Source organism: Calonectris borealis, chromosome 1 (assembly GCF_964195595.1).
Source record: "Calonectris borealis chromosome 1, bCalBor7.hap1.2, whole genome shotgun sequence".
NCBI lineage: Eukaryota > Metazoa > Chordata > Aves > Procellariiformes > Procellariidae > Calonectris > Calonectris borealis.
In genome coordinates this window covers 40,250,200-40,305,763 of record NC_134312.1, presented here as the reverse complement: position 1 = coordinate 40,305,763, position 55,564 = coordinate 40,250,200, and the positions used below count along the sequence as shown (strand labels likewise).

Genomic DNA, 55,564 nt, shown 5'->3' with positions numbered 1-55,564 from the left:
AATGGGTTTGTTCACGGAAGATTGAGGTGGCACCCGGTGGCCTTCGTGCCCCACAGAAGCCACCTTGCTTCTGGCCCTTGGCTTCAGAGCCACCCTCTGGCTCTCCATCTCGCAGCTGCAACCAGAGCCAGGGCTCAGATACAGGCGAGGCAGGTGAGAAGAAAAACCTCCAGTGAACCACTCAGTGATGTGGGAGATGATGTTTAATCTGGATCACCCAGCAAATTATACAATGGGAATCCATTCAATACTTCAGCTGACATAAACTCTCCTGCCCAGATTCCTGAAAGTCATAGTCAGGACAAATATCTGCCGTTATGGAAACTGTGATAAGAACCAACCATTACCCCGTGGCAGATGTCAGAAGACATCTCCCGAGGAGTCAAGAGGGCTGTTCCTCTTTCCCAGATACTTGACACAAATGTCAGGAGAACTTCGCAAGTTGTGAGGGCTTTCTAGTCATGCCTCTGCAGGGCTCATCAGCAATACTTGTGGAGACCTCCCTTACATTTTGGGCTGGCCTTCTAGCTGGCTTGCCCACTTCTCCCTGAAAAGCACCACGTAGATGAACCCTCACTCATACGGCACTGGCTTACACTGCAGCACCCAGCAGTGGAGGAAGCCAAGTTAATAAGTCAAATTCTCCTTCTCCAGGTCATTAATGGACACAGATGAATGACAGCACCTTGGTCTCATTGTGCCCACTGCAGAGGTCCAGGAACCACATCATCCGCTCACAATGGCTACTGCATATTTCTCACACATGGAACAGCCACAGGCTTTCTGTTTGAGTGGCTTAGTTAGGTCCACGGAAACAATTAAAGAAAGAAAAAAAGCAAGGCCTCCAGGATGAAGCACAGCATGGTTTTTTTGCAACACATTGCACCATCTCTGTTACACAAATGGCCATTTCCCTGCTCAGACATGCGGCACGCTGCCTGCAAATGCAAGGATGGAAAGAGGGGAACATTTGCTCCAGAGACATAAAAAGGTGGATGTCTGACCCCCATCTGGAGCCCCATCTGGACCAGAGCAGCTTGGCATGATGCAGCATTCAGTAGAAGCAAATTCACCCAGTTCTTGCTCATACTGGCTATTTTCCTGCATTTGTTGCCAAAAACACGGGCTTATCTATTGAAGAGAAAGGATTAATATTCCAGGATATGTTGAATGAGACATTTTAAAAACAAAGTCTGACATGGCTACACTGCAGCAGAGCAATGCACTGACCCTGTACCCCTGGAGTCTCAGAGCCTGGGGAGGGAGCACTGTTAAAGTAGATGTGGGAAAGGTGCTTTTCAGCACGTTTTGAAACATAAAATCTTCCCAGAGGGGAGGCAGTAATTGAAGAGAGAACTGCACAGGAGCCTCTGGAGGGATTATCAAAATCCAGCTGGGCATATACCTGGAGAAGAAAATTGACACAAGTGTGAATAAAACCTGTAGGAAGAGGAAGCAAAGATAAGACAGGCAGATGCCAGGATTTTATAACTCCACAATCCACAGAAACGCTGTGAGTCCAAGATGAACCGTAAGGGAAGCGACCTTGGCTCTCTCTTCCCATCCTGTGTAGAGCTGGTGCTCCCAGATACCCCACGCAACAGTGGCCACTTTTCCTCCCTCCCCAGAAGATGAGCCAACGACTCCACGCAGCCAAGGGATAATTTCACTTCTTCTCAGATAAGCACATTTTTGTACTAGCCTTTTTGGAGAAACATAAATTTAATCCCACAGTCAGTGAGATTTCACCCAACGTGAAACTGTCTGTCACACCGTCAGCGTGATGCCTGCTGTTTTGAGAAATATTATCGGACCTCAAAACTCCTTGTGAGCCTACTGTGAGCCTTGTGAGCAGGCTCTTTGTCGCCTACTGAAAGGCAGGCACACAGCAGAGCTTATGAAGAGGTTTAGGAGACGGCCATGAGAGAGCAAAGGCGAGCCGTTGGCTAGGAGGCTGTTTTGCAATTTGGAAGATGCCATTTCTGCTCCTTGCTCTGCTGGGGCCCTCTTGGGTAACCTCAGCTATAGTAGCCTCAGCCTCTGCTGTCCCTAGCTCAGCTTGACAATCTATCACCTTGTCCCCACTTCATGGACATCTGAGCTGCCTGTCAGTCTAACTGCCATCAATGTATTGATATTTTAAGGTACACCACCAGCACTACTGGTGTGCCCTAGACATTATTCTGTTCAGGGCTGAACCACCTTCATACTCTTTACAGCCACTGTGAGTGAAAGCTTGCAATTGCCTCAAAAGCGTAAATAATGACAATCTTTGTTGGCAAGTATAATGTCTTTTTTTAAGCAAAGATTATGTTGCTTTCCTCTTCACTGTGATGCAGAGGTGACGGTGCGCAACCCATTTGTTTCAGTTTTGATGCTGTTCAGTTCATCTGAGGCAAGAGCTCAAACACAAAAACTCAATTCTTGATCTAACACTTAAGTTTAAAAGCTTCATTTTAAGGCTCCACAAATGTCCTTGGCCTTCACAAGGCAATCAAGTCCAGCAAATGACTTCTGGAAATTGCCCATTTTGGGAAAATGTGCAACCCAGACTAGAGACAGTTGAAATGAGTGGACTCATAAGCAGCAGTGACTGAGCAAAGCTCCACTGTTTTCTAAGGATTTTGCTAAAACCCTAAACATTATATAATTTATCGAAGGCGACAGTGCCTCTCACAAGTTGCTTGAACTACATTTGTAACCCAGGTCATCACCAAAATGCATCAGGTAGCACCGAGGTGGTGACGCCACCACTTCACCAGAGCTTTAGGACACCAGAGACAGGACATCAGAGCTGTAGGTTTTCTTCGCCTCCTCTGCTAGTGCAGTGGGAACAGCTCTCTTCCGTACGCGAGGCAGAGGAGGAGGCTTGCAGACCAACTGTGTGTTGGGGTAGGCCACATTGAACTAGCGCTCGTGTTATCTCCCTCCCGAAGGAGAGCAGACAGGCCCTAAGGCCACGGTGTCTGCAGCGCTGGCTCTGGCAGCCCTGGGGGACAGCCTGCGCTTTGCCAGGACTTTGGCAAAAAGGAGCTGGGGCAGGCATTGATTTGGGGATTGTTCCCGTTTTTGCTGTGCCGAAGCTTTAGGAAGGAACTCGACTGGTTTGTTTTCCTGTCAGCAGCTTCACCACTAAATTAGCTGGAGAGTTACAAAGTGGTGATGCCGAAAGCGCAGCAACGTAGGGAGCCTGGTCACAAGCAGGTGTATCTAGACACCAAGCAAAACCTATCCTTCTGTCTAAGCTGCAGTATAGCTTTAGGTGTTTATGGGAAAAGCCCTTAAGGCTGTCAGTCAGGAGCTTTCAACTCAATTTTGCAAACACGGTAAGTCTCCAAGACTTGAGTCTTTTTCATACAAGGCGATGGAAAACACAGGACCCAGGCTGAGCAGGGACAGTGCCCTTCAGGGTGAATTAGAGATCCCTGGCTCAGCCCCATGCCAGGACAAACCATTTTCAAAAACCGCATTTTCCTGCCTGCGGGTTACGATGCGCTCACAGAGGCAGAAAGCTCATAGGCACTGGCCCTAACCTAAAGCCCATCCTTCCCGATTCGGTGTCCGCACAACATGCCCGCACCGGCGTTTTCCCACCCGGGGGGCCGGGTCCCTCGGAGCGCTCCCAGCCCCGGGCAGGGAGCGCACGGGGCGCGCAGCCGGAGCACGTGCCTGGCAGCAGACAGCTCGCCTACTAACGGCGTTTGGCAACGCAGAGTGGTTTCACAGAGGACGCTCCATCTGTCATTGTGTTCTGCAGCAGAGCCTGACCTCGGCTAGCACTAAGGAAGCCCCAGCAGATTAATATTTAATGATGCTTTCTGTTTCAGCCCTTGTAATTTTTCTTTTTTCAGAGGGCAGACATAGAAGAGGAAGAAAGTCATATATTATGTACAGCATATGGGTCTTCTTGCAACCATCTCCTTTAATATGCTTGACTTTGACAGGTTTGGAGTTTTTTCCCTTTTCTGCATTGCAAAAAAATTTCTTTACATATATTTTACTCCAGAAACAGAACATCAGCTGCTTCTTGTATACACAGACCAGTTTGGTTTTGATTTGTGCAACCATGATACCTAATTCAGTTTAAATAAGTAAACACAGGGGTTCTGGTTCTTGGTAGCTGCCTGAGCAGAAACAAGATGACCAAACCCCTTCCTCACCGAGACAGACAGACTGAGTGAGATCCTTCAGGTCAATCTTTTTGTTGTCTTGAAAAATACATTTAACCACGTAACTTAATGCAAAAAGAAATCCTTAAGGGACAGTAAAGTGACCCAGAGACACAGAGTTTGCATTCTTTTTGTTAAGCAGTTCTGTTCTTCTTTGTATTTTCTGCTTGTGAAGCGTCCAGCTTGTGCCCCATGCTGAGGGACCACCAGTGCTACGAGGAGCACCAGTTGAAGTCGGTAAGACCATCCACAAGCACAGAAGCCCATTGTAGAAACAACACTAGAGTATGAAAGCTAGTGAAATATATATTTGGTCGCGTGGCTGAGCCTCTGATGATTTGGGTTGGTATTTGTAGGAAATAGTGAACTGGAAGAGGGATTTACATGAGAAAGCACAGGGACAAAAGTGATGGCCCAAAAGCAGGGAGAAACACAAAAGCCAGCAGAGAGATCCCAAGTTGCTGAACATTTCTGGAAGATAAGGGCACGAATTTTGAATTTGGCATGATATTTACCAAGAGACAAGGCAAAAGACTGAACCTTAAAGCAAGTAGATCACAAAGGAAACTGGTAAGACAAATGCCAAGAGGGTAATTTGAGCTGCTTCAGCCATGATGTTGTAGGGGGGAGCAAGATGGGAACAGAGGAGGCTACAGGGGAAGAGCATCGACTGAATGCTGCTACCAGTCAGTTCTGCGGCCGGAGCCCAGCCGCTATGTGCACGATATTAAAGAAAAGGCCTGAGATGGCAAAAGTCCAGTGAAAGTAAGAACAGTGCAGTCATGAGGAGAAGAACAAGGTGATTAACCTGCCCCACCCAGTAGCCTTGTGGGGTTTGTTTCTTTGAGCAGTGCCCATGAACCTTCAGTAGCCAGCCAAGCTTGGCCAGCCAAGCCAGCAACCAGCACCCCATCAGCAATGAGGTTACCACAGCAAGCTGCTAGTGCAAGTCTCTATGCCTAAAGAAATCAGAGCTTGAAAAACTGTTATCAATGCCTGGAAAACTGACAAAAGTAAATTGGGAAGAGGGGAAGTCAGAACTGACTTTTCTGCAACAAGACCCTCCAATGTAAGAAAAAGAAATTGCTTTCTGAAGATTAAAAATGCAAAATCCTAAGGTTGCAGCAGACTCCCAAACCAGCCGAGAAACTGAGAAATGTAACTTTGAGGAAAGGGCACCCTACAAAGGCTTAAGACACCTGCAAGAAGATGGAGAAAAACCAGCTCCATTCACAAAAGACTAATTCCCAAGTAGTCAGAGCTTGTGTTCAACAGTGCAAGTCATAGCAGAGCTGGCTCATAGGAAACTCCTTCTTCTTGGTGTCATGGGAAGCCGTGGTTTTAACCCTGCAGGTACTTCACATCTTCGTGGCCTATCTCCATTCTACTCTGCTGTAGGCTGGGTACCCCTGCAATGGTGAGAGACACGCTGAGGTAAGGCATATCGTACCTTAGAGTGAGAGAAAAGCTTCTAGAAAACTTTGGGGCCCTGACTCTTCAACCTGCAAATCTTACAGCCCCTTGCTAAAGCTCAAAACAGATAGCAGTGGCGTAGAATTTGAAAGGCAATTTATTTTGAATAGTAAAAATGGGTGTTTGTGGTTAAGTGCAACTATGGAAACAGAGTAAAACCTAAGACCAAACTTCACTCCCTGTAGCAAAATTCTGCAGCATTAGCATACATTATTTATAAGCGTCCATCATCATTTTGTGCTCTCTCTGCCCCAAATGTATGCACTGACACAGTCCCGACAGCAACATACAATCGGGAAGGGAAGAGTGCAGCAAAGACCTGTAGGCAAATGTCTCTACCTAAGTAACATTTATGACTTATGACTAGGATCCTTATGACTAGGATCTTGGCCAAAGTATGGGTAGCATAACTACAGGATATGACCACGTTAACCATCCCTAGATCCAAAGATATCCAAAACCCTCAGCAAGAATATCTGCAGTCTTAATTAACCTTGTGAGAAATCAGAAAAAGATAGATTATGCCTAGTTACTGCCTCATTTTGTTAATGAGAGATAATTGAAAAAACACATGCTAAAGTGATTGCCTAATCATCATATCAAATTAGTTAAAAAAAAATCAATTCGTTGTGATCAAATAGTTATTTACAAAAAAAGCAACACCACACAGAGCACATTACTTGTATGGGGTGAATCTCATCCAGTCTGGACAAACAGCCTTTGTGCAAGGAGCTTTGCAGAGCAAAGAAGGTTGAGGCTGTGCCCAAGCAGCCTTTGGATGAGTTTTGGGAATCAGAGCATCCTTCCCGCTGCTCCATCACCTTCCATTTGAGAACGTTTCCCGTCCCTTTGCTGTGCATCCCGAGGAACCTCTGACTCCTGGATCAGTGCTTCCCCTTGCAGCAATACCCTGACCCCGTCCGTTCTCCCTCTGTCATCAAGGTAAAGGCAGTGAGGGTCCACATGAAGAGCTTGCATGACTCTACGCCTCTGAAAGGCAGGATTAGGCCTATTGACAACAAAAGTCCTCTGTCACCCCTATCCCCTAATGACATTCTTTTAATCTAGCTTTTCAGTGAGGAAACGTGTCAGCCAAATGCATAATGAATTATTTGTAAGTAATTTAATCTGAAGAGCTTTGTTTCAAAGTCATGTAAGGCTCTGTGGATATAACAAAGCATTCAGGACACAACTTAGGTTAGGAATCAGCAATATGCTTTAGGCAGAAGTCTTGAGTTGTAAATACTGCATTCTGGCCCAGCAGATTTCCTTCCTGATAGACCATGACCACTTCATAATTCTAAGGCAGAACCATGAAGATTAATAAAAAGCAGAAAGAGGATTTTAATCAACACAGCCAGCTGGTCTGTGGTTTAGATTATATTGTGGAAGGGAAAGTGTAACATTAAGATTGAATGAAAAATGCAAAGCACTGATTACCCTGCAGAATATTTCTACCAGCTAAATTAACATTAAACTCAAATTTGCAAATCCTGTGCTTATATTACTGCATGCAGGCAATTGCAATACATTTAACATCAACTAGAAATTAAAACATCTGCTTTTAAAATAATGAGTTTTGGTTTAAATCCTGTTCATAAAAGTCACTTTCCTTTCTACCCATTACTAAGAAGATGACCTATTTTAAATCTCATCCTTTAAAAGTATTGTAACGAGTTCCTTTTTTTGGAAGGAGGTGAAGCAGGGGACAGGACAGCTGGAAAGCAGCTAGCGAGGGCAGAGGAGAGGGAGTCTGCTCAAAGCCCGGCAGCAGGAAGATGAAGGCTTTTCCAACAGAGGGGCACGCAGCCAAAGGATGGGAGCTGTGGTCTGCAGGGGAACAGCTCTGGGTACCTGGGAGAAGGTGGCTCCTCCGGGAGACCGACCCGGAGAGTCGGCAGAGGCTGCAGCCTGGCCGCTGCTCCTGGCCGGCAGATGTAGGCTGCTGCCAGCTGCTGCGGGGTGGAGGGAGAAGGGGGGAAACAAGCTGGCTGGACCCAGGCCAAGGAGCGACAAAAGGCTTGTGTGCCGTCGCCACATCGCCCTGCCCCGCCGGCCGCCCGGCCTGCGGAGTGCCATAGCAACCAGGGTTAAAATTGGGTCAGGATTGCCTGTGTGAGACCTGTTATTTTGAATATAGGGCTTGGGCTTGCGCTGAAAATGTTCATTCATGTGCTATTTTGACAGAAAATACGCTATTTGGGGAAGCTGGAGCAGGGAGAGGAGACTATATTTATGAGGATGTCAATACCCGAAGTGCTGCGAGTGCATGAATTTTTCTTTTTTTAACCTAGACTGGATCTGGACAAGACATACTAGGCCTGACTAAAGTGCCTTAACGTGTCTTGAACCTCACCACCGCTCTAGGTGTGCTCAAGTCCCAGGTCCTGAATCTCGCTGGGGAGAGCTGAGGCCGGGCCAGGCAGGAACCTGAGCCGTCCGCTCCCGGCAGCGCGCGCTGCCCCAGGCGGCATCAGCCAGGCTGCTGGTGCCTGCTGCCGGGACACGGCCGCCCCTCAGCGCTCCCCAAATCTCAGACGGTAGCAGGAGGGGCAGCAAGTCAGTGGACAAAATATCTAGGATGGGGACACGCTTATGCCTTGGCCTTTCCTTGGAAAGCACTGTTCTTTCAGCCAAATGATTTTGAGAGTGTGGGACATAGCCAGCAGCTGCCACTCCAGGCATTATTTGGTGGTTTCCAGATGTTAATTAAAATTACTCATTCCACAGTAAGCAAACACACCCATGTCAGATTAGAAAAATTTAACAAATACTATGCATGCATAAGAGCAAAGGGGGGGTGTGGAAATGTAACAGTGAAAACTGTTTCTTCAAACTACTTGATCAACATTGTCCAGAAAAAAAAATGTTCATGCTTTTTCTGGAGAAACATTTCTATAGCCTAACAAGGATTTTGAGTTAACATGCCAAGATCAAAGCATTAAACCGAAAAGCTAAAGTTAGACCTATACACTCCTCACTGCGCCTGACTTTTCAAAAGTGCTGAGCACGTTGTTTTACTAAAACAGGGTCTGTTTAATTAGTCCCAAACATATATAATCCTGACACATATGAGCATCTCAGTGTGTTTAATACATTTACCTTTACAACACTGCCCCACCTCCAGTTCCTCTTCCCCGTCAAGAAGGGAAAATACTCTTAGCAAAGTTTTATTAGTGAGCAATGGAGGCATGAAGGCTTCATCACTGGCCCTCTGGTCTACAGAGGAGCAAGACGGAATCCCAGCCTCCTTAGTGTCAAAGATGTTATCCAAAGCTCTGGGTCTACAAACTAAAACTTCCCAAACATCCTGTTTCAAAAAGCACCATCTCCCCTATGAAACCCGAGAGCCAGTGTACTATAATGTCATATATAAAAGCCATGTCTTCATATAAAGCAACATATCATATACAAGTCTTAAAGCACTGCAACTAGTTTATAAATGATGATTAATTTTCTGTGTATCTTGAAACTAGTTTCTATACCTACAATGAACTGATTTATTTTAAACATACTCTAGCACTCATTAACAGAAAGAGCAAACCCGATGTAAATCAGGTTTTCATTTTGCAGCTGGATTGTCTCAGGTTCTATGCAATGGATTTGTAATTTAAGAAGTGAATGACTCCTGAGTGAGCAACTTCTCGCACTGTGGGCAGAATTTAACCCCCTAAAAGTCTCAACGCAAGTATTTTTCTGATGCTAGAAAGCAAGCTATGGTCCTAGAAAAATGTAGACAAGCAAGACTTGATCAAAAGCTCACCTCCAGGCCTCCCTTCAGACCCGAGCTGCGCAGGACTCCAGACTCAGCTTTGGGATTGCTCACTTCTCACGGTAGGCTCACATCATCTCACCAGATAGCCTCCTCGCTACCTACCAGGCCTCTTCTGAACTAAAGAGTCAACTGAACTGAGCTGCAGCCAGAAAGCAAAATGCACTTTTGCTCACAGCTGTCTACAGCTGCTGCTGGGGTTGTGCCCGAAGGCTATCGGCTGTTCCAGCTGCGGACTCACACCCCAGAACCTCTCATGCTGCTCTTCTGCCTTGTACTTGGTTTCCATGGGGTGACCATACAGGGTTTTCCCTCTATAGCCCCTCCATTTAGTGCGCTGGGCTTTCAAGTGATCTCAGGTCCTCACTTAAAATGCCGCTGCCACTGCTAGATCAAACTTACTGAAAGCAAGGCTAGGTAATTTGTGTTACAGTCAAGTAAAAATGTGAATTGCCATATCATGTTCTTGGCATGAACAGCTGGTTTGAAACCCAGATCAGATTGTACCAGATCGCCCTTTTCTAGCTCTAGCTTTGCCTCCTGCAATTTACAGCTGTGTGTATCCCCTACACTGGAAGTTTGCTTTGCCTCAGCTCCCTTTCAAATTAGGGGAGAAAATTCCAGTGATGGATGTCTGGAGGTCTCTACAATTCATCGACATTGTGTTAAAAAGAGGGAAGGGAAGGGGTTTTCCTGTTCCAAGTACAATGTACATATCACATTAATAATTCATTATCAGGTATCACAAAATTTGTTTCAAATTACATTGTAATGACCACTATTAAAAATTGCTGCAGCTTTATCACTGAGCACACAGAAACAGCAGAAAAACAACAGAGATGCTTGAACTTTTTAGAACCATGTTTTTAATTTGGAAAAATCAATCCATACTTCCTTTAGTCGTTCAGGATGGAAAATGCTGCGGGCCATGTTTTCCCCATGGTGTACTTCTATGGCAGCCCCAGTTCGGTGTTGTGCAAGGGAGAAGGGCTGCACAAGGTAGAGAATGTCACCAGTCCAGTGGTGTTGAGTTCCACCTCCCCAAACACAGGAAAGTGAAGACTCAGCAGATACGGAGTGGGAATCATTCCTAGAGCTTCCATATTTTCACACCAAAACTGGACAGAAATCTGGGCATGTACATCACCCACTGTGCATCTGGTGGGGCTCTGTTGTGGTTTAACCCCGGTAGGCAGCTAAACACCACCCAGCCGCTCACCCACTCTCCCCCGGTGAGGTGGGGGAGAGAATCAAAAGAGACAAAACTCGTGGGTTGGGATAAAGACAGTTTATAGGTAAAGCAAAAGCTGCGTGCGCAAGCAAAGCAAAATCAGGAATCCATTCACTACTTCCCATCGGCAGGCAGGTGTTCAGCCATCTCCAGGAAAGCAGGGCTCCATCACACATAATGGGAAGACACACGCCATCACTCCAAATGTCCCCCCCTTCCTCCTCTTTCCCCCAGATTTAATGCTGAGCACAATGTCTTGTGGTCTGGGACATCTCTTTTGTCAGTTGGGGCCAGCTGTCCCAGCTGTGTCCCCTCACAGCTTCTTGTGCACCCCCAGCCTACTCACTGGCGGGGCAGTCTGTGAAGCAGAAAAGACCTTGATGCTGTGTAAGCACCCCTCAGCAGTGACTAAAACATCAGTGTGTTATCAACACTGTTCTCAGCACAAATCTAAAACATAGCCCCATACTAGCTACGATGAAGAAAATTAACTCTATCCCAGTGTTGTGGTTTAACCCTAGCCAGCAATTAAACATCACACAGCCGCTCGCTCACTCCCCCCACCTCCGGTGGGATGGGGGAGAGAATTGAGAGGGTAAAAGTAAGAAAACTCTTGGGTTGAGATAAGAAGAGTTTAATAATTGAAATAAAATAAAACAGTAATAATAATAATAATAATAATAATAATAAAAGAATATACAAAGCAAGTGATGCACAATGCACTTGCTCACCACTCGCCGACCAATGCCCAGCCAGTCCCCAAGCAGCGATTGCTGCCCCCTGGCCAGTTTATATACCGAGCATGACGACATATGGTATGGAATATCCCTTTGGCCAGTTTGGGTCAGCTGTCCTGGCTGTGCCCCCTCTCAGCTTCTTGTGCACCTGGCAGAGCATGGAAAGCTGAAAAGTCCTTGACTTCGTATAAACACTACTTAGCAACAACTAAAATATCAGTGTGTTATCAACATTATTCTCATACCAAACCCCAAACAGAGCACTATCCCAGTTACTAGGAAGAAAATTAACTCTACCCCAGCTGAAACCAGGACAGTATCCACCCCTTAGTCTATACCATCTACGTCATGCCCAGGTCTCACGTTTTCCAGTACATTCCAATTAATCACCACCACTTTTCCTGTCTTTTGATATATACTCACATATATCATTCCCTTAGTCTATGGGCCGTCCCTCTAAAACGTTAGTTGAGTTCATTTAGTCCATGACTTGGGCTCCATCTGTCACAACAGTCTTTCAGAGCAGGAGAGATGGTGTGAGGTGTTGGGTTGTTGCATGCTGAAGCCAGTTCTGGTTCCATCACAGCTGCACTTTGCTCGGTTTCATCAAAGTTCATTCTTCATTAATCTGGGTGATTCTTACTGTAATACCATTGGTATTGTTACCTCAGACATGTTAGAACACAGCCTGCTTGTCATCTTAAATCTTAATAAAATCTTCAAGAGTACCTTACTAAAAACATATGACAGGAGTAAAGAACTAGTTGAAAATTCGTGAATGGGCAAAGCAATGTGTAATAAAATCACCACAAGCATTTTCACAAAGAAAATAGTTACTATCCCACATGCATCTCAGCCCAGACTCTAATCACAGGAAGTTTTTTGATGACAGGAAACACTGGGAGCTTATATTCTCCTACCGCAGTGCTCTGTGCCACTGGGAAGAGTATTTCAACCCAGAACAGTGTGATGAAAGCCAGTTGGGTCAGAAATGTACAATTTTTGTTCAAAATGCACATGCATTATCATCTGTGACCGGGTGACACTTCTTAGGAATTACCCTCAAGTATGGACCATAAAAAACTAAAGGCACAAACTTCTGATGCTTTTGGATCCAGAGTTCCAAGTCCAGTTAGTCTCTGGGATATTGCAGACGATGTGGTCTACACCATAAATACTTCCCAGGAAAACAAAACAAAACTAAACTAAACTAAACTCTTACATGTTTAAGGTCGAAGTAGTGAGTCATTTAAGGCAAAAAACCCTACAGACATTGCGGTTAACCCCAACTGAAGCACATACATCTAAAAAAATCAGTGAGAAGGTCACCCTTAAAGGAAATCCCAAAACAGTGACAAAAGAAATGCCAGACAAAAGCACAGAAACAAATTAAACTCTCCCATCGCACCATCAGGCAATAAATACACAGTTAAGACACATCGGTGTTTACAAAGACTGTGGTCAGCTCTTTTTTAGAGATTAATTTTTCTTCCTAATGTTTCCCTTTCACTGCTAAAGAATTTAATTCAGAGTAAGGTTGTTCACACATGTAATTTTTACGTTATAAATCTTCAAAAGCCTACAGTCTCTCCGTTATATTTACTTTCTTTTCTCTACACAAAATGAATGATTGTTCTAAACATACCCCACAACACTATTTATACTGTACTTGGTTATTACATCTGTTTTCTTTCTGTCTGAGCAACTAATGTGAAATTTCATTCAAATAACTTTACCTTAAAAATGTATCTCCTAAATATAAACAGAGATTTCTCCCATGCAAGTGTGTATCCCTATCCATCTTAGAAAGCCATGCAGGCAAGACATTATTCTTCTCAAATATTTCTGTTCTTTCTTTCATCACACTAGCACAAATCACAAACACCAAGAAAAAAAACAACCTGAATTTAGGAGTAAATAGTTCGTTCCTGCCATACAGTTTAAAAAAAAAAAAAGGTAGCTGAAACATATCTCATTCAAACAGCAGCAGCGTCGTTAAATCACACAATTGTAATGGTAATGATGGTACTGATTTCTGAAATGGAAATACTTACACACACCGTAGAACTGACCTGTTGTTCCCTAACTTAACAGCACTTATTTTAGAGGGCATTTGCACAGTGCTACGTTTCTCTCTCAAAGTTTTGTTTGGTTTTGATTTTGTTAGGAAAAAAATAGATTTATATATAAATAAAGGGCAGCTGATACTAAGAGAAGGTAAATGACTGTAGGACAGAAGCAGGTCTCCTGACTGCAAGTAACATTTTATTGTCTTACTACCTTCTGAGGACAGCAGAGCTTCTACCATTTTTTCTTGTCTGTTATATGTACAATATCATATAACTTCACTATGATCAATGGGATTATTTATTTACATATCATATACTCCATTGGCTCACGTCCTTTTAGAAACAGTTCCTGGAAATACAGAACTACAGTCATTGTCAAACACTTTATTTTTCTCCTTTGTTTTTAATTTAAAAGTGAAACAAACAAGAAAGTGCCATACAACTCAGCAAGAGGTTTAAAAAAATATCCAGGGCCATTCGCAAGTCTTTTTTTCATATCAAGAGCTTCATTGTCTTTTCCCCAAAGAACAGAATGATCAGCGACATTTTAGTTACACTGCCGATAAAAATAGAAGTAGTAATCAGTAAAAAACATTCCAGCAAAATAAGGATCTGTCGAGCAGCCTGCAAAACCCTGCAGAAGAAAAATAAAGGAGATTCATATAGGATCTTCTCTCAGTTCAAATGCTCTTTGTCTTTTGCTGTGTTGCCATTTGAAAAGGCTTACCGGTGCAGCTACACGGAAATAGTATGCGCTGTCATACAATTTAGCTACAGGAAGAGCCCAAATATGTTGACGACCCTAGATGATAAATGAGAGAGAGAGAGATTAGATAACCTTATTTCACATTAAATTGGAGAAAAGGTTACATTTTCTGGAAACATTTCACTGACAAATGCAGTGCTAAGTAATTATGATAACAAGACTTGATAGCTATAGTCAGAGTATTTAAAGACGAAGTGCTGACTTTAAACCTTGCAAATGTAGGTTTGCTTTGATCAGCTCTGCGCAGGAACTGACAGACGTCAGGCTCCCAGTGACACTCAGCTGGCTTTAAATAACTGAACTCCCTCTCTAGTTTTCCAAGCAAATCCCACAATAAATAGGGACTGTTCCTGATGTGCCAGGTAGCCCAAGAGCTTTAGGGTGTAATAGTAGCAAATGGCAATTCTGTTGATTTTGAAACAGCAACTTTAGTAGTCCTCAGAAGGCAGTGAAAGTTCCTCTATATATTCTAAAGATATGAGAAGCATCTCACTCAGTATTTCAAAAACAGACGCAGGCAAGATTTCATGCTATTTTTGATTGCAGTGTCCTGCCAGGTACAAATGAAATAATATATTTTGTATCTGAAATGTTTATGCTACATGGAATAAAATAAAATTCAATTCTCACCTCTTTTTAACCTAATGATCCATAGTAACTTTTATTTCATCAGTTTCTAGCGTCTCAACTCCTTCATCTTTCCCTCCTCCCTTTACTTTCTGACACATTCTCTCTGTTGGAGATGATATGTTCGCATGATACAACTTATGTGAGACTGCTGAGTCCAAATGATTGCTGTCCTGCCCTTTGGCAGGGAATAAGCCTTACAGTCCCTAGGAAAATCTTGGGAAAAAACCTCTTCAACTAGGCAGCATTTCTATTTTGAGTCATATCAAACCTGAATGCTCACTGCTGCTGGAGGCTAGTTAGCGTTAGTCTTTTGATGTGGATTTCAGGCTGAGACAGGAAATGTCTTTGACCAGTTTTGGCAGTAAGCTTCACAGATTGCGAAACTCTCTGTGTCTGACTTAATTTCAATTCTGTTGGAATTACAGCAGACAGGTCAAAACTTGGACAATTTTGGCTTTCTGATGGCTTTGCAGCAGTTGCAGAGAAGCCTGTAACTTTTTGCAAAGACATTTGAAAAGTTGATCAGAAAGTCAGCTTAAGGGTGGGGGTATCCCAACTGCTCTATTTGACAAACCACCAAAAAAGTAATTTAAAATCAATTAAGAACATATCATGTATGGCACAATTTCTCCTACAATGTGTTCAGAAATGCTACTATCCTTGCTTCTGCCTTTCCTACTGTTTTAGCCTTTATTACTTTAGAATAAACATTTCCAGGCAATATGGACAAATCAAGGCCTTGAAAGAGTCTTCTATTTCCAGCTAATTTGAAGGGAGTTTAAGGCCTTCATCAATTTACTGGAGATGATCAAAGTTTGCAAGATCAGGTCTCTAAATATTTCTTTACTGGGAAAAGCTAATATGGTTTAACAGCTTTTATTCCCATTGAGGCAATCCAGAGAACAACATGTAAATAACTCTTGCTTTTACAATTAAGAACTTTCCCTAGAGAGATTTATTGGTAAACTCCCGTTCACACAGAAATAAAGGGAAATACTACCATTGTTTCCAGTGAATTCAAGACTTAAAAACTGGAACTCACTACCCACAAAAAAATTATAGAAACAGTAGAGTAGATGAGAGGAGTCTCTCCTAAGGCCCTGCGTGAAAAGTACTCCTATTTCTTAAGTATCTCTGGAGATATATAGAGTTACAGTGGTGAGTTAGGCTGAAGTAGACTCAAAACTGCCCTTGTAGAGAGTCACTAGATAGATTTTTATAAAATTCAGCAGAAAACTGACCCCTACAAAAAGGTTGCATCTCATTATGGTCATGCCACAGCCAGCTATGACTGGCAGACTCAAAGTACCATTTGGATTTCTACTACCTTAATCAAGATCAGAATTTTGCAGCCATTAATTTTATAAGTCAGGTTCTAATAGACTATTTCTTTTTTCCATAAACACACTATTAACAAGGCCAAGGTGACTAGATGGCATGAGCTATCCTCCTTTCCACACTCTGGAACTGAAGATCTTCATGGTCTCTTTTCTCTCTTTATTCGTTCATTACTAACAGTGGTGTATAAGGCTGTTCAGCAGAACTAGGTATTATAACAAGTTTTTTCCGCCTTCCGTATCTCCCTCTACTCCAGAATCCATCCACACAACGTTGCTTGAATCAAGGGCGTCATTCGAGGGATCATGACATCTTACTTATGAGACTCGGATGCTTTTATGAAAAGCAGAGCTAATAGAAGGGAACACCATTCTGGAAAGTAAGGGGAGGTTAAAGCTAATCATAAATTATTTCAGCATTGTATGGCTTCAACCACCAAAACTATCAGAAAAATGAACACTTTTTTCCTACATAAAGCTCAATTTTATTTTCAGTTTTGCACAGTATCTTTACGGCGAGAGATGAAAAAAGAGCCATGTGCTGGGCAGTGTATAAAAATGAACCTCACAAGCCAGAGTATTGCTGCAAAAATCTTACCTGTGTAGTTTCTAGGAAATCCTTCCCACTGCTTTGGCTTGAAGAATAATGGGAGCAATAATTTCCAAATGTGACTTTGCAGAGAAATATAATTAATGGTTCTGTGGTGCTTCAAGAAACAGAGAAAAATAAGGATCTATCCGATTGCTCTTAAATAGAAGAATCATATATATAAATACAAAATACATACAAGGCAAAAAAATCCTAAGAATTGAATTGTGGAGAAATAAAGCAGAGGAGTTTACTTCACTGGTTGGTATGAAGGAGATAAACCTAAGCCACCAACCTCTAATCTTGTCCCATTCCCTCCCACGAATGGAGGGCATTTGGAAACCTGGGTGATCTTTACAGTTGTTAAGATAAATCTAGAAATGTACACTAAACTTCCTCAAACCTCAAGCATATTCATACCAGAAGCTATTGTATATGACTTCTTATACAAATTAATGGTCATGACATGCTTGAGTTGCATGGTTTACATCATGCATAGGCATAACATACCTTTGCCAGAGCGTACCTGGGCATCTAAACACAACATCAATTTTATGGAAGCCAAACCCATAATAAGACTTAAAGCAGGGACCTATATAAATAACTCCCATTTGCTACTGTACACATGCAAATATAACACTACAAAGAAGTTAAAATATCCCAGACTTTGTCTGGGAAAGCAGTGGTAAATAGAATTTCATTCAGAATTCTTCAACAGCAGAGACCCCATGGTCATATCTTCTCCAAACTATCTCTAGAGAGAGAGTTTCCAGCAGTTCCTAGCTTACCGGATGGCTTTTCTGAGAAGAGTATAAACAAACAAAAATGCCTTGGAGATCCAAAGGAACTCAGATATGGCAATGGCTAGCAGAAAAAATGAAAGCAGAAGGTGGGGAAAAGGTGACATCAGTATTTATGGTTTATGCTCTGGGGAACAATGAAGCACCCCCAGCAAAATGTCCTTTCACAACCTTAACGAGGTATTTAAGAAACATCCATTTTAAAGCATATAATTCATATATGGCAGATTCCCTGTCCTACACAGGCTGTCAGCAATAATGTGTGTTGTTTCAGTTGATTTTATTCAGCAGGCATAAAAGTTTTCCAAATTTTTGAAGTAGTTATAGTGTCTTACAATATTTGGACACAGCAATAATCCAAATATGCTTGCATTTTCTTAAGCATTTTGGGTTTTGTTAAGTTTGCAGCTTTGTTTAGTGAAAGTTTATAGCAAAGGTATGTATTGAAAATCTCCCTCCCCCAAACCACAAACCAATATCCAAAATAAATTCAGCACCTGCTACAGTGAAACTCTGAGTGTGATGTATTAATCCCTACATGGGAGGGTCACATTATTAGTTTATAATGGCACACACTTAAAAGACCGATTTTCAGTTGCTGTAGAAAACAAGCAGGCATTTCAGGAGTACTGTTATATTTTCTCTTATCGGAAAAAGGCAATGTTTACAAGGATAGTATTCAAGATCAAAAGACTGGACCTAAAGACCACAACTTCACCGAGCCCTTTCTTGGAGAGACTGGAGTCATGAAGTGTCATCAAGCAGAGTGTTTGGCAGCTGTTCTGGCTATCGCTGGCCCTTCTCAGAGAAGAACCCCAAAAGAAAGAACTTGTTACTTCTGGGAGAACACAATGGAGCTAGACTTTTATTTGACAAGAAAATATCTGCTGAGAGGAATAAATTTGCTGCTTATTCCCGCTGTAATTCACAATTTTATGCATTACCAGAGGTTCCGGCACAAAAGTACCCTTTTACAGTGCTTGGTCAAAAAAGGTGTTCTCTGGAGTTATATATATATGTGTTCCTAATAATATTTCTCTACACCAAAAAACCTCAAATGCCTAGTCTACAAGCCACAATCCTGCTAATATATGCATACATGTCTGCTCAAATGATTATTAAACTGAACCTTAAAACTACTGGGTTTTAGTATCTGCATTAATGGGTGAAATTGTCATTGGGCTGAGAGCGGTATTGGGCCTATGCTACAGCAAAGGATCTACCCAAAGGTCTACATTAAGAACTTAGTTGTGCATAGATTTGTCCCACTCCTCTGAATAGGGACAAATTAGTGTCGCGATAGAAATCAGGCAAGAATTACTATAAAAAAAATGAACCACTGTCTTGTTATGTATGTATTACCTTTAATTGTACTTACTTTATTTCCAGTGAGATTTCTACATCCATGGGTGTATATTTGTTAACAGGAATAACATAGCTGTAATTTCCAGACCTGAAAAAGGTGGCATTAATGCACATAAGATTTTGAGATAGATAGTATCTTTGCAAAAACATGGAAATTGCATTTAAATTTAAGAAAGAAAAAATATGAAAAGGTTGAAAAAACTCCTGCACACTAGAGGAAACAACTGTGAGAAGAAGCCAGCCAAGTAGCCATGCCACATTAATGGTATTCTATTCCACCGTAATAAAGTATAATAAAACAATTTACCTACCTGCACTGTAGATTTCTACTACAATAATGATTGTCAATGCTTTGCTGAGTTTCCAAAATCTGTATGGAACTGATTGTTGTATCAATCCCTAAAAATATTAATAATAATGTTTTCTTCTTTATTATTTCAGAAATCTTAGATAAAAGCATAATAAAATTGCAGTTAATACAGTGGCATCTACTCCCTTGCTTGCCACTACAGGAGTTGCTACAGGTCTAAATCAGGGCTCAGTAAAAAGCCTTTTGTTGATTATCTTCATTATACCATTACAGGCAATAGAAGATCCTTGTTCGATTTACAAGGACAAATATCCTGGGCAGGCACCTAATATTGTAACATTTTATTTTGGGCAGACATTGAAGGCTATTTTGATGGTAGTTCAAGTAGGATACAAATGTGCCAATGTTCATTTTGATGTACTAGAAGCCACGCTCATGCAAATAACCATTAATTTGAAAAACATTATCTTTGCTGAGAGAAACAATTTGGAATGCAACAAAACTTGTTTCTAATCCCATGTGCAGGAAAACTACTTAACTCTAACGAATATTACAATTTCTTCATAAAACACGGCTTTGAACTTGCAAGAACTTAGAGTTTTGTAATATTCTACATATACAAACATCACGAAATATGAAATATCAAAATATGCTCAGCTAACCAAAAATATATATGCACTTTGATCCTAAGTAAACTGTGGCAATAGGAACAACTGAAAACAGTGGTAGCAGGATATTACATTGGTATCTTCCGAACACTTACATCCTGAACTTGGAGGAAGTTTACAGTCTGAGGAATGGGAATATGGAATAAAAACTCTACAAAAAATTGTATTTTAGAATTAGCCCAACATCCTATGTATAAACAGATGTATATACATTGTATTTATGCACATGTAAAATATGTTTCAGGGCAGCACGCAATGCAGTAAGATAACTAGACACCAGTAATTGAAAAACCAGTTTCTGGGGAAAAAAACAACTTCAAACCATAGCTTGATTACCAGGAAAGATGAGGAAAGTAACTGGTTACCAGAGTGATTATGTCCCTAGCCAGGCTAGATTAATTTCCCCCATTTGCCACAGGCTTCCTGTGATACCTTGGGCCAGCACCTCTGTGCCATGCAGATGTTCTCTAAGGTGGCCAGTTATGGTGAGATGAAGAATGTAGCCACGATGGCGTGGCTCTTCCCTGAGGCAGATTAACCCTGTGGAGAGTTAGGCAGCAAGAATCATGTGCTAACGCAGCAGCACAGCTGCTGCTTTCACAGCTGGCCTAGCAATCACTGTACTGAGCTGCATCCTGAAAAACTTACTTCTTCTGGATACATCTACAGTATCCAATCAGTGCAGGCCTATAGTTAGGACCTGTAGCATCTCAGATCTGTAAACCAGCCCACTTCAGTCTGAACTGTGGAGGGCCCTCAAACATAAGGGGCCGAACGGGTTTAAACCCCCTGAGTGGACCTAGGCTCACACTGCCAATGGTTTGGGGAAGGCCCAGGTGTGGAGGGAGTGTGTGAGCCATCAGCAGACAGCTAGACTCCAGCTTTTGCCTACGGCGTCAAGCTGCTGATTTTAAGTCTTGCAACATGGTGCAGAAAGCAAAGGAAGACCTGGTTCAGGAGGCCCAAGCCTGCTCTTTACATCGCACTGTGAACACTGGTTTTGTGTTTCTGTTCCTCCTACTTCGCAAAGAAACTTAATGATTATAGGCTGACCTGTGCTCTCATTATAAAATATCTGTGTGGTAGTATATACTTAACTGTCAGCATGCAAATATCCACACGTATGCTTAAGTGACAGAGGGAAATTGAGCGTGTTAGTCTCAAAGAGCTAGCACAGATGAACATTTCCCTATGACACAGCATCTCATTACAACATGTATCATAGTAATGCCACAGAGGCTCTTTTCTGAGGTGTGTAGCCATGTCAAAAATCAGAAGGGGAATGATTTTTCCCAGATCATCCCACAGGGACATACCCGGGCAACAAGCAGAACCTGTGTTCTATTCCTCACATGGCCCGGGGTAGCAACCTGCTTTAAGTGCATGCCAGTGTATAGACGTTTTATCATCCAAATATTGCCTAATCTTTAATCGAACATTTATAAAAACCCAAACCTTATAACAGAGCATCCACATAAACAGAAAAGACAAGGCATAATCCTGCTCATATTGAATGAATGTCAGAGCATGCCATTATAACATACATAATCAGCAGATATTCATCTTCACAGAAGAGAATCAGTATTTTCAGCCCAGACTGGCTCTGACAGCAGTACGCAGTCACTAAAAGGGAAGCGTGAAATCAAATGTCCTGTGTTGAAGAACTTCATTTCGTCTCCACTGCATCTCCACTGATGCAGGCAGCATCAGGATCCTAAGCTAGAGATGGCCCCTTTCAGTAGCTGATGTTTTTAATCCATTAGGTCAACTGGGCCAAACCCCAAACACTTCCTTTACACTGTATCGTGCATTTTCTGCGCACAAATACCACACTCATATGCTTAAGCATTTTGCTGTATAAGGGTTAGCAGTGTTGAGCACCTTACAAGATTTCAGCCCCTGTCAAGGAAAATATCACTTGTCATTTTACTGCACCTGAAGCGAAGTCTAAGAACTCTCTAGAGAGGGCAGCCAGAACATCTATAAAAATCTAATGAAGATGTAAGAATAAATTGCAATGACAAGAAAATTATAGTGAATCACAGGTATTTAATAGATTCCTAAGTACTAATTCTCTATAATGACCAGTTATAAATGAAACTTCTCTAAATTCCAGCAGCAGAATTCCAAGCCTAAAGGTAGCTCTTCAAAGCTATACAACTATACATTTCAACAGTTTTTTTAAAAAAATATGGGACTTACAGTCATTTCCAAGATCAGGTCTTCCATTAGATTTTTTAACTGGATCTCGTTCAGGTAACATGTTACTTTTGTTTCCTGTGAAAGGTTGTATGTACAAATGTCCCCAAGTTAGCCTTGCACAGTTGTAACAGCAAAATATGAATACAACACCAGAAGATGTTTTGTTAATTATCTGTTGGATAAAGGCATGCATAACCAACAAGAGAAACCTTGAAAATACAAAGCACTTCTATTCAGAAGAAGATATATACAGTCAAAAGAAGTTTGTAGATAACAAGAAGCAAGCTTTTGAAATACCACAGGATATCTAAAACATTTCAAAAAATAGCCTAATAGAAAAGATTTCATCCCACACACAGAATATCACCAATTGTTATAATAGAGAGGCAAAGTGAAAGTCAGCATCTAGTCAGGCACTTCAGCACAAATCTGATCATAAAGCCACATCTTTCTATGAATAATGAAAGCCACATCTTTCTATGAATAAATAGGCATCTGCCACAAAAACATAGGCCAGGGGAATAACTTAGCTTTTTGAATGCGAGTTGTAAGACACTGAGGACCGACCCAAGTGAGACACTACTTCAGAGAGAGAAGGATGAGTCACCAAATTAAAGAAACTAATACACAGCTCTAACAACATGATCACCATGATCACTGATGTTATCTCTGTAATTTCAAACACTGAAGTAGGCTGGGAAATATAAGCTGATTTTTTTTTTTTTACTCTATTCATTTTCTCTTTAAAAGATCTTCAAAAGATCTTTTGAATAATCATCATATTGTACAACGTGGGGAAGGCAAAAGGCCCTTCAAGCCCATGCAAAATGGTTTAAAGCTATTCCTGTGCTTTTACACTAATTGCCAGCCAAGAATCTGTCCAGAGACATGTTACCAATAAACTGGCACTGAGAAATGTTGATCTTGCCTAAACTAACATGCTTCATCAAATACCATTTCATCTGGGAAAAGAACGAACCATGTATTTCTAGAATACCAAAATGCTCCATTCCCATATTTTCCAAAGGAAACATTCTGATTTCAAAATGATTGTTTAGAACAGAAGTCACTGCTTCATTGTATAAAAATTTATTTTACAAAAGGAAAGATCATAATGCTTTATTTCACTGAGATTGAAACAAGAAAGTTGGATTGACCTTACTATTTTATTATTCATTCCAAATTTTCGTTTGCATTTCAGTATTGGGAAATACGAAAATTCAGACTTTCCTCATGCTAGTAGGTGACTGAGAGCGTGGAACAACATTAACAACTAGAATCTGAGGACCCAGAAGCAATGTAATACAAGAGCATCTCTGGGATTTCCACCATTTTTGTGTTTTGATATGAACCTGTGATACTGCTGCTAGTTATTCCTCAAATCCATTTTCTATTTACTTGCTCATCATACAGATTTGCCAGGTCTGCCAACTTAAGTGGTAACTGTTGCATTTAGTAGTCATCTGCTGTCCCATTTCTTTACACTCTGATCTGCTGCCACACACCTAGAAAAATGGCTACTGAAAACGTGCAATTAGTTATACATGTACTTGAGGCAGATCTAAAAAAGACCTACTCATTCTCTCATTCTTCCTTTTAATTTACAAACTAGTTGTCACATCTTCCTTTCACTTTCTTCTGTTTTCTCTTAATAGTCTAGATACATTAGCAATGCATTAAACGTTCCCTGCCTTTTTACATTTTCATTAACAGAGAACTATTCTGTAGGAAAACCTGTACCCCCTGGTGAAGGTAAAAGATTGCTCACTGAAAGAAAGATGTTCTCCCTGTAGATACAATACTTCAGCTATGCAAGTGTTGGCAGGAATATTTATTACATACTCTGAATTACTAAACATTGAATACTGTTATTCTTTGACAGATGATGGAAGAAAGCATTAAGTGGGTATCAGAAATTTGTGTAAGAACTAGGATGAACACAGATTTACTTCACTAAGATTTCAACTATTTAAACTGAGTCAGTAACCAGCATAGAAAATTATTTTTACTTGGTTTTTTACTCTTCATAAAATTATTATTTCATTGTCCTTTAAGCTGATGCAATCCAAATGAAATGTAGAAAGCAGAACGCTGTTATTTGGAGCTCAAGTCGCCAATTAAGAACACCAGGAACCACCAAAAAATACTGTAGCAGCCGTCAATAAATTGTGGTAAACTTCCACTCTGTCACATATGGTAACTCCCAGGGCTTTCTCAAAGGCCCATGTGGGGTGTGAAGATCCAATTCAATAACAAATATAAAAGTACAGGCATGACCAGAATGTAATGAGGACAACCATCATCTTCAGATAAGATTCAGATAAACTCATCCAATAAATTCGGTATTCTTTTTTTTTCCTCAAGCACTTTCTGGTTTTAATTCAGATGAGTTGTAATATTCTATAAGCAGTATGGAAAAAACCTGCTGATGATTTCTTGTGGTAGTACTTTGCTATGAATCAGTTAACTACCATCTGAAGACAAGAAATGAACATACATGAAGTTGACCAAAATCCAGCAGGAGCCCTCACCAAGCTTCTATGGTGAGGGGAGAGACACCAGGGAGAAACAACAGTCTAAGAGAAAGTACGGAGAGCCCCTAGTTACCAGTGACACTTAACGCAATGAGAACTAATGGCATGGAAGCAGAGAGCAGAAAAGGCCCAGATGCTGAAGAGTATTCACGCTCCTCCTTTCCACTGAAACCAATAGGAGTTCAAAAGTCTAAATTCTTCAGAGAAACCAGTTCTTAAAACAAATAAAGTATGAGGAAAAAGGCCACATTAAGCTAGACTACATAAAGATGTGCTGAATTCTTGTTTAATAAATTTTCTCTTGCTTATGAATGCTTTTGTTTCTACCTCAACACTCCTAACAGCCTTCTCCTTAACTCATCTGGGAGGAATGAGGATCTACACTGGATGCACTCAGTAGTAGCCTGCATCCACAGAATTCAGGTATCACATGGTGGAACAATAAAAGGTCTGTTAAATATGAACTCCTAAATTAGCATTTAATTCAACTGTAATGTCAAATAGTTTTATCTTTCCATGAATCAGACTAATCAGCTGATTCTAAAATATCCACTGTTTATCTTGATTATTCCCCATATTTAACTCTTAGCTTTTTGTTCTGAAAACATTTTCCTTTTCATTTATCTTGGCTACAGCTACATTAAGCAGCTTGTTGGTTTTCCTTCTGTTTGGATTTCATATTGACATTGTTACCTTCCGTCTGGGGATACATTCAGCTTCATTAAACTTGAGCAGATCTGAAATCTTTCAGTAGCTTGTGTACTGTGCTGCTTTTTCACTCTTGGATCCACACTTAATGCTATTTGGAGCATAAGACCTTGAGAAGGTAATGCTTTGTGTTTATTCTTATCTTCTCTTTCCACCTAATATCAAAAGCAGCCAGCTGGGGATAGAAGGTTTTCATTTTTCATTTTCATCCATCTACAGTTCCCTCATTTGTAAATGAGATTAATGTCTTTTTAATTAATCAACACTCTTTCAGGCTTCAGAGCAATACAAATCACTTAGGTATGACCTCTTGAAAGCACTGTATTGAGCTATATCTGCCACAGGGCTTACTGCAGCACTAATCACAAGAATCACAAGGACCACTTACGTGCAGCTTGTCTGCAGACAACAGCACTTTGCAGTATAAAGAACGGCCAGCGGGTGAATCCCACTGAAACAGTTTGCGTGGTAAGAGTGTCACAGCAATTGGCAATGCCTGCCCCGGTACACATTTGTACTTCAGAGGCTGAACTGCATTCCTCCCCGATTTCACCTCCACTTGTCAATGGTGGTTGGTGCAAGAATTGTTCCCAAGGCCAAGAAAGGAAGAGTATGAATGCTGGGTTTAGTAATACTAACACTTGCTGCTAGGCACTGACAATGCTAAGGTCTGGGAAAGAGGAATACAGAGTCCAACAACTTGTACAAACCTTTATGTATAAAATCTTGCTCATAAACGTTATAAAAGTTGTAAACAATACACCTACTCACATACTACACACATAATATCTGGCAGACAATATCTGAAAGAGAATTTGTTCCAGTAAAAGTAATTTATTTCATAGAGCTCTGCCTTTAAATAACATTTCTCTACTCAAATACCCTGCCTGAATGAGCAGAGTTTTAATTCTCTTTTATGTTTTCTGGCAATTAAACTTCTGTCTCTGCCCACAGAAAAGATGTAGTATCACCACACTGTGACACCATTAAGTGTTTTGAGTTTTTTTACATCTGTTAATTCACCCTCCACTACCCCCAATCAACTCCTGGCCAACTGTAGCCAAAGGTTAATTAAAAGGATTAATGACTTTCTGGTTCACATGAAATCATTTACCACGAAGAAGACCAGGAAGAACAATGAGACCTGACAAAACATCTTACGACCCAGAACTCTTAAAGGTAACCAGGCCAGATTTTTCAAAAACATATTGGCTGCAGTGATGATTAGTTATATCAGGATTTTTTAAATCCTCTGGACTAGGCACTTTTGTTGGAAGCTAACTACGTTTAAAGAGTCTTGCCCCCTCCCCCACACTCTTCATATAGTGTTTATTCAAATGGTAAATAATAGAAATTAATGTTTCAACTTACGTTTTTCCTTTGCATTGCTTTTCTCATAACTTAGATATTTGACTTTTTGTTGATGAATTGGACAACAATAGACCTTGTCACAAGGCAAAATGTCACAGAAATTCACTTCAGGGATCCTGCTGATGGCTTGCGTGCTCTGAGAAATCGTGCTTTCCCCCTGCAAGGCTAAAGAAAAAAAAAAAGACATAATTCTTACTAGTGCTGTGTGTCTATTAGCATTTTATAGTAGCACAGAAATTGAAAGCCTGTTACGTGTATGCAGACCAGCAGAGATACAGTACCTGCTGTAGTGGTAGAGGGAGAGGGTACAACAGAACTTGAGGTACTGCTGATGAAGAAAAAGAAAAACAATTCATTAAGAAATGGACATCAGAGTTGTAGACCAAAACAGATTGGTCCACAATCTATTACTAATTCTAATTCACTAACACTAATTCAACTACTTGCCTGTAAATCTGATGTTTTTCAAAACGTCTGTCATGAACGCTAAGTAAATATAGGGTCGATATTGTCAAAGCACTGTAGAAAGAGAATTATTCTGTAGATTTACATCCATCTCTTATGTAACATAACATGAATAATACCTTGGCATCACCGTGTCCAAATGTAGTAATGTAAGAGTTAACTATCTGATCATTTCCCCTTTAGTGGGAAAAATTTCAACTGAATATAATGGGTTTTAGGTCAGATACTTGTATACAGCTAAATTCAACACAAAATATGGTCAGTTTTCCATTGTAAATAAAATGACAACACCAGTTCAAAGTACTCGGTTCACAGAGAGATTGTAAGCCACAGGTTTTGGGACTGGAAACAGAAAATGGCAATCTCAAAAGTCCAGAGCATACTTTCCTTTCCACAAGTCCAATGTCACAAGTTAAACTTTCAGAGTCACAGGACGGCCCACCGCATTGGGAACAAGTCCAGCTTCATTTCACACAACAGAATCACTCTGTACATCAGAAATTGTACTTAGGCACAGAATGATTGCATAAAACATGCAGAGTCTCACGAGTCCAGCTTCGGACCTGTAGCACGAGCCAGCGAGATACATTCAAGGTGCACCATACATTGTGACATGGACAGAGATTAGCGTGTGCACCACATGAGTATCTCACTTTTCTAAAATGATTTCAACTTTACAATATTACCAGGTATATTCACTGTTAATTGTAATACACTGTGTTCTTTGAGTAGGAAGGGTGAGAAGAAGAAAAAAATTGCAATCTTCTTTCTGATGAGATAAGTAGAAAGGGGAAGGGAAAAACAAGTCAACTTGTTGATAATTAATTGTTACCATAGTGCCATAATAGCAATCAAAGCTATTATAGTCACCCGGAAGATCTTCATGGAGCAAGACTCTTTCCTCTTTGACAAACAAACCTAGAAAAAAAAAATGTTTGATTAATTTAAGTGGCACATAACTAGATTAAAAAATACTACACTAGTCTGACTTTAAGTTAACCTTATTTCTTTCAGAGGAATTGTACAAGTCAACCTTAGATAGGGGTCAATGTCTAGAGAAAAACTTAAGTAATGAAAGGCTCCCTAAAACTGTGAGTGCACTGCACACTGTTGATAGTCTGGGGACACAAACATTACACAGGAAGAAAGGGTGCCATTTTTCATACTCTTGAAGTATTTCAAAATCAAATGAAGAACTCAGTAAGCAGTGGCCAGAACTAAAAGATGAGCAGCTTTTAGTATATGCTCAGACCATGTTAAATCTGGTGTAAATACAGAAGAAAGGCACTTTACAAACAAGTAGGATGATCTCAGATGATGGAGCATTTGATTATCATTATGGAATAAAGAACATTTGACCTATTATTTTCTCTTGCTCTTTGGTACTGGCAAAAGCAAGGTAGGCAAATGAGCATTGGTTCATCTTAGAGAACAGGACTTAGCAGCCTAGGAAGACTGTCTTGAAAAAGGTCAATATATATTCCCTAACTCATTCAATCCCCGTGAAAAGGGGTCTCTTTCTATACCAACATATGGGCAAGAGGAAGTCATTTAGCAATAGCAACGACATCCTATCCAGGTCTTAACCACCTGAAAGACAGCATTATCCAGTACAAAACAGGAGATGCTAACTGCAAATCACAGTGAAAGACTCATCCAAGGAAGAAAGCTGAGGAAGAATTATCACTGTGCAGACTTCCAAACCGAAACGAGCATTTCTGTGTAAGGCTGCACTGCACCATGTGAGCGCACCTACAGGCTCAGCAATTCTCTTCTGATGAGGTCTCCTCCTTCACACCATCACACAGCATGGATCTACTCTCACACACACAATGTGTAGGCAAGAAGTGGAAGCGTCTCACATGTATTTTCTATCTCAGTACAGATAGTTTTTAAGATTCTAGCATGACACTAAATAATTCTGGCTAAGGAATTTGATTCTATATTTAGAAACATGAAAGCTTTCATCAATATTTCAGCACTTACAAAAACTCTCTCATAGGCTTATTTCATATATTTAATTTCACTCACCTTGCTGGATTTTAGCAGGACTGATTTTTTTGATGACAAAAGACTAGTAGCTCGACTATACCTGCTAGAGACAAAAATCTCTTTAACATTCAAATGCTTCAGCAACTAATAAATGAAAAAAGAGACATTTTCAATAGGGTGTTAATGTCATTTGCTTTTGCAATTTTAACATTTAAAAAGAGAAAGGCAAAAGTGTCATCAGATTCATTTTCAAGAACAAAGGCCTCCAGTTAACTCATTCAGGTGAATGCTATTAAATGCTACATTTGATTTCAAAGAAAACTTGGGGAAATGGTTTAGAAATAGAAAATGCTCATCACTTCCACTAAAGCACTAATGAAGATTCTTTCTTGCAGAAGAAGCTCTGCAGATTTCTCTTAGCAGCAATTTCCAAGCTCCAGGGCTGTAACTGGACATAATCTACTCTTGCTTTATGCAAAGGAAGCAATCACAAAAATGACTGCAATTTAACAGCCATTCCAAATATTAATTTTGTCAGTGAGTTAAAAAATATGAGGAATTTGCATTTTTTGCCCAACTTAAATGCTGGAAATGAGCTGAACTCCACTGTCAAGCAAAATTGGTTTTCACTTCTACCACAGAGACCACTTTACCAATTTCTGTGACAACTATCAGAGAACATTCCAGACAGAGGTACCTGACTTTGCTCTCTTCACTGACTGTTGACTTTAAACTGCTCATCCGTTTCAGCCTGGCCAGTTTCCTATTCCACTGTTCCAATTCTTCTATTCTGACTTCAAGATTGTTGGTTAGTTTACAAAGCTGCTTTACAGCACCAACATTCTCCATAAAGATCTGATCCTGAGAAGCAAAACAATGACAAAATTAGATACAGTATATTCAATCAGATGTAACAAGCAGTAATGAGTACAGAATTCACCTATGTAAGGACACATTGAATATTTAAAATGCAAACACAAGTTATCTCTACTGTAAATGGGATGAACTTATGACTATAAAACCCTTTTGCTAGATTGTAAAAATTGCTTATGTTCAGTTTGTAGTAAATTGAAAATGAGGACTTTCCGAAAAATTTGAAGAAGCTGAAGGGCTTTGTAGACCAAGAATTTAAACTGTATTTTACCTTCATACTGTGTTTAATTTTAAACTTTAACACTGTCACAACAGGCATCTCCTATTTGATTTGTAGTGCTGCAGCTGAACATAGATTTCCCTTAGCAAAATGTATATCCAACCATCTACCTACAGGATTGACTAACCTGGCTCAGACAAGCCAGAGTTTCCATCCATGTTGTACACATAATGTGAATCACACAGGAATCAGCGAGACAGGGAAAGATCCAAACCAAAGGTCAAGCTGTGATGGCATAATATTTTGTTCTCCCCTTCAATCTCTCCAGCCTCTTACAGGAGTCCTGTAAGTTCTAATACCATGATCAGCTCCGCAACTTACACAGTTCAGACACCCTCTATTTACTCCTTAATATTTTACCCAGGAAAAGCCTTCTATTCTTCTACCCCCTGCTTATCATCTAGGTATCAATCTGCTGCTGGAGAAGCCCTCAGGACAACCATCCAGGTAATAAGTATTTTACCCATTTCTGAGCCAAAAATGGTTACTGATCCACTGCAGGAGCATGGTAACAGCATACTTTCTTTGCTGTGTTTGAAAGAACGGCTTTCTCATACTAATGTACAACCAGACTGATACCATTAAACCCTGGATGAAGCTATTACTGCAGTTAATGTTGCTAAGTGTTCCAGTCTAGTCAAGTCATGCAGAAGTAAGGCAAAAGCAGAGTTTTGCCTTTCACGTTGTAAATGCCACATACACCTTTCTTTTGAAGGTAACTGCATTCCACAAAAACAGACAGTATTTTGTATAAACAAAACCAGATCACAGGTATCGGTGGTAAGTTGCAAACTTCTCTACTGCCAGAAGACCAACAGCCTGTTTAACTAAAAAGTAACTTCAGAATAACCTTATGTGCCTAGAACTGTGAAATCATTTATATGGTCACTTGTCCTCATATCAATGATATGTAGCAGCTGTCCTTTCCATTCTCTTCAAATCATGCGTGAATCTCTTCTAGATGACTTCAACTAGCTGAGAAAATGGCTCATCTGGCAAAATGAAGGAATACTTTCTTCGGGAAAAAAGGACTGATTAGAGTTTTACTGCCTCACTGATGAAAAAGTACTGAGGACAGTGCGATTGAGAAGAAAGATTCTTGTCCCAAAATAGCAAATTTCCACGTGGTTGAGACATTTCTCTAGAAAGTAGCAGAGCCTGGTTCAAATGTGTAATGCAATCAATTAATTTTACAGAGTTCAACAGCTCCAAACAGGTAACTGACAAAGAAACACAACCAAACCGGCTAACATCCTGTTAATCTGGAACTAAACTTGGAATGTGAGATAACAAAGTTCAAGGCCTCACCAACTGCCTAACTGAAAGCAAAGATATGAAGCAATGTCCATTTACTACTTAAGGTGCTGAGCTATTCTGGAGTTGGGAGCTCCGGACATCTAAAGCAGATGTTCCACCTGGACATCAGATGTTCCAAATCTCTGAATTCAATATACATCTTAAACTATTAGACACAGATCTCTCCTGCCCCTGTCACCCCAAAGGTCACAGAGTTGACATTCATGTGCTCTGCCACAGGTGTTAGGAGAAAGAGGAGAAAGCCCAGATTTACCTAACTGTATTAAAACAATGCCAAAGTGTTTGTGAAGTGATCCCAGACCTAGCCAAGTAGTCAAGAAAATGCTAAGCAGCAAATAAGCCATTGCTGTAACAACTCATTCCTGCTTGGGCCACATCCAAGAATCACGCCCTGCTTTCTCCGTTAGCTAGGTCACATCCCTGGAAGACATCCTGGCAAGTGTTGTCCAGAGACCCAAGCTACAGAGGAGAAAGGGAACATGATGGGTACAGATGGTATTTTGTGTGATATTTCAGCAGAGAGTTATAAATCCAAAGCTCAATTGTCCAATCTAAAGTTTTGTCAGAAAAAAACTGACTACCCCAAAGCAGTTTCGTGGGGGCTCAAAAATGCAAATGATGCTGCAGCTGTCACACAATGTAACAGGAAGGGCTGACAGGCAAAATGAACCTAGTGTCGCTATCTAACACCACTGTTCTTCCGTGAGCATCTAGAAATCAGCTACAGGCTGGAACCCTGATCAAATACAGCAAATTTTCTAAAAGTCTCCTTTTCAACAGTATCTCTAGAAAGTGCTCTTTCCACAACTTTATTTAAAGTGTCTAATTCATGATTCCTTTATATGGAACACTGCCTAGCAGATTTAACCTATGAATTTAACGTATTTGTAGCCTATCAAAAGAAGACAAGTGAAATGCAGTATTTTTTATAGATATTTTCTCCAAGTTTGGTGGTGTAAACTTGTGTTTTCTACAGAATAATGAAAGAACGCATGATTATAATGAATACAGGATCGTGTTCATGACATCATCCAGACAAGTCAAGGTTACCAATCTGTAAAACCTCCCTCTTCCCATTATCAGCTGTAAGCGGGAAAAAGCTGGGAAGCAGTCCTTGACCTGCAGTGAACCAGTGCACAACAGAGGGGCCACGCTAAGCAATGTTGTGGCCAAGCATTGTCTGCAGTCATGTGTGACTGGACTCTGTGACTGACAGTCCTGTGCAGTCCTATTTCTACAGGAAAAGTAAGGGAAGAGAGCACAGGACAATAGACAAAGGCACTGTTTCCAATCTATGAGCATGGTAATTACTTTGTGTGGTATAAACATTTTATAGTACATGATTTTGCAGCAATAGTAATGATTTCAGATGGCCAAAAATACCTTGCCACAGAGCACACTGAGTTAGCATTTGTATTTGATATGAAATGATTACACCAAGGTTAGAGTAAGGATGTTTTTATCTAACAAATAGAATGCCATCATTGCTTAATTCACTTCTGGAACACTTAATTAATTTAAACACTTAAACACAAAAGAATGTTTTGGAGTCCCACTTGTTGGACCAATGCTATGAAATTGCTATCCACCTTTATTCAGCAAAGTTAGTTTCCTCTTCTCTTTTATTGTACGTTTATTTATTATTATAACGAAATTTTAATGTAAATACTTTTTGTCATTAAAAGATTCAGCCATTTACTAACACCTGGTGGTTCAGTTTTTCTCAATGATTTGCCAAACACTATTTTTGTAAATACATGTGGAGGCCTAATGCTTTGTATAAAGCATAGCGTGTGTTTATAGCTCCATATACAAAAGGAACAGTCTAAATACACACCTCCACTTTCTCTCTCAAGCCCATACCTTGTCAACCATGAGGAAGTTTTCTATTTTTTCTCCATCATTACAAGAAACATCTCCAACTTCTCTAACAGCTTGAGGTAAAAGCTCCTTCACTTCCTGGGCTATTATTCCTGTTCACAAGATAAGATAAACTAAAGTCAGGAAACACAGTGGCATACTGTTAACCTGCTTGTGTGCTTTGAGTTGACCATTCTAAAAGCTACAGGTAGGACCAAACATGATCTACAATTTATCTGTGGTAGGAAAATCCAGGATTTCACTTCTTTTTTTCCCATTCCACAGAAAACAAATAGAAACCTTTAGAATTCCCATTTCTCTGCAATAAGAACAAAATTGTTTCTACTTCATTTTCATTAAACCTCTGGAAGAATAACCTCCTATCTTTAAAAATTGAAACAGAAGTGGGAAAAGTACCAGAAATACTTAATTTTGGTTTTTTTATATCACAAGAGAAACACAGAAAAGTGTGCAATTGTAGTATCCTAAGAAATGAGGATGAAATAGCAGGGTGTTAAAAGGAACTATGGCACAATGAAGCAGTGGAAGTTAATGAAAAATGGGAACAGAGCTGACTGAATACCTGTTTCATGGGTATTTTTTATTCCCATAATAGATGAAAATTCAGGCTTGTAGTCATACTCCACCAGCCTCATTTGTGTTATTCTTCTCAACTGCTCATTTGTATCGACCTAGTTGGACAAATACCAAGATTCATATGTTGAAACATTAAGGATAGTCATGGCATCTAGGACTTCAGTGAGAGAGCCACAAGCCTGACATGGGCACTTGGCCAATCTTTGCATCGAAAAATATGGACAATCTTCCCATTCCCCATTAGCAGAGTGCTATTTGTGTTTGTATTGCCAGTTACCCTTCCGTCTGACAACTCCCATTTACACAGATATCCCCAGCTTCTATGGTCAGCCTCTTCCAAAGTCCATAGGCGATGGCTGTACAGAGCACAGCGGTACACCCGATTTCTTTAGGCCAGCATTTCAGCACACCCAGGATAAAGAAGCTGCTTCATATGTCAGAACAATGATCCACACATGTGTTGTGCTGCAAACACAAATGCCCTAAATACTCCACAGCCCTCACCTCCCGGATATTCTGTTTTGCTCGGCTGTCAGATGGGTGCATGACTCTGCCCATAACTTTTGCATTTCCGCAGACAACCAGTGCTTCATCTGGTGCATCTGTGTTAATTCCTACTCGACCATGATAGACTATTGTCTCTGGAACATGTCCTCGCTGCCACAGTACATCGCTGTCATTCTCAAACTGTCCTGGGTTAGATGCCTGGAAGAAAAAAATTGTGTTTAAAGAGATAGTATAGCATAGATGTACTATTGCTTATTCCATCAGGAATTCAGGGAAAATGAAATGCCAGATCTTTAAAATTTAAATTGTATTCAAGAGCTTTTCTAACACACGAACAGGAAAAAACAGAGTGGAGTCACTTCTAAGTAAGTGTTTCTACTCATACAGCATTGGCCTCATTGCTTTTTCCCTTGAATTCTACTTTATTATCATCTTAAGCTAAATTATCAATGTCCAAAACTTTCCAAATTTTAACTTTGACATTATGCCACATAACCATTTATTTACCAGCAAATTTTAGCTGAGGCTGGAAATCAGAAAAGAGCAAACAAGGCAGAGATTAAACACATGTGGTTCATAAAATCCTCTGTAATGTTTAAAATTAACTCGTATTAGTAATTTCCTGTCAAGGAAACAGGGTCTTTCAAAGAACACCATAAAAACAAGGTAGTGTGCATAATTAGAAAAGGCATTTGATTTCAGTAATTTATTTTATTATTTTTTTTTTTTTTAACTTTGAATTCAGGCTTTAAAATTTGAGTTCTGACAAGAGTATGATCACTATAAAAAGTTCACACTCATTTAAAGAAGCCAGGCTTCCACAAGGCTTTGCCATCTACAAGGCACGGTGCTGTGCACTTATCACCGTTTGCCACAATTAGAGCATGATCTGATATGCCTGATAACCACTACTCAGCCGGTAGTTTTCTTACGTTGTGTTTGAGTGTATAAAGGGCCAGAACATGAGCTGCTTTCTCTCGCAGTGCATTTGCACAGCTTTGCCACTTTACGGTAGCCAGTGGATGGTTCACTGTACCCTGCCACTGAAGCCCCGTCAGACATCTGGAAAATTACTTTTTTTTCTTTCCAGCTTTTCTGTTGATATTTTCACCAGTTCAAATCACAGCCTTCTTTTTTCTTTGTCTGGAATAGTGGCCAAGTTTGCAAAATCTCATTCCCTGGATTCCTATTAAAAAACTGTCTCGCACACATCGAAGGAGCTCTCTTCATTGAAATTTCAAAAGAATCTAACATTAAAAATAGTAGAAAAATGTATTTCTAAATCTTACATAAAAATACATATCTTATAAGGTAACAATAATCCCAAGGATGAGTCAAATGTGAAAATTCAACAGCTTTCCCAAATTAGTAAAAAGATGATATTTGTAACACTGCTACATGCAGAAAGAGAAATTCAGACGAAAGCAGTATTGTGGAAATTAATGGACAAAAACCGAAAAGAACTAAATATGCAGGCATGATACAAACACAATGCTTCAGTGTCCTGAAATAAAAGAACCCACAGCAATGGTCAGGATGATAAAAATTCTCAGCAGAGCAGAAAACTACTGAACTCCAAACACTGCTTTCAAAGCCCTTTCACAGCTCCACCCAGAAAGGAGCTCTCGGCCACATGGCCCTCCAAAAACCTAACTGTTACTGCAGGAAGAGGCTTTATGGCACAAGAGGACACAAAGTGATGGCCCAGATGAAAAAGGAGTCAGGACTGAAACTGTCTGAAAGCCCTCATCTTCCTTTGGAAAACCCTGTGCAACACCACACATACTAGGGATTTGCACTTTTACTCTCTCCAAACCCGAATGCTAAACCAGGCTGTAACCATAATCCTAAACAGATTATGTGCCACCAAAAAGGACCCAAACAATGGCCTACAAAAAATGATGCCAGCACTGAAAGCTTTTGATAGCCCTCACCTTTCTTTAGGAGACCCTTCCCAGCCCCACTTAACACACTAGAGCTCTCGGTCTTATTTGACTCTAAAACAAAATGCCGAGCCCATTCCTCACCATAAGCCAAGGACTAGAAAGACTCCAGGCAAACAAGAAGCAGCTCCTCGATTGGCCCACACGAAAAAATTCACTGGACTGCAATCTTCCAGAGGCCCTCACCATCCTTTGCAGCCCCACCACCTATGCAGCACCCCCACAGCACCTATGCACTTCCTGTCTTTCTAAGCCCTAAACATAATCTTCACCCTAGAAATAGCCATAACGCTAGACTATGCCCAGTTCAGATGTTAACCACCAGCTATTGGTCAGACGAAAAAGGGACCGGGACTGAAAGCTTTTGGCAGCCCTCACCTTCTCTTGGTAGTCCCCTTGCAACCCCGCTCATGCTGGGGCTCCGCGCTTTCTCTCTCTCCTAACCCTAACCCTCCACAGCTCCTGTTACAATAGAGCTCTAGGTTTTTTCTCTCTTCCAAGCCTAACTCTAACTGTAGGCTAAAGCTGAGTACTAAAAGAAAAATTTTATGTGGATCAGAGGACTGAAAAGTAATGGTCATGAGGAAGAGAGACCAATTCTTCCTTTTTCTATTTTGAAACCTATATTACAACCACCAAATTAAGACCTGGGACACTCTGGAAACACACTGGAAAGGGGCAGCTATGAGTCTTAATCTTCCTAGAGCTGCTGGACCTTCTTTCCTTACATTTTTTTTCATTCTCATCCTCCTTTGAAAATCAAACATCTAGCCAATGAAAGCATTTACCAAATTCCTGGCAAGTGCAGGAAGTTGTTTCACCTCAAAGAAAAAACTATCTGGAAAAATCAACGTATTTTGTATTGGAATTCACAACAAGATTTCTTTTTAAATTCCTCTATAGCTTTATTTTTAACATTTTAAAATCCCGATAAATAAAAGATAATCACATACTCATACAATATGCAACTGTAATTTTTTTTCCTCAATCTTTTTGATTCAACGGTAATTTTTATGCCCAAGAATACCCCCTCATAGTCTCCTGTGAACATCAAAACAGTTTTGTAAATATTTTTCACATGAAAGCAATATAAATTTCTACTCACCCTCACAATGATCTTTTCAGAGACATTTGCAGACAGTAGGTAGAATTGGTCCTGAGAGACAGCATACAATCCAACTACCAGCATGAAGTATCTAATTTGAAATTGATTTAATCAAGATAATAATTGAAGTAATGTCTTTTCACAGAAAAAAATAAAATGTTTTAAATGCAACTGCTATTACTGATACATAAAAAGATAGCCAGAACATTTTTTTAAATATATATGTTACAATATGAAAGAAAAAATATTTCCTTCACTCTCAAGTAATATGCTCTTTCAAGCCCCACAATCACTGAAAATGAACAAAGATTACAGTAATTTTGACAAATTTAAGTAATGAAGACTCAAAGATGAAGACCCTTCCTTCCCCAGAAGAAAAGTATCATTATTTGGTTTTTTGACTGCCTGATTTTGTCAGCCAACATTCTGGCTGCGATTTCCTGAAACAATCTCTAACCATGAGGATGAAATATTTTCTTTTATTCTCACATCATTCTGTGACTCTAGAAGAGAGGCCTTTAAGCAGATACCAAGTATCACAGAATTTGAAATTTAAAAAACCACAGGATTTGGCAACACTGAGATTTTTCACAAACATCAGCTCCATTCTAAAGTAGACCTTCTCTTTTCCACTTCACACACACAGGCCAACTAGCTACAGCAATACCTCTGGTCAGGATTAGGTTTCCCCTTTTTTCTCATATTATTTGCTGTTGTCTCACTGAAATGCAACCTTCCCAGTGTCACTTTAGTTATCTGGTCTCCTGGCAGATCAACTCTAAAATAGAAAAGGAAACAAGATCAGGGAAATAAGCATTTGGAGATCTACCTGGCTCAAGCCAGATTTCCTCAAACTCATTAAAACAGTTTTGAGAAAAACTGACAAACAAAAAAACAGAGAAACCCCAGTAAAAATGCGTTAATCCTGGTTTATAAAAATGCATTAAAAACAGTGACTATGTCAAGGAGATAAACAAACAGGATAAAGCATCAGCAGTGGGAAACTGTTCTTAGCAATAGGAGTCTTGTGTTTCTTGGTCTGTTTGTACAGAGTCTTGAAAATAATAAAACTGCATGTGTTCCATAGGATGGGTATTTGTTACTTGCCAAGGGTAACATTGCTTATTATTGGATCTGAATGTCCACATTAAAATAAATAAATTTTACTGCTTGTCCCTTTTTTCACCTGCACCTAATTTTTATGTCTGGAAGTATAAAATATAGGCCTATGTCTCAAATACATAGTGGCATTGCTCCTTAAGTGATAAATAATACGAATAAAGAGTTTGCATGAGAAAACAACAGTCCACCAACTGCGTTCTCATCTGGTATAAAATGAAAACTACACCATCATCACCCATGAAACGATTTACACCCACACTCTATTCTTCAGTATGCAAAAGGAAGAAAAATGCCATGATAGAGGTAATTAAGTGAAAATCAAGCTCTTCTCCCAAGCTTGAAGTTCATTTTTGCAGATTATATATTGCAGCCTTTATCCCAGCACTGTCCTGTCAAACTTGACACTGTCTTATCTTTTTCTGGTTTAAGGCTTATTTAATTATTTATAGCGAACAGAACAGCGCCAACAGAAGACACTTATGCCAGAAGAACAAACATTGATTCTGCCAGTGAGTTAAGATGCAGAAGAATAGCGGAGAGTTCCAGGGAGAAGCTGCATGTATATTTCTAGCAGAGGCACTCCCCCTTAAAAGCACTGCAAATACATCTCATGCCTGTGTACAACAGGAACATTACTGACATTTCTTAAGATGGGAAATGTATCTGCCATACAGCTTTAAACACTATACAACAGTGTTGCTAGCTGAATATAAATATTTTGGACAGGCATACTTAACATGTTTGTAAAGCTGCTGAAAATTTTCCTTAATGAAGGGAGACCAGGTATCTATTACTACTGTGATTCTACGTGCACATCCAGAATGGAATTTCGATAAAGATCAGAAGATTGGCTTACAGCTACTATAAGTTTCCAGGAAACAACTACTTCACATTTCCGACCAATCAAGTACTGAAATAAAATGGAATAAATTTCTCAAAATTCTTACTTAACAGGATGGAAAGTTTTTTTGCTTCGATCTGGCTGAGACTGTTCAATAGCAATTGTTTGATCTGGAGCTTCCACCTATAAAGAAAAAAGAATTTTCAAAAATAACAAGAATATTGCTTTTTCAAACATTGCATAAAATTTGCAATAGAAATTAATAGGTAAATTGTGTCTGAAACAGTGAAATCTCTCTCATTTTTATGGAACTGTATAGAAAGTAACATGGGAATTGACTCCTGATCAGTTGACACCTGGCAGTGCTGTGTTCCAGCTAGTCTGAAGACCCAAATCATTCTGTGGATGTAATTTGAAAGCAAAAAAAAAGGAAAAGTTATGCAGTAATTTGCAAAAGAAAAATTGCTTGCTGAATCTAGACTGTTATTGGCTTATTCTATCCTGAAGCATAAACATAGATATTTAACATGAGAACTGAACCTATGCAAGGTAGTTCCATAAATTATTTTAATGTAAATTTCTGTACCTTTCTGGAATGGTACCAAGCAGCACTTTGCTTCAGATGGGAACAGATGACAGTAATATTCCCTAATTTCTTCTGCATTAGAATGCATTAAGCAAAACTGGTAGGAACTACCTTGTAAAAGAGTTACATGGATCTTTTAAATCACTGAATTTTGGTAATAACTAAGAAACCTGGTAAAATCTCTCAGAAAGATTAAAATTTCTTACTACTTCTGTATATGCAAGCTTGTGGACCCATATTGGCTGAGAAGAATTCAGTTCTTAAAATGAAAATGGAAAGCCTGGCAAGAAGAAATGGGGAAATTTTGTTGGTTTTCTACATGTGAACTGTTCAGGAAAAATAGATTTGATTCTTTTTCTTTGCTTTGTGAATTGGTTTTTTCAACACATCTCTTTGATCAATGGGTAGACTGGCCACCTATACACCAGATGACGCTCCTGCACTGCCCACGCAGGGAGCAAAATTTCAGCCAAAGAGAGGGAAGTCAGTAAAACCATGGCAAACAGACAAACATGACGTCTTTCAGCATATATCAGCACAAGCATCTATAAAACACCACTTCCTTGCAAAAGAGTTCCACACAGAAGTCACTAGTAACTTAAAAGAGTTCTCTTTTGTCAGTTCTTTGACAAAAATGACTAAGAAAAGAGTTCATTTCAATTATTTACCTTATTCTATGGATACTAATCACAAAGAGGAGATATACTTGCCTTTATTCCAAAAGCTTTCAAGTAAAACTTTTCTATTGGTTTCCCCCCCAGCCGAGTTTTGATGTATTTTGGATGTCCAGTGATTCCAATATGGACTGTGATTTGGAAATGATTCTTCTTCTGGCACACAAAGGCATCATCTGTTGTTGAAAAATTAAATCCTTTGTCTGTGACAATGTGATATCCTACAGCAGGTCTACAAAAACAAGAAGAAAGAATAGCAACTTTAAGTACAGGCATATTTGAGTGACATCTTGAGTTCCTATTTTTTATGGGGTCTGAGAATCCATCCGATTTTTACTGACAAAATGGGAGCCAAAATACATCTTTACAATCACTAGTTCTACCACTATTTTCTTCTTAGCCTCTCAGAGGTGTAAAAATGAAAATGCATATAAAGAGTACTCTAATTCTAGTCTGACACATGAAATGTTTGGAAACCAGAGGTGGAGAAGCTTATACAAACCTCACTTACAAATCTGGTATAAAGGAACTCTGTTCACCTAAAAGCACATCTGCAGATTCATATTCCATCATGCCTGCTATGCCTCCTTCTCCAGTCTTATTTTCAGTAAGAACAAGGGATGCCAAATGTATCATTTATTCCTACAAAACTAAAATACCAGCAAAAAAAACCCTCAAGAAATCACTTTTTCCAAGTGCAAACATCAGTGCTTACAGTTTTTCATAATTAGAGTTAAATAAGCTGTTCCACTGAGAAGTTTGATATGGTTGCCATGTTAGAGCTTGAAAGCATTTTTCCAAAGCTGCATTCTGTCCATCACTGTCATATTCTTGCACTTCAGCAGCACAGGCCTTAACAGTTGCTGTAGAAAGATAGTGACAATTCAGTTATTACTTTTGTGACTAGCCAAAAATCCTGCATAAACACTTTTATAAATATATTTACATATATACACATACATATAAAGCACAAATATATTGCATTTATATTTAAATCTTATTGTCCTTTGCAGTTATTCCAAAAGTTTGTGTTATATTCCCTTGCCCTAGAAAATAAATTTTTCAGCTTTCCTGATTTGCAAAATATTACACAAGTAGCACTTCCTATTTTTATTCTCTCCGAAAGGATGGATAGTTTCCTTTGGGGAGGGAAAAAAAAAAAGGAAAGCTAAGCATTTTACTGTAAATCTGCAACACTGCAAGAAGCAATTAAGCAAAATAATTACATATGTTTCCCATTCTCTCTACTACAGGTTTAAACTGAATATACTCCAACTCACTGCAACAGGTACTTCATCCAGAGCAGGAGGTACAGTTTTCTAATAGCAAGCACATTCACCACTACATCTGATTGTCTGGTTAATGCTTTCTGATGATACATTACAGCATTCTGAGATAGATAGGGTCAACCATAATTCCCTGAAATATTATATATTTTATGAAGACAGAGGAGAATGTTATAAGAAAGACAGATAAATGCAGTACAGTAAGGATAGGAGAAAATATGTCATTGAGCATATAAGCTAAGATCCTTCCACAGCCAGTGGCAGCACAGTAAGACAGAGCCTACAGAATCATTTCAGGCCCAAGCTTCATTTGCAATTCCCACTTCTGACACACGTCAGTGTGAAAATACAAAAAAAACCTCACAGTAAAGAAATTCACACCTCATTTCTAAATGATCCCCGTGCCATTTTTACCAATGAGCTGTGTTCTTTTTCCAATAGCACGTGTGCCGGTGAGATTTTATTAACAGTGACTCCCAAGGAAAGCATATTTCAAAGCTGTGTCTTTAAGTATTAAAAACAGTAATAGCGTTTTAGACACTGAAGCGTCTGCTCATCTTCTCTTTCCAGCAGTGGTAGACTTAGAGGACTAGTCACAACCAAGCAACACTGATCAAATAAAAGATACCAAAGGATAAGTAACCTACTAAATCCAGTTGCTACTCATTAAAAGTGTTCTAAAACATTGATTTTAATGCTTAAAAATAACTTATTCCAAAGAAATAACATGCCACTCAGATTTTCCACTAACAGACAAGGATGAAATTCCTCAGATAAACTGTTCATTACAAACTGTTCATTCACAGAGAGCCTCACACTTCACAGAAGCTGATCCATTTCTGTACATGCCTGATAAGCTTTTTTGTATCAATCGGTATAAGCTTAGCATTTTTATCTTGATAGAACAATGAACCAAATTAATTTGGGGAAGGGGTGGGGAAGAACACACAGATGTTACCAAGCTTGCGCATGGATACACTTTGTAGAAAAAATATGCAGTTGAGATGATAAAGGGAAACTGCAATCTGTTTGCTCATCCACCACATTAATTCCCTGTTAAGCTGACCCAAGATGGTTTTTTTGCCCAGTCAATTTAGCGCCAAGCAAAGTCAGCAGAGTATGATATCATCTGTGTACTGCAGGTTCACACAAGGAGAAGGGCAGAATATTTTGTCCAAAGAGTCCTCAGGAAGCATAAACCTCTAATGCTTCTTCTCTCTTCGCCAAATATAAATAGGTCCTCGTTTTCAAAAACACTGAAAAGGTAAATTCCTCCAAACCTGGTAGTGGAGCACAGACTGTTAATACTGCTACCTTTTCAGAGCCAGCAGGAGCTGTGGTCTTAATACATTTACTTGTCTATGGCACGAAACATGAAATTTCAACTTCACACAGTTGCTTACCTTGTCTGGAGTCCTGAGACTGGACTGGAGAATCAGTGGCATCTCCTAGTAATTGTGAGAGCTTCCTTTTTTTGCCTGATGCTGCAGAAATACTTTTTTAAAAATACACGTTGCATTACTCATTTATAAGTATAAATACAGATATTACAGAATCATAACAAGAGAATACCCAAGTATTTCATACTAACTGTATTGTCACCCAAATTCTGATTTGCCGGGGGGAGGAGATTGCTGTTGGCTTTTTAAAACTGAATTATGCAATTTTTCCTTCCAAAACATGAATTAGTTTATTTTTTTATTTCATATGAATAGAGAAGTTGATGTCTTTTTAAAAATTTACACAGTGCATACGTGGCACAGATTTACTGTCTCTTGACATTTGCATTAAAATCACAGCTTTATCTTAAATAATTGTACTCCACCAAGCGTGAACTCACTTTCCTTCTTACACAGAAAACACTAGTAGCCATTAAACTAATGCGTTAATGAAGAGATCTCACAGGGCAACTGATGGGTAACAGTTTTCCACTTTCCCAGAAACTGACATTTCAAAAAATACTCCTTTGTGCAAAGGGAAAAAACCTTATTCCAAGGTTTTGATATTATAAAATGTAAGCTGGAATATCCTGACAGATGGTCACTCCTCCTGGATGGGGGAAAAAACAAGCCAAACTCCAGGACTCAGTCAGGCCCAGTAGGTACTGAAACTAAGGTTTCTCCGCGAGCAGAAGAAAAGCCCGCCCACAACATTGTTATTCGTTTTCTGGGTTTGTTCAAAAGTTCCACATTTGGTTAAGAAGTATTTTGTGTCTTACGTTCCAATAACTAAAGTATTCCCTCAAAAAATAATATGATTTTCACTAATTGGCACCTTCTACTGGAAAACAAACAAAGAACACAAATAACTTCACTGCGAAACCCAGGCACAGCTTCCTTCCCCCACATCGCGTGTAACACGTAATTGAGCTCTGTACAGAAGAGGAGACAGGGACAGAGCATCTGCAAGCCCAGAACTAACACTGATGAATTCACATATCTCTCCTCATAACCAGGGAGGTCCCCCTCTCGCATGCATCAGTCAATTCATTCTTGCCAGATATCATGGTTGGATGCTTGCACTAGCCAGTATGTTTTAAATAATTAAGCATCCACAACATGCTGATGGGTGAATATGGCAGATGGTACACGAATACCATTTCACTTGCTTACATAGATATGACTATTATTTTTTTTCCTCTCATGCCACTTGTCAGAACACTTCATGGACAAATCCCTGCAATAGGTATTGCAAAACACCTGAATGTTTTTATAATCCAGTTATGCAGCACCTGTTGATCCCTCTTTAGCTTTCTAATGTTTTAAAAATTGAAATCCATTCCTACTTCCAATCGGAACTTCAATCAAGATGTTTAAAGAACCCTCAACCGCAAGTGTCTCAAAAATGTCTAAACACTGCCATCCTGTGGAAAACCCTACACCCACGGGGATTTTACACCAGTCTTAAACCATGTCTTCTACCAGCTCTACTTTTTTTTGTATGTCTCATACTTTGCATAAAAGCTTTATCATTTACCCAGAAATCTGAGATGCATTTGGCTGAAAGTATGAATAATTAAAACCCAAACAACTGGAGGATGTAGAATTATTCCAAGGAGTCACAGCATTTTCTGTCTTCAGACAGCAGCCTCGGGGGATGCTGCAGGGATGCCCACTGGCATTGGGGTCAGAGTAAGTCTCCATGAACCTGCAGGGAAGTTTGCTGGGTGCCACAGCAGACGGGCATGAAAGTGGAGGCTGCAGCCCACTGGGCCATGTAGCGTCATACCATGTGGCTGCAAAAAGTAAACAGACAAGAAAGTAAGAAGAAAGAAGAGGAGCTGAAGACCGTCCCACAAGCTTGGGAGAGACGGAATTCATGTGACCTACTGTGGAGCTGTGGCGGAGAACACGGTTCCGATCCAGAGTCTGGTGGGGAGTCTGGCAACTGGCTTTGCCTAGGGATGAAAAAGAGATTTTAATTTCTACTGGGAGGAGACATGGAGGACGACCACAGGCAATGCTGGTAGCAGCTGGAGGGGGACCACCATGCTACTGACAAGGGTCTTCAGGAAGCATTGCTCATTGTGGTTTCTGCCCCTTCTCAGAGGAGTAATGTCACTTGCGCTTTGTCAGACCATCTCCTATGGCCCTCCAGGTCTCCCCCATGCAGGGATGCACCATCCCTGCCAGCTCTTGCCCAAAGCCCCCTCCAGGACCCACTGACTTCAATCCTCCTTCCTTCCCATGAGCCGTTCTTCAGTTACGTCTGGGCACACCAGCAACTCACGGAGTTCACACAGGTTTTAAACCCATTCTCTCTAGACTACAGATTAAAGATCTGTAGCATCTTTGTCCACTAACTGTTGCCAACTTCTTAAGACCTTCATTTGGCCAAAGCGCTCTCAGCCACTATCAGATGTTAGCAGGTCCCATTTTAGCACCTAATTCACCAGAGGCAGCCCAAGTGTGGATGGGAGCTGGAGCTGCCACACAGGTAGGAAGCGCATTTGCCCGGTTTGAAACAAGAGCTTTTACAAGCTGATGAAAAAGATCTGGAAGGTTAATCTGGTGTTTCCATGGGTGGCGAGCTACTCTCCCTCTTTTCAATCCTACACAAATCTTCCAGTTCCATTTGGAAGAACATAGTGGGGGACCAATAATTAATCTTGTCTATGCCTAAATCACAAAAGAATTGAAAATAAAGAGTATTAACAGGTCCATCCCAACAGCCTCCTCAAAGAAAAGCTTCAAAAACAGAACAAACCAAAAAATTCTTCTCATTCCTCACAGAAGACAAGCCATTCAGTCGTGTTTTAACCCAACCACCATTGTTGACCGATTATTTATAGTGCCTGAGTTTATCACCGGGGTGAATCTCGACACATTGCTGAAACCTGAATAAAGCATAAATCGTAAGGGTGCACCGGGCAGGGTCTGGGCAGTGAGGGCCGCAGGGTGCGCTGTGAGGAGGCGGCCGTGATCCGCCCGCAGCCGGTCCCAGCCAGCTCTGCCCCGCCGCCAGCAGCCCCTCGCCCGCCACAGCCTCAGCCAGCCAATCAGCGGCGCCCAGCTCCCGCAGCAGCGCGAGCGAGCGGCCCCTGCAGGGCGAGCAGCCGCGCTGCTGGAGGCGGCGAGCGCCGGGGGGTGCCCTCCTGCTGAGGCTGCGGCCCCGCCATGCGCCGCGCTGGAGCGGGGACACCCCGAGGGGAGTGCGGGCCGTGAGCGACCCAGGCCGGAGCCGAGGAAAACGAGTAAGAAGCGGGGAGCGAGAAGGCGAAGCCGTTACGCACCCCCCACCCTCCCTCACGGGCGGCAGTGGGAGGGACCGAATGTGAGGAGCGGCGGCGATAAGGGGAGTAGGAAGGAGAGAGAAGCGCTCGGTTTAAATTGAGCCTCGAAAAGGCGGGAGGAAGGAAGGATGTTCCCCTAAGTGTTTAATTATTATATTCTCTTTTTCTCAATACACGAGCAACAAATTAAAAAACTAAATTGGTAACAAAGGAAAAATTTCTTGAGTCTAGGGCCTCTTGCCCACGACAAGGGTGTCACGAAGTGCAAATCCATGCAGCGCCCCATGTAGCACCGTTGTCCAACAGCTTCCACGTCACTGGTCATGCAAACACCTGCTGAGTAACACTGTGCCGTGCCAAATTCAGGCAAAGCTGGGCTGCTTTCCTCTGTGTAGAGCTACATAAGCAAGAGGCTCATCTCCTAGTTCACATCCTATGAATTGGAAAGCAGGGCCACCTCCACAGCAGCTCAGGGTTGCTGGCAGTCAGCATTGTGCAGGAGGAACACCCTTGGCACCCTGGTGAGGCAAGGTGCCAGCATAGCACAGCACCTTCAAACCCTCGGTGGGAGCTTTACAGGGAGCAGGTGCAGAGGCATGGGGACTGCAAGATGGGAAGGCAGTTATGCTCAGACAGTCATTACGAGAGCCGGGAACTGGAGGCATGATAGAAGAATCCTGGCTGGGAACCAAGAAATTCCATGTGATCCATAGCCACCTCTTTGCCAAACCCCATAACCAAGCAGGAGAGATTTATGTTTTAACACCCCTGCTTGGAGAGGTCATCATGGAAAGCTAAGTAACTTGTGTGCTCTGTGATTTTTAGTGTTCACTGTTTTTTGTTACTCAAACAGATAAACCTCTGAAAACACAACCTCTCCTGATTCCTTTCTAAAGAACTTCGGGCACGCTGCTCTGTACAAGAACATGCCAGCCCATATTTTACTGTGCAGCTTTCTCCTGATTTTCAGGCAGGAAGTGAATGTTTTCTTGTGTGCAGCTGACACTAGGAACTTTGCTCTCAACTTGTCTCCAACAGCTCAGCCCATTCACATGCTGAGGTTTGAAAGAACATTCTTGATTATTTGCTCTTTGGTACATATGCTTGATGATATTGTATTATATCTCCCAGTGATACTCTGTTTTGCTTTTATACTTACAGTGTTTCTCCTACCAGACATTTTTGTAAAGGATTACTCTCTTAGAGTAAGACCTGGAACTACACCCTAGTTTAAGCTAGGCCAAGTCCTCCATGAGTACGCTCAGCAACAAACAGGTGTTCCCACACTATGTAGCAAAACCACTTCAATTCCTTCTGCATTGAAAATAGGAGCATCCTAAGTCAACAGCAGACCCCTATAGAGAGGCTATTGAGGGCACAGGTCTGTCACATCTCCTATTTTATTTCAAGTTTTTCAGTTCTTCATGATGGTGCTTTCAAAGCAGCTTAAGAGAGAGAAAATCCTATGCCATCTCGCTGCCATTTAAAGGAACAACAGAGGGTTCCTCTATTACATTAGTACACTTCCAGATGTACCCAAGACCTTGGTGGTAACAGCACCCTTTTCATTGCATTCTGCATTCTGTATTGCACGTGCCATTATGTTGATCTGCATTTTATATGTATATGGAGGCTTTTAATATTTTTCTTCTTTGACACATTTTGGCAAGTTCCTTTAGGAGATTCTATTCCGTTTATGCACAAATAGTCTGCAATACAGACAAATACTTCGTAATTTTACTTTTAGAGATCTAATGACTCAGTAAATGTTCTTCTTAATCCCATAATTAATGAAGTATTACTGTAGTATTTGTGTAAAATCCTGTTGAGCCTCCAGATTATTTTCTTGCGTGTATATACTTAGTAGCACTGCAACTAGAATATCTAATGTACTTAAGCTACATCATAGCATATATATATACACACACATTTATATTTCTGCTACATTTTGTGTATAAAACCAAAAGAATAACATTTTAAAAGTAGTTCAATAATCTGATACATGTTTAGTTACTCTAAAAATAAAAGTTACATATATTTATATACAACAACCTCTTCATTCTTCTTTACTTTTATAGCGTGGGCAGACAGAGAATCAGTTCATTATTCATGATTTAGAGGGGGGGGTAGAAGCAGGAAGAAGAAGTAAGTATGTGTATTGCTGAGTGTGTCTGGAATGAAAAATCCCATGTTTAATTATTTTTAAAACATCCCCTCTTGCTCTGCTTCTTGGCAAGTGCAAGTGTCAGGCCATTAATAAGACTTTGTATTGAACAACAGTCATCTGATAGTTGTCTAGATCAAAGATTTGGGGTTCAAGTCTTTGATAGATCTGTGTGCATAACTTTCCACCCTTGACCATGACCCTTTGCATTATGTATCCTTTGTATCTCTTAAAGTTAGTCTCAGAAAAGATTAATGGACAGCTTCTCTGTTCTGAATGAAGCATTAGGATGAAAACAGTAGCCCTGCTTCCCTCAAACTATGAGGTTTACATTATTCTCTCAATTTATTATACATTAGTCTCACTTATAGCACTTACTCTGTACATAAACACTAAACTAGCACTTACAGGAATATTAAAATAACAGCTTTGCATTTAATGTCACAATTATCATAACAGTTGTGAATTATCCCAGACTTCATTATCATTCATTCTGTTGAACTACAAGACGACCATATTTCCATTACTGTCTGTAATTGATTTTTCCAAGTCTTCTTTACAGCTTCAAGCAACAATATCAAGAGAGCCACAATCCTCTTGAAACTCAGATTTCAGGTCTGACTGTTGCATTCAGATTTTATCATGGCACTAATGAAAACAATTTAGGAGATGTTGCTAAGGAGGGGAAGTACATGTTGCTGTAATACTTACAAAGTTCCAAACTCTATGTCACTACTGATGAATTCTTCCAACATACTCGTATCCACCATGGGATTCTCCAAGGCTCCGTGGACATCTTGCCCTAAAATTAAAAATGTCAAAAAGACAGAAATTACGAGAGCGGAATTTGGAGGAGTCGTCAGTACTTCAGACTAAGTACGCTGCCCACTCTCCTGCACAAAGGAAAACGAAATCCGTCGGGTCTTGTGTGTAACGGATGGGTTACACTTCTGGTTTTAGTCACTCTGGGAGAAAGGGTGACGGGAAATGCAGAGTAAAAGAGCAGTGCAGGGGAAGATGAAGATGGCACAGCAGCACCAGGCAAACACCAGTTCACGCATGGCATTAAGGCTTTACTAAATTACCACAGCAAGAGGATGAAAGGCCCCAGTCTGCAGCTGGAAAAAGGGGTTTTGAAGATAACTTAATACTCTTTTACATTGGGATCAAAACAGGCAATTGGGTCAAAGCTCAGCCATTGTCTCCCACAGATCCACTTTCTGCATTGGTACTGCAAGTCAGTTTCTGAAACACTCAGTTTAAAAATCCACCATCCTGAGCTTAAAGAAAGCAAAACAAAGCTTTAGAAGTGTTTGATTGGTGACTTCCTTTTATTTTCCCCGAAAAAAACAGCCCACTAACATGTTAAAGGTATTAATGACTAGAAAGGTTCAGTACTTTGTCCTTCGTTGCTTGGTAACTGAAGGCTATAAACAGATTTTATGATTACAAAGTGTCCGGAATTCATGACAACATTTGTAGAAAGTCAGCAGGAACTCTCTAAAAAAACCAACCAAACAGAACTAGTTTGTGGGCTCCCCACCTCTCCAGCAAGCCTTCCATAAATACGGGTGTGGCCAACCAGAAAGCAAACACGATAAGCACGTTGAAGTTACTGCTCTCTCCAGTGAGGCACGGGAGCTGTGCGTGGCTCTGTCCCACTGCTACGCAAGGTAAAATGGACGAGCCTACAGATCCAGAGCTGCGTGGCTCATCCCTGAGTGGCTGACTCCGACCATTCCCCCTCAGCTCTGCAGCAGAGTGGGAGAACAGAAAAGGTTAACCGCTGTCACTGAGCGCAGGAGCAGCAACTGCCTTTGGTGCTTTTACTGTCTTCTCACTGTACTGGCATCAGGTGGCTTTTTCCAAAGGAACGTTTTCCAGAGAAACAAATCTTATCATTAGTATTTTAAATTTCTCATTTCCTCTTTTATTCCTGTTTCAATCTCTCATCCTTAAAATGGTTTTAAGTGTTTTGTGTTTAGTGGCATGTGTGTTCCGTGGCTTAATTTATTTACCAAGAGCCCTAAACTATATTCAGTGTTACCCAGAGAGGTGGCGATTCCACTAAGAAACTTTAGATCACAGAGAGCACTGAGACCAAACACACACATTTCAGACACCTCAATGTACCTTCCAACAACAAAAAAAAAGAGAAGACTGAGTTTAACAGTGTAACTGGGTTGGCCTTCATTCAGTTGCTCAACCCATTGATAACGGCAGCAAGAATAGATTGCTCTGCTACACATAGACAGGCACAAGAGCTAATCAGGAGCTCTGACCTTCCCCTGACAAATAGGAAGTTACTGATTAAAAAACACAAGTATTTAATTAAAAAGTATTAATTTCAACAGAAATCATAGGAAAAACTGTTCAAAGATGAAATCTCTAGTGTGGGAGGAATGAAATGAGACAGAAAAAAAGACAAGAACTTCCCAGAACAGCCACACAACAAGAAAAAAGCCATTTACTCTTGAGAAAAAGCCAAGGTCAAATCCCAGTCATATCTAATCTAGGGGTTCTATTGACTATTGAACGTAGTGATCAACAGGAAAACAATCTATCTCATTTTCCTTGAAAAAAACCTCCTTTTTCAGACTGTCCCCTCTCAATATTGCAAATGTGAGTTTATCTTACTAATGAGTGTCAAAACAAATACGCACTGCAAGGAACTAAAGCAACGGGGGAAATGGGATCCTTTTTGCTCATGAATTTCAAATAATCTTACAAAGCAGATCTATAAATGTGCTGAGTTGCCAGCTGATGCATTTGGAAGCCAAAACTGAACCACTGACAAAGCAGAGAGACTTCCTCAGTGGCGGCATTCTCCACTTGATATTGCAGGACTCAGCTTTTTTTGTGGCCTTGAAAGATGACGTTCTAGTGCTGCTGTGACTAATCTTGGAGGCCACCAAGTTAGAACCAGCAGTTTATTGCTCTTGCCTCATGAGGTGGCATTATAAAGCCAATCCACAAGCCATAGTACTAAGCTGGAGAGAGGCCATCAGTTAATGTTGGCCTTACATTCAGTGAAGCTAACGCCTGTTTGAAAAGAGTGCAAACTCAGCTTGCTCCCTTTTCAGATTTACCTAAAAATTAGTAATTCTAGAATCACAATTAGTGATTCTACTTAAAGAACTCATACAGCTAAAATATCTGAGATACCTTCTACCATCAAAGTATCATTGCCACAAAAGCCAACAAAACCTAGCCCAAACTCCCTAGACTCCTGTTTTCCACATCAGTTCCTAAAACTTTTTCTGATTATAAGAATTTTTTATATAATTCATGTCCAACACTGTTTTGAGTATTTAACAGCTATACATTGCAGTACTTGAACAAATAGCTTGATAAAAACAAACATCTTGCTGAAAGCAAAGCCAAGGAAGTTTATTAGCTTTTGATCTCCATGACTTGAAGTGAACCTAAGAAATATGGTATGGATTCCCTAACGTCTATAAATAACACATTTGCTGGCTAGCAGCCCTAGATTGTTGTTCACTGATTTAAATTTCTTGGCTTAAATACATTTTCTTGATCAATGCTGAAGAATCTTTGATTTCCTAGTTTGAAATTAAAATTCAAAATTTAGAGTTGCCACCTCTTACCTAGGCCAACAGAGTGCCAGAGAAAAAGAAATCGCTTATTTAGCACAATGGAAATTAAATGCAGGGAAACACGTTATCTAAAACAGAAAAGGTAGTTTTCCAAGTTACTCTGAGATCAGTATCACATGAATACCTCCATAGGTAATAGAAAGAAAACAAATACAGAAAGAGAAGCTTGGAATTGAAAAATTAATATTGAAAAAAATGCAAAGTGAAAACTGGAGCAAAGGAAAGAAAAGATGTAGTGAAAAATAAAGAAGTACATAAGCCCTTGAACAGTCATTTTGAATCACGTTATGGCAGGGTTGAGAAATGCAGTTTGATTATGGAATCTATTAGAAAGTAAATCCTGTGGTAAGAGAAAGGCAGGAGACTAATGGGACCTTGCTTGAACGTAAAATGTCTTTGGGAAAAAGGGAGGACAGATCCCAGCCAAAAGACAAAAAAATCTGAGTTTAACTTCTCAGAAGGATCCCGAGGATACTGCCACAATTACCATTTTACCAATTATAATCAGGCTGTTTCAGAAGAATGGCGTTAGTGGAAAGAAAACCCTCTTTAACCTGACGTGGTACAATAGAGCAGGGAGGGACTTCTCTAACCTCATGAAAATCGCTAAGATTTCAGAAGTGATCAATTGCCAGGAGACCTCAGCCACTTCCCGGTTTTTCTTCCTGGCAGTTACCACAGCGGTACTGCAGGCTCTGCTGGGTCCACCTTCCCGTTGGTCTTCTGGCCGAAGTACAAAGAAAAAGGCATTTTTCTTTTTTTCTGTACCATTTGTACTATTTCATTCTGTACTATTTCTTACACAACAGCTTTGTGTAAATAGAGCTTTGGCTTTTGGGGCTCTTTTTCTTCCTCCTTTCTTCTCCAATTAAGCCCAAACAATTACTGTATTTTTGCTGCCACCAGAAATTGTTAAGACTCTCTCTTAAAACTTGACTCTTACCTTCAAAGAACTGCTGCAAGGCCTCATTTTCTCCCACCACATCCATGAAAAGCCAAAGTGTTTTGCTTTCCTACTGCTTGAAGAGTCCCACTGAGAAATATGCACCGTCTCTCTTCCAGATGATCATGAACGTGCCAAGGAATGCACCATGTTTTTGTCGGAGGTTTCAATGACTTTGTCCCAGCTGATTTCATTCCTTCATAACTAGAGCCAGGGCCAGACTTAAACTCTGCTACATGTAAAGGAGGATCTGTCAAGGCTTTTGAGGCAAGATGAAGGTGATGTACGTTCTTCCGTTCAGTATGTCTAATGTTCTTGTTTTAAGGACCTTTGGTCCCAGTACTAACCATAATTACACATGCGCAAAAAAAATGCAGCAATAAAAAATTACTTATCTTGTCTCTGTACTTTCACACAGGTGATATAATTAATACTACTGATGAAAGCAATAGTAATCAAAAATGCAAGAGCAAAGCCATCACCGGTTTCACCATACGTACTATCCCATTTAAGCAGCTGAGCGTCAGACTATCCAACTGCTCTAAAAAAATTCTCTCTCACAGCAGTTTGAAGCAGAACTTCTACATTATTATTATTATTATTACTAGTAGTAGTAGTATTAACAAAACTAAATTACAGATTAACCTGTTTGTCTAAGGTAACATTGAAAAACATACGGGAAAGCTGAACATTGAACAAAAGTCTTTTAAGGCTAGTAGCAAATCCTATTTCACTTTCTTTAAATTGATCCTTGTACACTGAAAATTGCCCCTGTTCTGTCACCCCTACACAAACAGGAGAAAAATGTTCAGACATTTTGAGTAGGCATCCGTAAGAAGCATTTGGTTGTGAACAAAAGCTTCGGTGAAGTCAAGAAGTCTGGAATAAGGCCATTTTCTGAAGTTGTTATATTCACCAGATAAATAACTGTTGCGCAATTTTTACGAGCCCCAGAGACTCACAGTGACAGTGATAGGCAGCTTATATTAAAAATACAGAAAAGAATTAGGGGGAAGGACCTTGAAGACAGAAGCAAGCCGATCAGTATTTACAAGATGTTGATGTAATCGAGCCAGTCAGTCATCATTATTGAAGTACGTTGGGTACATCTTTGTAGTCCCTAGTGTGAGAAAATCACCTCAGCATAATAAACTTTAGATACCATTTATGTCTTGACACTATCATGTATAGAAATGACCCCTTCTCTCTGCTTGAATGAGCAACACTTGTAAAGGATTATTAAGTCAGAATTGCAGCAGCTACCAGCTATCATTTAACTACTGTTAGCTAATCCTGGAAATGGTTTGATTTCATTATGTAAATTAAGGATTAAAAATCATTTACGAAGCATTTATGAGCCGAACATAAAACATAATACCAACAAATACAGTTTGTTTCCTAAGAGTGAGTAAAACCTGACTTCCTTAGCATTATTGAAATAATAAACCACGTTTTAACAACTGAAGGTAGACTTCTTCCAGGTTTCTTCAGTAGGAACTAGTACCCAGTGACAGATGATTGATAAAAGTATTTCATCAGTACTAAAATAGCCCAGGCTGGACATACTCCACTACCAATAAAATATTTAGGTTCAATTGTTTTGTTTAACATTAACATTGAAATGCCTGATCAAAGTCAAGGCTTGCAAAGTGTTTTCAGGCACATATACATGCAAGCAACACAAGTACGGTATTAAATTTCACTGCTCATTCTATTTACTTCTGTGAAAACAGAGAACACTCCAGTAAGACAGTGATGAATGGTATTATTTTTGTTCTGCATCAAAAGAAATCTATATTCACTGAGATGCTTCTTGTTAAAGAACTAACTATATAAACTTGCCTTTACTTCTAATGTTTGTCAGTTTACCTGCCAATGCTTTAATCTTATCTGTAAGTGATAAATAGCTGTCATGATCAAGACCTAGTG

General features: G+C 40.2%; 1 protein-coding gene across 1 annotated transcript; it reads right to left on the bottom strand.

Moving 5' to 3' along the window:
- Positions 1–13,821: 13,821 nt before the first annotated feature.
- Positions 13,822–53,681, bottom strand: MYRFL (myelin regulatory factor like). Its single transcript, XM_075149821.1, has 27 exons — positions 53,636–53,681; positions 49,787–49,877; positions 45,509–45,576; positions 45,156–45,414; positions 43,583–43,674; positions 41,609–41,756; positions 40,930–41,125; positions 39,740–39,816; positions 38,338–38,448; positions 37,671–37,761; positions 34,620–34,820; positions 34,102–34,210; positions 33,522–33,631; positions 29,886–30,049; positions 29,228–29,291; positions 28,029–28,114; positions 27,179–27,250; positions 27,013–27,059; positions 26,728–26,896; positions 26,117–26,126; positions 25,206–25,234; positions 22,119–22,138; positions 19,250–19,337; positions 18,952–19,026; positions 16,783–16,891; positions 14,179–14,253; positions 13,822–14,085 (listed from the first exon to the last, which is right to left on the bottom strand). Exons 1-27 carry the CDS (start codon positions 53,679–53,681, stop codon positions 13,999–14,001), a joined length of 2,694 nt encoding a protein of 897 aa, XP_075005922.1. The 3' UTR covers positions 13,822–13,998.
- Positions 53,682–55,564: the final 1,883 nt, after the last annotated feature.

Excerpts from the sequence above, each read along its gene's own strand:
- MYRFL (XM_075149821.1), bottom strand. The coding sequence starts at position 53,681 with ATGGATGTGGTGGGAGAAAATGAGGCCTTGCAGCAGTTCTTTGAAG. Across the intron at positions 19,027-19,249 it reads AGTAGAAATCTACAGTGCAG|GTCTGGAAATTACAGCTATG; the intron begins GTAGGTAAATTG and ends CACCTTTTTCAG. Across the intron at positions 14,254-16,782 it reads ATTTCCTAGAAACTACACAG|GGTCGTCAACATATTTGGGC; the intron begins GTAAGATTTTTG and ends TTTATCATCTAG.